Here is a 57,869-nt window from a genome sequence, read left to right as displayed (position 1 = left end):
CTGTGTTAATACTCTTTTATTTTGTTTCAATGTGAATATAGATGAATTTGAGAAAGGCAGTCAATTTTACCTCATCTTTGTGGAATTAGAAGAAAGTACTGAACACAAAATATTGGACGAAGACAAACAACAACAGGTGAGATTGTGTATGGGGTGGGTGTAGGGGTGTGTGTGGGGTGGGGGTGGGGGTTGTAGTTTGATGTGCATTGCATGTAAGTAGTGCGATTAATAGCCTAGTGTATGTGTTTACTTGAGTGCGTGTATTAAATTGGGATGTATAAACGGTTTGTATTTTCAAAATATAAACTGAGAATTTCTTAAACCTTCATATTTTCTAATTTTTATTTAATGCAGTTTGACGATGCTTTGAAAGAGCGTAATAACTACTACAAGGGCTTTCGTAATGCTGGGACAATTTCACCACCTCGTGTTTACCTCGTCAAACCAGGCACGTTCAAGGAACTACAAGATTACATCATCGCTAATTCAACGGCATCTTACAATCAGTATAAAGTGCCGCTCAAACTTAAGACACCAGAAACATTGACATTGATGCTGGGCAACAGGCACAAATGAAACAATATTGAAATGAGTCTAGTACGTAGTCAATGTTCATGGACGTTCTCCCTTTGTTCAACACTCCAGATGATCGGCACGGCAAACCCTATACCCCTATAATTGGTTGTCGTACAGGCGTGAATGCCGAAAAAGCGAATGAAATTGGGTACACAAGACTGATTTAAAAAGTTGATCCTTTCAGTAACTGAGGGAGTAATGTTAAAGTGATGTAACTTATTTTAGCAACAGCCATGACAGCGAGGACATTGGGATTATAATATTTTAGAAATGACATTTTTTCAGAACTTCAGGTCTTGACTTCTTTAATGAAATTTTGACATTGTTTGAGATAGAGATCTGCAAAAAACCAAATTCCATGATTATAAGATGGGCGTTATTTACATTTTACTACTCGATAGATATCAAAATGTCAAGATATATGACGAAAAAAACCCGCGCACGACTCAAAACCCTATTTCCAACCCTCTAAATTCGCTGTTCCATGCAACTAACCCCTTTATTCAAATTATTTCCCCATGTCAAACTTATCCATTAATTGCATATTTTCTACATGCATACTGTTTGTACACACTACAGTTAAACTATGGCAAATCTAGCTTGACACTCTGCCGTTTCTCAAAATCAATATTTCTTCCCTTCTAGATTTTAAGTTTCCGGTACTTGCCCACTCTTTCTAATTATGCAAGAAGAAAATCTTTCGACAATTCTAAACTGCCGTCGTTCAATGAGAATATAATACTATGTTGTATGCCTCATTTCCACAGTATAAAAATGGTTTCCGCTTTGAAATCACGCAAAAACATTTTATGGCGTCAATAATTAAAAATATCTGCATTTAGTAGTAAGTTTGTGGTGTCATTCATAAGAATGTTTGAAATACTTATGAATATGAACAGGAAAGCATGTCCTTTGATTGATTTTAACCTACCTCCATTGCATCTATAGACGAATCCAACGAGCCAAGTCATGGTCAGGATTTGGTCGGCCATATTTGGTTCCCCGCATGTACCAAACCGGTGTTGTGAGTACCCAATTGGGTGGATTAAACCCGCTTAAAATTCGATGTTAGATTCTTTTGTGTTGTAAACTGTCATCATTCTTTTGTCTACGTGTAACACGGGTGATAGAATACAGTTTATAATACCCTTCAATCTCACATTATAGGTGAGATAGTTGGGTCCCCGTCGCGGCTATGGCTGCCATTGAGGAGTAGGAATGCGTGAAATTAGATTTGTCTATATGGCAGGGTTGGGCGAAAGACCGTGTAATGAAGGTGCTGGAAGTAGCTTACTGATGGCTATTCACTGTAGAAGTATTGATGTAACAGGATTAATTTCCACAGCAATGGGTTTACACTATTTTTGAATGAATTGCCATGCACTAGTCGTTATACGCTGTCAAAGAACAGGGAAAAAGACCGGGATCGTAATTTTATAGAAAGTTCACATTAAGCGGAGTCTATTGTATGTTTCACTCCCACCTGTAAGAATGGTGTCTTTGAAAAGAGCTGTAATGTGTACAATCAATGATTGTACACATACAGGTGAGTGCGGTCTGATTGTAGTGCATGGCAATACATTCTAAAATAGTGTAAACCCATTGCTATGGTAATTAATCCTACATCAGTACTACGGAGAATTGTTATCAGCTTATATGCATGTTACGACCTTCGATACCATGAGAGGGCTAGCTGCGCCGACACTTTTTGATGTTTTCAACACTTTTCATGCCATGTACCATAGATATTGGGCATCTAACATTCTCTAGAATTACGGACGTACCTGGCTTTTTGTCAATTAAATGCAGATGCCATCATAAGAAACCAGTATGCTAGCAGCCTGTCTAGCAGATTTAATATCAATTTTGATGTGATTTATTCCGTTGAACATTGAGTAGGATTGAAATATCCTTCCTGCTGGCATCTCATCCCCAGTGGCTGGACTAAACTGTCGGCTCATGCGACGCCCCAGGTTCGAATCCAACTGATTCTTAGCGTTTATTCACGTTCATATAACGAACTATCGCTGACAATATTATGGAAGTCTCGAGTTATCTTAGAGCCATCATTTTATATGTATATCTCTGAGGGGGCATCGTTGAATATGTCTGTACAATAATTACTGCCTGGGAGGATGGAAGTAGCTCGTCTAAATAGGTGGAAGGAGCTGTCCTGCAGAGTAAAAACACTAAATCCCTTCCCGGAGTTCATAATATTGCAAACGTAATCGTTGTGTCAATATTTGGGTATACGTGTACTATTAATAAGGGTTATCACATTAGAGAATGAATTTGGAGAAAACCTTCTGATAATTACAAACACTCACTGAGCAGCAAGACCTTTCCTCTCAATGATAGTAATTGTTCAAAGCGGTATGCCATATTACAATAAAAGGCGGCCATTTTGGATTTAGAGGCCATCTTGGATTGGAGAAAATGGACCAAATTAAGTTTTTAATTCTCAGTGGATTCTCAGAAACATAAGCAGTGAAAATAATCAGGAAAAAGGAAAGAAATCAATGTCCTTATAGCTGGCAGACCATTTTAGACAAATTGGCGGCCATTTTGGATTTGGCAGCCATCTTGGATTCTAGAAAATGATCCTAATTATGTTCTTAGTGGATTTTGACAATCAAAAGTATAAATGATCATTAAGAAAAATATGACTTTGTGCGCTTTAGGGACAAATACGGCTTTAAAAAGGCTAAATATAGTGGCCATTTTGAATTTCAAAATGGCCGCCGAAAAAAAAAAAAAAAAAATGGAACCAACTCAGGTTTTGTTACCTAGGGTATAAGGAAGCAAAATAACCTTGGTTCCACTGGTGTAGCAAATTTTGCACTGACTTATGATAATTCTACGTAACACCATGTACTATAGACCTGACAATGGTCGGCATTTATTGTAACAAAGAGCCTACTCTTGTCGCAACTAACATACCTTGACCTACTTTGACCTATGGCGTTCACTCCAACTTGGGGTTGAGTGGTGCCATCTGCTTCATGATGTCTTGCTACTTCCTTCTGTCTTGAGCTAGCCTGCTAGCTTCGACCAAAGAGCTGATGTTTACTTTATTACACTTACAGTCGGCTTTCAGGCAGTCACTCCATCTTTTTGGTGGTCTCCCTCTTGGGCGTTTGCCATGGATATGTGGCTCAAATGCTATTTTAGGAAAACGTGATGGTGGCATTCTCTGTATACGGCCGAAGTACTGGAGTCTTTTTGTTGAGATTCTGTCCAGGATGGTAAATTCCATGTCGAGGGTTTTGAGAATGGCTGTGTTTCGGATTCTGTCGAGACGTGACACTCCCATTATTTTACGCGAAGGCACATCATTTCAAATGTTGAAAGTCCGTTTTCATCTTCCTTCTTTAGTGTCCAAGTTTCCGCTCCATACAATAGTATCGAGAGCGTAAGTACCTTATAGAGCTCGATCTTTGTGCTTCTCTGGATGTCTTTGGCTCTCCATATCTTATGGAGTTTTTGAACAGTCCCTATGGCTTTCCCAGTGCGCAGTTTTACGTCCTCGGTGCAATTTCCAGATTGACAGATCTTCCCTCCTAGGTATGTCAACTCCTCAACTTGGGCTAGTGGTGTTCCATTGATATTTATATTTATTTTTGCGTTTTTTGGTGATTGCCTGTACTTCAGTTTTTCCTATGTTGATTTCAGTCCCAGTGTTGTACTACGCTTATGCACAAGGTTTAACAGAGTTTGTAGGTGTTTTTCACTCCCAGCTACAAGTGCGATGTCATCCGCGAAGCGTAGATTATTGATAAGATGCCCCTGAATGTATATTAAAATCTGCCCGAACATTTTATAAAAGAAATTAATAGCGCCCTTTTCCATTATTTGTTTGGGGTGGTAAGGGAAAGAAAAGGTAAAGAGAAATACTTTGATAAATTAATATGAGGATAGTGGATTGAATATGATTTATCTTCCTCATTTTCTCGCTAATATCCTTGGCAAAGATTAACAAATGAAAAAGAGGCTACTTGGAAAAAGATTGCATTTGTATGAATTTCAAAAAAATCACTCTAGGCATTGACATATTTGAATGTATCTGTAATTATAATTCTTTAAATGAAATATATAAACAACAACTTCAGCACATGACATTATTTTATCACAACCTTGTAAATGAAATAACTAATCAGTCCACATCATATTTCAAAAATAAATTTTAAAAAAAAGATCAGATATAACGACATTGTCAATGACAATAAGGGAAGTACAAGATATAAACAAAATGCTAGTTAAAGTACAGTTGAAATAAGTTACCCTTTCTTCCACCTTTTCTGCATATACAAACACTTTTAACTGCAATTGGATGCCCCATCTCAAAATTGCTCTGTCCAACTCTTATTCTTCTATCACGTCTTTCCTTAAGGGAAGGGGTATTTATTGTGGGGCATTAGAGAACATCAGACATATCGAATTGCATTCTGAATACGAAGAATGTCCTTTTGATATCAAATAATTTTGATTTTTTGAAATTCGCAATGTAATACACATTTTATGGCAAATCATTAAAAATTGATATTTAAGTTGATATTTAACAGTACTTGAAATAAACTTTTATAAATCTGATGATTTATACTTAAAGTGTATGTAGGTGGGATGAAAAGCCGACGATCAATTGAAAATGTTGACCTTTCGTATTGAAGATATGGATTTTTTCCCAAAACACCAACAAAAAAACAGGTCTTTTGGGGAAAAAAATCCATATCTTCAATATAAAAGGTCAAAATTTTCAATTGATCGTCGGCTTTTCCTCCCAGCTACACACACTTTAAGAATATATCATTAGATTTATAAAATTTATTTCGAGGACTGTTATATATCAAAAATTTGAAAAATATCAAATTTTAATAATTTGTCATAAAATTTGTATTATATCGTAATTTCAAAAATGTAAATTATTTGATATCAGAAAGACATGCTTCGTATTCAGAATACAATTCGATATGTCTGAGGTGCTCTCATGTCCCACAAAAAATGCTGTCGAAACGCCATAAACGCTCATTCTAGATCCCTTAACTCATGAAGACAAATCAATAATTGACTGACAGTAGCTTACTTCATTAAATGTAATATGATATATGTACTTAAGGGAACAGCCTATTAAAAAAAGATCAAAAGAACATATTCTTGTTTATGTCCTAATATTGTAGTCTTCCAACCCTTTCATAACTTCAGCTGTGTAACTTACGAAAATTCCCGCTAGAAAGTGGTTCTTTTAATTTTCGAAAATACATTGAAAATCGCTCTGGACTTTTCGTACTGATCGTACTATAATGATCACCAGACTATAATGTTCTGATCACACTATAGACTGGGTTGACATGTGACGTCAATTGCCAGGCAATTTGTCTCTATTGTTCCTTGCCCGGTAATATGCCCACGCATCAGGACCCGTGCTTTTAAAAAACCCGCCAGATCACAATAAGGCCATTGACCTGTGTAGTGGTCATACGTTGTTCGCACATCCATAACCGTCCCTAATAGCGACCCATTAATAATGCGTTGCATCAGGTCAGGGACTTTTATCAATAATTCTAATCCTTTCTTTGAAGTCAATAGATAAAAGAGAGGCCTTGAAAAACAGGTCTGTGGTTCTAGATAATATTTTATCGGCGGCACTTATTTATTCATAACGCTCACATTTTCATTAATGCTGTTATACGGTTTATCTTGCTGAATGCTGAGAGCAAGGGCTGGTAATTTATCCTCTCTTGGTTATTACGCGTTTATGGGCCGGTTAGTTCGCGGTCACATAACTCACATTTTACCATGTTGGCGTGCTTGCTGTTATCATACTGTACTTTATAATATTGCATTTGTATGCTTTGGTTAAATTTGGCGCTTGCACTCCCATTGCACAGGCAAAGTTCGCTAAACTGACGCCTGTTTCATTTGCCAACCTTTATCGAGGGGCGAGGTTTAGGTTTCATAGTCATAGGCCTACCATTTTTCACCCTGATGTGGCAGTGACGTCAACGCGTTGAGGCAGCTGTTTCGCTCGCGCATCTATGTGGCGTCTTTAAGCACGTGCGTGCGTATACCAGCGCTTTGACCGAACGCTAGTGATTATTTGGCTGTGCCCAATAAATGCTCACTGTACTGACATCACTACCACATCAGGGTGAAAAATGGTACAGCATATGGCAAACCAGCCAAATTATTTTGCCATAGGTTTGAATTGCTAGTAGAAAAACCGTGAGTATAGGGTCTCAAACTGTCAAACATCTGAGTAGAACGATGTCGTTTTCACTGGTTTAACGTGATTCGGTAGTCTTCGCCATTTTTTTAAAATCACATTTTTGTTCCTAAAATGGGGGTTATATCGCCCTCAACGGGCACTCTACCCATAGGGCTACATGTAAAGACCAGTTATAGACAAATGGCCCTAAAATAAAACGGACTCGTTAATTTTTCCTATGATGTAGATTTAACATCTGGAATGTAATGCAAGTGGAGTTGTTGCTGCTCTTCTAAATTCATTTTATAAAATGTCCGCCCCAGACCAAGGCAAACATCGGCTTAAATGTAAGTAAATAGCTAAAATCGTTTAAATAGAATAATACTAATCAGCCATGGACATTGAGTCAAGACTACATGAGCAGTTTGGGGTAGGTCAAGCATTTCCTTGTTATAAAAAACAGCGAAAAGGATGTCCAAAATTCAAACTTTTTATCACAACGCGATATATTACGAAACAGCATTTTCAGAGGGCCTACGTTGGTTCTTTTAATTCTAGTTTAAAATCTGTTCGTCACCTGCAGTCTGATATGGTATCTATGTTTTCGTCAAAGTCTTGGGAACTAATTTGGATAGTTGTTTTCTTAAAAAACGGATACGGTTAAAAATATCAGTATTTACCCGAGCGACATTTTGAGTATGTAAAATGCATTGAAAATTGTCGGCTAAAGAGTGCATGAATTAAAATCGCTGAAATCGAATTATGCAATTCCTGGTCATCTGTAAAATAGTGCGTGAGCGTTAAAGACTATGAACTTGGGACGCCGAAACAAATGTTTATATTGGTGTCAGGCCTTTTGTAATGATACGATAATTAGGCCCCAAATAGTGGCTTTCATTTTAACCGTCATTTGTTAAACTGGGATTTGTTTCTTTTTGAGAAATTAATGAATGTATCGAAAAACTTTTCGGAGCTTGGTAACTTAATTGCTCGACGCCTTAAAGTATTGTTTTTGACAATGTGGTTTACAATAATACCCTCTCCCGTATATACATATATATATATTTAGTAACTAATACCATTATACACATATATTTGATAATTTATACTTACACCATGTAAATAGTGCATAATTCATCACTATTATAACAGTTAATGATAAGTATTTGAAGAGCTTTTTTCCAAACCGTGTTAAGTACACAACCACATGTTTCTGATTTACTTGTATAATACAATCACAATTATTTGACAAGTTTGACATTAGCAACAATGAGTTGTACCATCAACAAGCCATTATTTACTACAACAATGCTGGTTAACAATACTATATGGGAATCAAAGGCCTCACGCAGTATCGTTACTGTGCATCCATCCACTCTTTGCTTTGTATTGGTGCATCCAACTGTAATTGAAACAATTATTTTTTTCTAATCCTCATCGATTAAAACATCGTTTCGACGAGACCATGCTCTTTAAACTACTCTGCTTTCCAACATCAACTTCAGTGTACCTGCAGTTTTCAGCTTTCGTGGCATTTTGAACTGATTATAAGATGTCGTTGAATTAGCGACGATGTACTCTTGTAGTGCCTTGAATGTGCCTGGTTTGACGAGGTAAACACGAGGCGGGGAAATAGATTCGTCCTGTCGGTCATCTCTGTAGTAGTTATTTCGATCCTGTAGAGCCTCGTCAAACTGCAATGAAGAAAATGCAGTGTAGACATGACAGTCATCTTCATCTGAAAAAACTAGATAAAGAGCTACCGACTGATGGCGCACTGGTCTAATACGTGGATTTCAGGGTTTCTCTACCGGAAGTCAATTTGTGCCGAAATTCCTTCCCACAATGCAATAGGCTTGCATAACAAAGGAGACTGATTAACCTCCGAACTGTCTCTATTGTTATACAATGCGCCTATTGCATTCTGGGGAGGAATTTCGGCACAAATTGACTTCTGTAGAGAAACCCTGAATCCGCGTATTGAGGGGATACCATCGTTTTAAAGATATCTTTCCTATGGAATTTGACATAAAATTTTATCTCCGATGTTGAAACGTGCCCATCCCCCGTGCCCCTATGACATTACGTCACTGCCTGATAATAATCGCGTGCTATTGGCTCAAATGATTCACAATTCGACTGAAAGTTTTAGTGTGGTATTTAATATAGTAAACATGAAAAGTACCTGTAGTTGGTGTTGGTTAGTCAGTACAATGCTGCCATTCGCTCCCTTTAATTCGACAAAAATAAGGTAGAAGCGAGATCCCTCTTCGTGTTTAACTGTGCGAGAAAAACATTATAATTTACAACAAAATTACATCTTATAACCCCTTTCTATGACCCGGCAAATGTGGTATAGTTTAATGGATAGGGATAACATAACTACAGAATTCCACCGAGCTATTGCTACTTGTCCCGGTCTACCCGTACCAATTTAGGAAAGCTGATCCTGGCTGTGAGTATTATATGGAGTGCAGCATATTCAAGTGTACATAATTATCAAGTTATTCGGCACAATTGGGAGTAGTTTCCGAACGATTTTACAAACCAGATTTTAAAATGCATATCTTTGTTTAAGGGCAAGTACAAACTAATTAATCGCTTGGGGTGGTTTTTTGTTGTTGAGTAAAATCGTTTATTTTGAAAGTCAATTCACGTGGAGTGGATACTTAAAAATGTTATACATGGGTCCCCCCCCCCCCCCTTCCCGGATAATAGTCTTCTCTTGTTGATTGTGTTTACATACCGATTAATATAAGCCATTTCGGGCAATATTACACAAAAATGTATGCAAGTTCATAAATATTGTTAACGTTAACATGGTTAAATTCAATTAAATTATACAATAATAGCAAAAGTATACTCAACCTTCGTTCATTCCAGCAAGAAGTGTGCTTTCAGCAGCGGTCCAGTAAGTCAGCTTTGTGTCCGTCATATTGTTCACCATTTGATGTACAGCTTCATTCACTGATAATTCCGTTACCTTTTCACCTTGTAAGTTCAGTAGTTGTCCCGATCTACAAAAAGTAGAAATTCTTCATCGCAATTGTTTTATAAAGACTGAGTTGAGTACTAAACAGTTCTCCCCATACACCATGTACACTGGTGGTTAAACAAGGCTTGATTTTCACCCCAATACTCACTGCATACTACCTATTAAATATGAGAAAACTCGCGGAGGAGATCAAAGTAAATCCGAAAAGCTTTTTGAAATATGTCCGTTCCAAGACTGGAATGTTAAGTGATTTTGAGAAAGAAGATGGAACATTTGCGCACACTGACGAAGAGAAAGTTGGTGAGCTGATCAGGTTAAGTGTTTTTGTTTCAAGTGTGTTCACCATAGACAAGGATGAAGACACCCAGAACCTAATGTGAACCACGTTGGTGATATGTTAAGGGGTATTATACAGTTTTAGAGGAGGAGGTGAAAACACGGGTTCATAATAGAGCTGAAATGTAATGCGTAACACAGCTGATCGAAATCATGGATTTGTGGACCAGCATTTTGGATGAAGGGGTGATTTGATGTGATATATTTTGACTTCAGGAAGGCTTTTGACAGCTTACCAGACTAGTTAAGAAAGTGAAAGCTCATGGCATAGAAGGGAAGCTGCACTGATGGATAGAAAGCTTTCTTACAAAGAGTTTATGTAAATGGTGGAATGTCTTTCTGTGTAGACGTGGTCAGCGGTATATCACGCAAGGCAGTGTCCTATAGGTCCTATCCTCTTCATTTAATAGATCCTTTAAGAGAACATTCGATTTCATGGACGATCATACTTAAAGTATGCAAATTGCATATGGAGTCCTGCCTTACATAAAGATGTCCTACTGATAGATAGATTGCAGAGAAGAGTCAAAAGGATTGTGTCAAACATAAAAAAGAAGATATGTGAAGAGAGACTGGAGCAGCTAGATTTACCAACATTAGCCTATAGAAGATTAAGGGGAGATTTGATCCAGATGTATCAGATAATTTATGTTATTAACGACGTCAACTCTATCTTTCATATGGCTCAGCAGAAATGGGAACAAGAGGACACAGTCTGAAGATACAGAAGCAGCATACAAGACTCAAAGTAAGAGGGAATACATTCAGCAACCGAACACATAAAATGTCTGTCAGCATGTACAGAACAGTACAGAACAGTACAGGCCATGCTAAGACACCCAATGAATTCAAGAATGGTTTGATACAGCATTAGCGACACAACAAGTTCACATGCAACTGGAGCTCTCTGGCAGAAAATGGTTTACTATAGTCATGGCCCATAATAAGTTTTATGCAATGATGTTATGATGAAAATAAATGGGCTTGATAAGGTATATTCCTTCATCAAGAGCCCAAGACGAAAGTGTTTTAATAATTTGTAAGGGAGCATAGTGGCCCAGCGGTGAAGTATTATTGGACTGTTTATCATATCAGAGGTTGAGCTTTCGAGTCACATTGCGACAAACGTATACGTAGTGTCCTTGGGCAAGCAAATTAATTAGAGAGATTGCAATTTCCAAACGCCGTGATACGTCTAACGAATCACTCTCATGTGACGGAGAGAGATCGCTTATTAAGCCAGTATTAAAAGATTTTGCACGTACGGACAACGTAAAAAATGCAAAAAAATTGTCCATTTTACAAAATAAAGATAGTCAAGGAAAGTCTAACTATTATGATCATTTTTGTTTCTAAGAAACAGTGAGATCTGAAAATTTGACTTCATTCATACATGCGGTTCATGCCTACTGAATGTCCATTGAATTGAAATTGAGATATATGTGACCCATCACATCGAAACAGACCACCTCGCGGCAAAAATGAAAATAGAGATTTAAACACTAGGATAAACTGCTGCTTTTTAGCTTCAATACAGTAAAAATGTTTTATGAGGCAAAACAAGCTCAGAATTTTTTTTCCATCTTCTTTCATTGTTATCTGCCAATGATGCTAGCCGCGAAGTGGTCTGTTTTGATGTGATCGGTCACATATGGATAAAAGAGATTGCGATTTGCATCTTTTATGCAATCGCACGGTTACGCACGGTGGATGTTGAAATAGTAGTAAATTCGCCAATTTCCACACGTATATAATGAGTTAAATACATAGATCATTTCAGTGGCTGGTAATATTTACATTAGTTTGTCCTCATTATGTAAAAAAATATCGAAACTTATTAAATTGTTTATAATAATACTTTACATGAAATGTACAGGGTATTTCCTAACGACCGAAAATTTCATTACAAAGACTCACCTATACATAAACTTGACGACGGGTAGGGTGTAGTAAAAATCCACAACTTTAATGACGTCACCACACCTATACCTATAAAACCCACACATCGTACTAACAAACATTTCATAGGTCTCGCCTATCTTGACTTCATCCAGAAACAGCGTCATGGGCTCAGCTTCATCTCTGTAATTATTGAAAAATGATTTCAAATACGTACGCGATTAATAATAATTCTCACCAATTTTGACGCGTATACGCATATCTTCATTAGGTGGAGTCGGATTTGCTGAACCGTGTGCTGTACACCTAATTGTTTCATATATACATACATACACACATAACGATATTTATATAGCGCCTTTAAAATTTATCAAAGCGGTGAACAAGGAGAGAAAGGGTGGGAAAAAAAGAAGAAAAACAGAAGGAACAAGAAAGAAGCTAACTGAAAAGGTGAGTTTTCAGTTTCTTTCTGAAAACTGGAATTGATGGATACTCCCTAATGGCTTTAGAGAGTTTATTCCATTCCCTCGGGCCAGAGACAGTGCAGAGGTATTTAAACCAGCTGCTCTACGTACCTTAGGCTGACTAAGCAAAGTCTTATCGGAAGAAGATCTCAATCATTCTCTTCCGGGACCATAGGTTGAAAGAAGCTCACAAAGATAATTAGGGGCACGGCCCTGAGAGCACTTGAAAACATAAAGAAAAAAAGAATTCGGTCCTGGATTGGAAGCCATGCAATTGAATGAGAAGGTTGGAGGTACCAGTTGAGCGAGGGACAGAGAATATCAAACGCACAGCACGATTTTGCAGCTTCTGCAGTCTATTTCTGTCACCTTGAGTGATACCAAAGAGGATTGCATTGCCATTATCAAGTCGGGACAGTATGAGAGAACGAACAGCATGGTGACAGGTATCCTGGTCAATGAATTTACGGATGCGGTAAATTGTTGTCAAACATCGTATGCAAATGTGTACTTACATTTGGTGTTCTGGCATGAACTCAAAGACACAAGTGTCAGGAAATAGTGCAAATTTTTCTTCGTCACACCATAGATTTATGCCATAGTCCCCTTCAGTGCCGCCAAAAGCAATCGAGACGATTGGTACACCTTGATCAAATAGCAAGAAAAATTAATGAAACAAAATTTAACAAATCAACATTTTTATCAAATTAAATATCTTAATACGTTCATATATGTGATCTAAAATAACGATGTACAAAACTAAGATTTCCGTGGGGAATCTGTTTAATTAAGAACAAGACAACACGATAATGATTACATGGAACAGCAAAGCCAAAAAAAAATAGTACAAAAGGAAATGAACAGCATTGGTAGTTAAAGATTGCGATGGACGAAGCATTGTCGATGTGGCTGTAAGGGTAAGCAATGAGGGTTGCTGAGAATAAGCAAGTTTTTGGCAAGACAAGAGTGGGTAAGGGCTTTTGGGCCCACATTTATCATGTTTATGGGGCACCAACGCTCTAAAAACTAAAGCGTAGGAAACATTACACAAACATTCAAATATGCCAACATGCTTTTTCGATCTGTTGGAATTTTAGGTTGTTCTGGTCTACATGTCTAGCAAATTATGGATAATCTCCTTCATCTTGGATATCTATTTCAACATTTAAATATGCTCAAACTAAATTCCTAAATATATATAGTTTTAGAGAAACCGTAAGCATTATCCCGGGTATAAGGATGGTCCGCACAGATCTATCTGTCAGTGCATTTGTCTTATGGAGCGTTAAAATTAGATAGGGTTACAGTGAACCTTCTCTTTGTAAAACGAGAGATATCGCATTTTTAGATATACACGTAAAATTGCAATTATTTGACCGATTGTTTTTTACTTTTGAATAGTGACCTCACCCTTTGCGTATTTCCCTTCCAACTCTTTGGTAAACTCTGCTGTATTGACTCCAATCATATAGTTCATATGAGGCCATATACGTCGCATGATGCCGTCAAATCCATTCTCGAATTCCCTCCTCAGTTCCGCAGCCCTTTCTGGTTCTGGAAATAGTGCCTTCTCGCATGCTTCTCTTACTTCAGTAGATATCTTCAAATTTTTATCAATAGTTCCTGTCTTGATATCATGAACAAGTTGTTCCCACCAGTGATATTCGACTTTAGACATGGCCTTATGGATCTGAGAACTGAATGGGCCAAACAGGCATCCAATGTCAGGATCGCGAAGACCAAACAGCAGAGTGAGGTAATGGGCTTCGTGTTCTGTGCTGATACTCAATACCTTCCAGGGAACACTTGAGATTATACTGAGAAGAAATTTCATATCGTCTGTGATCAGACTTGCTGGACCTACAACATCACCTCCAGAGGTTTTGGTCGGTCTGGGATTCACATAGAACGCCATATCTTTTTGTATTGGACTTGGATAACCATATTTCTTTCCACAGGCCTTCTTCCAAAGTACTCGGAGTCGCCCATATATGTGGGCAAATCGAGATTTCGATAAAGGTATAAGTTTTCCTTTACCAGTTGTACCAGAAGTAATTCCGAATCGTTGCAGCTTTTCACAAAACAGGATGTCTTTCTCACCATTGGCCATTCGTTGTACATCTTCCCGATAATGCTCGTATGACGTGAGCGGATGATTATTTCGTAAATCTTCAAGGGATTTAATGTTGCTGAACTTATGACGCTTTCCGTACACGGTGTTGGCATCTCGCTTCATTAAGTTTTTCAGGAATTCTTCTTGGGCTCGTCTAGGATCTTTCGCACGTGCATCGAATTTGCGCATGTAAAATCCGTTAAGGAGGTATGATCTTTGATTGATGATATACATCAGTAAAATACTGGCAATCGTGTGATACTTGCTGGCTCGCAGGTAGGAAATGTGGAAACATATCGCAGCCAGAATTAAATTGACGAGCAAACATATACCTGAAGTCATCAAAAAGAAACAGAAAAAGAAAGAAGGAGGACGCATCAGTATGATTAACAGACATCAAATATTATCATTTAAAAATATTCGCCAGTGAGTGGCGAATTGTATTCAGTGGCCAGGAGCACAGTGGCCAATTATAGTGGGTATAAATGATCAGACTCCTGATCACAAGCTTGTGGGTTTGTATCACATCACGGCCAAAGCTTTGTGTCCTGGGCAAGGCATTTAATCCTGTTGGCTCCACTTCAATCAGGTGTAAATGATCGGGGAAGGAGAACATGTATACTTGATGTGCGGGTGGAGTGGCGGCGCCCCCCCCCCCCCAACACCCCCACAGCAACATTCTTTTAATGAACCGCAGTGGCGTAGATTTGTTTTGACATTGGGGTGGGAAACCCGTTTTTGAAGTAAAGTGAATCCAGCACCTTTTGGCGAAAAAACTGATGAAATACGGTGCAAAAGTGGAATAACTTATTAAAATAGTTAAACTGGACAATGGGCATTTTTTGAGAATTTTCATGAGAGCCTAATTCTTTTACCCCTCATCAATTTCGTGCCATATGGCATATGAAATAGTTTAATATGCATGTATAAAATATTTACACAAATAAGGTCTTATCTTTTGAACAGTTTTGGTAATTTATCACTTCTCTATCAACAAAAATCTTTTTTCCTAATATAACTACCATTTACACATCATAACATGGTTTTAAAATGTTTAAAACTTGCATATTTTTACCATTTTTAGGCCAAATTTTGCCCTAAAAATAGCCCACAAATGTCCGTCGGATTTCTTTTTAGTACATTAGAAACATGGCAGTGTATTAAAAACTGCATGAAAATGTCCCATTGATGTACTCATACACTTCAAAAATATAAATCAAAATACTTTTTTCATCATATTTAATTGGCTATGAGCTCATTAATCTTTCATGAGCTAATTTGCATAAATTTACATTTTCATTAATAATTAATTAAACTTGTTTTTCGAAAAGCTTAAAGTCCAAGCTTGACAATGATATGCCACTTATTGGTTTTTACCCAACTGGTAACCGACTGCAACTCAATAGTTAATGTGATACCTACACACCACTCAAATATACCACTTTTGTAGGGTTAAATGAAACTTTTCTCGCTAGTTAATTCTATTGAATTTTGAATAGGCCTATGTTATGAAAAACTTAAAGGAAAAATATTTACCGACGGGAATAAAAATTCATCGACGGGAAGTCTTGTTATACACTCATAAACTTCGGATCAAAACGAATCAAATTATTAATGCTGTCCTATTAAAAAAAAGAGAAGAAGACCACCCACAGCATGGGCGCCACCATTCCAGACACCTGCCTAAAAGCTTAAATGAACTGTTTAATACGAATTTATAAAGTCGGTATTATACTGGTAAGGTCGAAAAAACATGTTTATTTCCTGTAGCAGGTCCAAAAAGTCAAATGCGAAATGCGGGTTGTTTTTGGGGTTTTTTTTGGTTTTTAAATCCATGTCTTGAAATGAAAAAAAAAAAACACTTTTCGCTGCAAATTGGAATGGGAATTTATAGTGGGTTTCTCCGACACACAAATTTTTTTTTTCAAGAATACCGGTATTTATGACCCCCTTTCAACCTCCAGTAGTTTTTCACTATGCTCGTTTGATGTGTAATGTGTAAATGTTTACTCCAGTAGTGTTTTTATATTATTTATTTGCGATTTTTCCGGGGTTTTTTTTGTAAGGGAGGACAGCTTTTATGGTCTTCTTAACTCAGCAATGCTTTGCTGTCTTCGATAGCACATTGTATCGGAGAGGTATCTGGCTTTTATCAAAGCTCAAGCCCATAAAGTCTGTCAGGCTCTGCTCAATTGTACCCTCCGCTCCGATACCACGCGTTGCCAAAATATCGATCGAATCAATTTTACGACCATGCTTGAATTAACAACCCATTGAAACCTAATTACACCACTTTATGTAAACATAAACTTACACACATTAATGACTTTCTATTGACCGCAGACACGACCCCAGACATGCTTATTTAATAACCACTTGAGTAGTTGATGAGTGGGTCGTTATGTACTTACTGAACACAAAGGAAATTGATTATGGTTTTACCATCGACCGTGTTTATAATCCTGCTGCTCTGCTGAACGCTCCGATAGATATCAGCAAACTCGTATACTGTTCGCTTGTTCCTATCGAACGCTCTGGCGTACATGAACCATTATCGAACACAGCAAAGCATTGCTGAGCTAAGTAGACCATAAAAGCTGTCCTCCCTAAGTGAAAAAAATTCAAATGCGCACAATAAGCCTTAAAAAACGAAATGCGCGCGCTACAGGAAACAAACTTGTTTTTGGTGGGGTTTTTTTTGCCTAACAAGACGTCTCATAGTGTCATCGCCCCGATATCTTCATTGCAGAAATCGCCATGGTAGGTTGAATCCACCGCCACGCATGGCCATTTTGTATCGACCTGTTTAATAGTTTTGAGTCGCATAATGGGCCGAAGGACATCTGACTAAGGCTACTGACAATAGCCCCGATTAGCTCGGTGACTGACCTCGCTGTGTGTCAGTCGAGCATGGTACGCCCATAGGTCATATGCCTTTAGATTACCTTCACGATTGGCCTATACACTGCGCTATATAATTCGGCACATATAAATCAGAATTATTGTCAGTTTTTGACTCAAGACGCAAGCTACTCTCTCAAGACGCAAGCTAACGACTATCATATCTGTTCAAAATATATATTCAAGTGCAAGGAACCACATCTGGTTTCTTTATACGAAATCATTTACGGGAGATATTCATCATTTTCTACCCCGGTATCCAAAGATTTTCTTCTCATATCAAACTCGTGCCTAGCAAATTCACGTGTATCGATCCCGGGTATTTATTTTAGTATCTCTGCTGACAAAGTAATTATTAGCCAGGCGATGTCGGTGTGCGTTTGACCAATCGCCAAAATCGTGGATACGCTATTCAAGGTGTGTCACGTTTTGCGAACGGGCTAGTTCTAGACTGGACCGTCAATTATGTATATGATTTGAAGCATAAAGACCAATAATGAATAGGCTAAGTACGGATAATTATTGACGTCAGGGTAATATCTCACTGTCATTTCGTGCTATTGTTCCTAAAACCAATGACCGCAAAACTAGGACAGTACAGGGCAGGGAATACGGACAAAAGCATTCTGGAGGTCAATTTTTAAAATTATAAACAATAAGTTGGAAAAGCAAACTTGGAAGATAATTGACTGAAAAAAATCTGTCAAACTTTTGTCCCTAAATCTTGCCCCTGTCCCTATTCATACCATTTTCGGCACCCATGTCAATCTTTGTACTGATATTTCACTGTATATATGTTATTTAATCATTCCTTATTAGCAATATGAAATTCAGCTTTACTATGGGTATATACCCATTGGTTTAGGGGCGCACCGGGACCAAAGAGCCACAATTTCAAATTGGCCCGCTGACCATGCTTAAAATCATCACTTTACAAGGGCAAATGCGCGGGAAGCGCACGAAAATGTGCAATTTTAATGCTAATGGGCCGAAATGAGGACAATAAGTGGCCTTAACCGGGGCCAAGCTGCACCTTACAACTTTTGGTCAAAGCAGTATTTCAAGCCAGTTGGGCAACTTGTAATATAGAATACCAGCAAATTAATTTTATGAACCGTTTTTATGGGTGTCAAATTAAGTGACTAGTCGGAAAGCACGTTTATCGGCAAATTAAAAAAAACCCAAATAAGCCCGCCCAAATTAGTTTGGATGGTATTTGGAGGATATTATCAATTCTCTGAGTGTAAATGCGCCCAAAAATGTGGAATATTGTTATTTACCTGCCAATGTGCGCGAAGCACGCAAAATCGTTCATTATTTTACCCTATTTTGGCGCCAATATAGTGTTTATTGGGCTAAAAAAGAACATGGCATAATTTACGTTCGATTTCTACCCGGTAGATGGATCTAGTTGTTTTATTATTTATTCTATTGCAATTTTCAAGGGGGACGAAGCAAAATATTTTAATTTCCAATTTTAATTTCTTTTTTTACTCATAGTAGGGCGAAAAAAAACATTGGGTAAATTTATTTTTCAATTTAAACTCCCATACCCAATCAAATGGTGCGCCCGTAAGCTGAAGTTGTCGCCCTTAAACGGAAACATGGTGATTGATTGTTGTTATAGTGTATTATCATACAAAACGTTTTCACTACCTTTAAAAATCCGACATTTAAAGTTATTAAAACGTTTTTACCAAAATATATATAACCAATTTAAAACGTTTTAAAAACGTTTTGTGTTTGTTGGGAAACACGTATGAGATGGGATTTTTCTTAATGCTGATGGGATTTACAAGGAGGGCGCAGCGCCCTCTAATCTCCAAGAAATTCATATGGCCATTAGGCAAATTTCATGATCATGACCAGGGGATCATGATAATCCAATTCGGTCGTTTAAAGTTATGAGTTTCAGGATTGGTCTTGGTTTTGGTCACGTGGTTTCCTATTATCCTGCCTAAGCTCTTGACTGACGTCATTACCTTTTTATTTGTCTGTACCCTTTGTTAGAAACTTAAAACTTGTAGAAAGCAGTTTCGGTTTTCATTTCACTTTGTTACATAATCATGTGACCGCAGAATATCAGGTTTGACGTTATCTTGATCAAAGTATACAAAAGAATTTCGCAGTGCAATATTCACAAGCAGAGAGTCAATCTACATTTGAAAGCGTGATTTAGTTGGCCGAATAATCCTAGGATTATTTCCCAGTGAAACAATATAGACCATCGAAAAATGTCAACCGAGATTATTACAAAAGAATAGATACTCGAGTGTCTATTCATATGCATATCGCATGCCGGAGGATCGATTGAAGATTACTTCCAATAATGTTAGTTAACTTTTATTCAAGTTATCATTGCTCGAAAGAAATGAGAGGGGAGAGAGATCGAGTGTGTGTGGGTGTGAGGTGGTGGGTGTGGGGGTGGGTGGGATGTGTCTGTGTGTATGGGGGTGTGTGGGGGTGTGGGGAAGTTATGGGGGAGAGAGAATCCGAAGAGGGAAGGGATGGAAGGCGTAGAGTAGAGCTCGAGAGTGGAGTGGAATAGTGTGTAGGGAGAGGAGATATCGAGTGTAGGGGGAAAAGCAAGGGGGAGAAAGAGACACTGGGGACCCTGGAGATGAAGAGAAGGAATAGAGGAAGAGGGGGTAATATAGATGAGTGGAGAATGGAGCCTAGGTAACGGAGACGGGTTGTCCTTTCCGCGGGCAATAAACTAATTCATAATCAAATCATTTCCATCATGCATCCAACATTTTTATGACGCTTATACTTCCATGCCTCCACGCGAGATTAAGCTACATGCATGTTTTTCCTATATGCCTCCTTAACCCTAACCCAACTAGGACTCACTAAAGCTCACTATTAAAACCACTCTGCGTGCATGCATTCCACGGGACTTGATGACGCAATCAGACCAAGTCATATATACCCAGGGAATCGTTGGCCGGGCCAACGTCACCTGTGTAGCTACATGTTGGGGATCTTCTGCGTGGCATGCGAGGGGTCCGAGGTTCGAATCCCGGGGGTGCCAAGTGACTTTCTTCTTCATCTTCTCTCCTTTTCGCTCCTTCTTTCCCTTCCGATAGCTCAAAAACCACGGGTAGGGTTAGGGTTAATATCAGATCCATATATAATTGTCTACATTATTGTATAAGCACAAAGGTGGATATATATGTATGATAATAAGCTTAGCAAAATTATAACAATAAGCTATTATTTAATTTTGGTACTAGTGTGTCCAAAAGCGACTGTAAGTGGCGCTTTCCTCAAGGCGCAACAATAAGCGCTCTACCTCATTGGGTAGAAACCAGTCGCTATCGCTCAGCGATGTAGTATGAATTCAGCTTTAGATGTTTCGATTGCAGACAAGTTCTGCACCTCTGTTTAATCCCCTGATTTTTGGTTTCTGAACAAAAGAGAAACGAACACTCATTTACTCGAAACGAGGGATTCTCACATTATGCAAAGGTACAATATTGACATCGATCAATGTTATTGATCAATATTGGGGACCCTAGATACAGGATTGGATACAAAATAATACGATCTAATCTAGTTTCATTTTATTGACGGTTGGACAATAAAAACTTACTATTGGTGTTCGTGTGTACAGTGCGCAATGGCATATTTTGTATCCACTCTTGTATCGTTGGTCTTTGATATTGATCAATCAAATTGATAGTGTATACGCTGGCGAAGTTACGTAATAATCGGATTAACTACCATAGCACTGCACTGATACGTTCACGCGGTACCTCTGCATTGAACCATATCATGCTGATCACTTGCACCTATAAGATTAGTATCTTTGAAAATACCAGTATTGTATTCAATCTATGATTGCAGACATACACAGGTGATTAGTTCAACTTGCTTGTAGTGAAGCCCGAGATGTTCAAAATTGTTTTGACCTATTGCTATGGTAGTTAATCCGATTAATTACGTAACTTCGTCAGCGGGCTTTTGACTAACACACGCGTCGCGTCACGTCACGTCACGTCACGTCACGTCACGTCGCGTCACGTCGCGTCACGTCACGTCACGTTGATATCTTCATGAGCGAACGAACTTGCACCCGCTGGGCCTGTTGAAATCAAAACAAATCTTTGCCGGGGGTCCACTCTTGCAGTAATGTTCATGTCAAATCCGACCCCATTTAATGGGTTCTCTGGGTTCAAAAATCCCACTCAATCAGGCCCAGGAAACTCCACAAATTACCCTCACGGAGGCTCCCAATACCGTCTAAAAAGAACCCCAAGTGCCCCATCTACTGCAAGAGTGGACCCCCCGGCAAAGATTTGTGTTGATTTCAACAGGCCCAGCGGGTGCAAGTTCGTTCGCTGTCGATATCAGCATGTGTGTATCATATGCAATAGAGCAGGCCATGGAAAACACGTGTGCAACAACGTGACCAAGTAAAACAAACACAGCTGTATGGAATTTTCCATTGAAAACTCTGAGGTCGTATTCTTGAAGACGGGTCAACCTTAGGCCTGGGAGGCTCTTTGGCCATGTCAAGTGGGGTGGGCTGGGTCATGTTATTGCGCGGTTGTGTTGTTCATTTTTCGTGGCGTCTGCGGGTTTTTCTGCGGGGCCGGGGTGTGTCCTGGGACGGGTGTTAGCCCCTTTGCGAGAATACGGCCCGGGGTATTTTCCACAGTTTAAAAATAGCCACGCGTATCCCATGCATTCATATCGGGTCTTTTCAATGGAAGTTCCTAGTGCATGTTCATGGTATGTGCTAAGCGAAACATTGATTGGGGTGCAAACAAGGGTCATGTTGAGTTCTGGCTTGTTTTGGGTGATTGGATCGGGTTGTCAAAAAGGCAGTAAATAGGCCTACAGGTGGTTGTCAAGCATTCTCAATTGGCAAAAGAAATACAAACTAAGTGGCGAAGGGAAAAAAGTTTCCGGGAAAGTTTTTATCAAATAAAAATAAAATAGGAAAATAGGAGTTGAAAACAGAGAATTGAGGGACCCAACGGTACCCAGTTCGTTGGGCGGGGTGTTATGTGGCCCACCTCGGGTGCATTCACCCAATGCCCCCCAGCTTGATAGAGGTCAAGGTCAAATTGGATCTCAACCGTATGACTTGTTTGTAACTTTTAAGAAGATATCGACGTGACGCGACGTGACGCGACGTGACGCGACGTGACGTGACGTGACGTGACGCGACGCGTGTGTTAGTCAAAAGCCCGTCAGCGTATAGGCCGCATTACATACCTCTGACAACGGTCCAACCTGTCCTAATGAGATAGTGACTGGTCTCCTGGTTGATTGTTTTCTCCTCATTTGCTATTGTCTTTTGACGTAAAGCTAAAAATACCACCAAAAGCACAAACCCTGCCACAAGAAAACAATACTGAAGTTTTGTCCTCGCCATTTTTAAGTATTTCCTCTATTAAAAGTTTAAAACATACAAACATATTGTTAAACCTAAAAAAATGCGCTTCACAGCAGTTCATCGAGGATATGTCTGTGGATATAGGTCGAGCCGACGGAAATTACTAGAGCGTTTATGTGCAACCTTTCATACGTAAGGGGCTGTATTATATTTATCTGCTCTGAGGCATGATGGCCAGTCAAAAATGCTTGCCCTCCCTCTCTGCATGCCAAAAAAAACCCTTGCCTCCACAAAAATTGCTCCCACCCCAGACTCTCTGCCTGCCAAATATCCTTGCCACCGCTACCCCTCCCTTGGACATGTCGATTTTTTGAGATCCCAATTTGCAACGGTCTAGCTATGAAATGCGATAGTAGCGAGCAGATATTATCCATATTTGAACGTTGCCAATCTGTTTTCCATTTTTGTATTTAACTCCCTGGACACTACCGGTCATCTAACAGCATTTCTGATTGGTTGATAACTTGAAATGCTCATTTCAATTGTTAATTATGACTAGGCTTTAAACTATTTATGGTCAAACTTGCATTTGTATATGATCTTATTAATATCCTCCTTGATTGGTTCAAAATTAGACACACTACTCATTTTGGCCAATCGGCAGGTAGTTCTCATAGGGTTAAAAATAAAAGGTGCCCCATAAATGTGTAGGCCTACTACTTGCCCTTCGTTTCGACCTGCCTTTCCCCTCGTTTACCCTGCCAAAACAATGCTTACCATCCCCTCTTTTTACCCATTGGGCAGATAATTATTGCACAGTCCCTAAAGGCAATATTCTATTTTGTTGCCAGTATTATATCAAATGGTAAAGTGTACATTTTATTTTTTTAAATCTCAGTTGTGAAATGACCTAGTTCAACACCTGTACAGTGAATAAGGCAGACAAGTCTTTGTTTAAAATCGTTTTTATATACTTTATATACATTATAATGGGTCATTCAGTGATCCCAGTGAACGTGTCAAAAATTAGAATTGTTTATAAATTGCTTAAAAGTGAAGGATAAATCATTCAAATTGTCATTTGGTATTTTTGAAATTGAAAATTTGGCAAAAAATGAAGAAAACAGCAGCATTGACGAAGTTGAAGCCCCAATAAAATACCTGTAGCTGTCAGGTATATAAATTACAGATTCATGTAAATTCCTTATTTTTGTCTTAAAAATACACGACTTTCGGCTGAACCACTAGCAGGCTATGTTACACATTTATGACAATGACAAAGGTACCAAATTTCGATGATTTTTACGATCGTTCGGATGAGCAAATCACTGAATGGTCCTTTAACATTCTGAAATTGCGATTGAATGCATAATCACAATTGGCAATTCCATTTAAAATCTTCACAACCCCTGTGGAAGATTTTGGAAATATCTTTCACAGGAGGAGTATGAATTTCAAATGAATTTTACTTTGCGGGTGTATGAAATTAAAATAGAGCTGCCTAATATGTTCAGTGAATTTGAAATTCACACTCCCCTTGTCATGCTTGTGGAAGATATTACCATTGATACGCGTCATGTGCCTGTCAATAGACCCCCTTTTTGAGGCAAATCTGTCATCCAACTGCTTTTTTTAAAATCTGCCACCCAATTACCCCCTTTTTACACCAGCTGTACACAAAATCTGCACATTTTTAGCGCTTCGAGCGCATTTTATACAAATTTTACATTTTTGTAGCTATTTAGCTGCAAAATTGCTAATTTTTTGAAAGGTAGTTTTTCACGGTCATTTCACCACTGAAGGACCCCTATTTTCTTGGAACCCCCACTGAATGACCCCCATTTTTTTGACAAAAATCGCCACCGATAGACCCCCTAATGTTGTACTCCGGTAGGCACATGTACGTCACTTTCATATTCGAGTGCCCCCTCCCCCACCCCCGAGCAAGGTGCAACCACTTGATGTGGGGAAACAAGTAAAACACACAACTGTATGCAGATGGCAACAACAAACAGCAAATGAAAGCACAAGTTCGATAGCAGAAATTACCAATACCATGGGCACAGAAGGAAGTGTTAGTGTACTAAAGCGCCGTGTTCAAAGTAATAAAGCAATGACAAGGAAACAGAAATATGAAAGGACAGAAGTGTAGGTTAAATATTAGATAAATTGAGAAATATTGCCAATTCCAGAGCTCACAGAGGTTTAATCCAAATATCCAGAGATAATTTGGCACACAGTGTACGACATCTTAGGCCACCTATATAAGCTCATAAGCATAAGCCTATTTTAGCTAGCCGTAGCTAACCGAAAGTTAAACAAAAATGGCTTTCCATAGGCATGTCGTTCACGTAACAAAGGAACAAAATGGGACCCAAGATACTCCCCTGTGGAACTCCACATGTTAAAGCCATAGAGTTGGAGTCTGAGCCATAAACATTAACAATCTGAGATCTGCAATTCAGATATGACTCAAACCATTTAGTGGAGTTCATTCCCAGAGCAGTAAGCTTTTGACATAAAATAGAGTGATTAACACTGTCGAATGCTTTCTGGATGTCAAGAAGCACCATTCCAGTAAACAGACCAGCACTGATTTGGTTTCTGATATGATCTTGAAGATAGATAAGACATGTGTCTGTGGAATATTTACCTCTAAAACCTGACTGAAATTTAAATAAGATGTTATTTTCCGTGAGATACCTGTTAAATTGTACAAACACTGCCTTCTCCAACATTTTGGAGGCCACAGACAAAATACTAACAGGTCTGTAGTTGCCTACTTCCAACCTGCTCTTCTTTTTATATAATGGTTTGACCTTGGCAATTTTCATTTCACTTGGAAACACTTCAGTCCTGATAGAGAGATTAATAATAGAATGATGTGATTGGAGTTTTAATGACTTCTGCAGCATCTTTCAGAAAACGAGCCGGCAAGCCATCTAAGCCAGTGCTTTTATCGATGTTAAGATTGGTTAGCTCATCATAGACAAAGGTCTCACTGACCTCATGGAGATCAAAGGATCCATTCCTGATATGACTGTAATAGCTTTGGAACCTGTTGGAGTTAACATCATAAAGACCACTTGGCTCAGGTAGCTCACCAACAAGTTTGGCAGCAACTCCAGTAAAGAATTTGTTGAAATGATTAGCAACTTCTTTGTTCTCAAAATACTTTTTACCATCAATATCTAAAACCATATTGGTAGAGTCTTTTGTTTTGTTTTGGTACCCAAGCTCTTTGAGATTTTTCCAGAGCTTTTTAGAATCAATTTTATTTGCCTCAATCTTATGCAACATGTACTGTTGTTTAGCAGATCTTATCTCTCTTTGGACTTTATTACGTAACTTACAGTACTCTTTATAATACTCAGACATATGTTTGTTTTATTAAATTTTGCAAGCAAACAGTCTCTTTCTCTGATGTTATCAATAATCTCACTTGTCATCCATGGTTCAGAGCGTTGTTTAATCCGAACTTCCCTTAGAGGAGCAACAGAGTCAAGAGTGTTCAAGAATATGTTACAAAACATGGACCAACTGAAGAGTATTGCAATACAGTTTTTTACTGACCTTTGACCCCAATTATTATTTCAGGCATTTACCTCATGGTATAGCCTATGCATGTGTGCAAGCATGCTAAATATGTAGCATTTGTAGTAAACAGAAAATCACATTCTTGGCCATAATTACCTGTACCATAATGACCTTCGACCTCAAGTTGTCGAATGTGATATTTGTGCCACCAGCAATTCACCTTTTCGGTAAATCCCATAACCCTTTGCGAGTACACCTGAGAATTCGTCATTTGACGTCGCGCCGCCTTGCAATGCGCACTAACGATGTTCCATAAACGATGTGCGCATCGGCGCAGATCGGCGTGACGTCAAATGACGAGTTCTCAGGTGTACTCGCAAAGGATTATGGGATTTACCGAAAAGGTGAATTGGTCCTAGTGAACAAGTGACATGTGATATACCGGAAGTAACCCCTAAATGACCTTTGGCCCAAATTTTGTACAATAATAGACACCAGTTGTAACAATGAGTGGCATTTTTAGTCCGTAGTCCAGATGCCTATTGTGCATACTCCGGCTATTACATTTATACATATACATTCCAACTCTAATTTGTATTAATTTGGGATCTCAACAAGCTCCGAGCAGAATAAGCTGTGTCTTCACTCAATGAATGCAAGTTCACTTCAAAGGAAGAAGTGATTTCATTGAGTGACGACACTATAAGCTTGTTATCTTGTTTGCTACTGAGTTCATTTAAGTTATTTGTAGCAGGTTTTTGGAGGATTTCAGAACATCTTTAAATGTTTGCTTTTGGATTGGTAACGGAACCTAAAATGCAAAGTATACACCCAGCAAGACCCGTTTGTGGATCCTTGCCGTTCCTACTACACTGCTAAGATCTCAATCTCAAGACCTATGTTGTTGTTATATTGGAGTTGGTGTTCATCCAGTACGCCAGGAAACCTAAATTATATAAACAGCTCTTCTCAGCGCCATCATATCTACAAACGTTCCATAATAGCTGTAGAACTTCGAAAAACAGAGTAAAAGTATCAAAGAAAAACAAAACAAAACAAAACAACAAAAAAAGGGGAAATAAGTTGAGATTTTAAAATACATTGGCCAAAGAGGGAAATGTCAAACTGAGTTATTACTTTTTCAAATAAAGTATTCTACACTTCTGTCTGCCTTGGCCGTCCTAAAGTGCAGTTGCTAAAATGGCAAAGTGCCTCGCTTGAATCACAGACATTCAAATGACTCAACCGGGGTTTCATGCCATGGCTACTACGAAAACTGTAAATTTTGGTGGTGTATATTGCAATTTAGTCCTGTCCATTGCTAAAAACTGCTTGGCTGTATCCACAGGATCATATTTAAATTGGTGGCTCTTAAAAGAGCCATAAAGTATAGACCTTAGTCACTGGCAGCTTACCGTGCCTATTGTATTGTCATATTTAGTCTTTTCGTGCCCGCGAGACCAGAGGGAGGATTGAGGGTTGATATCGGTTCTTTGAGATATTTAGAATAAAATAAAAGTAAACTAAAAGTATGAACTAACTCCAGACTCCAGGAGGGGTAAATTCATAATACAGTAGATATTTATTGGTGCTGTTATGTAAACTTTGGAAGCAATATGTAGCAAGTGCAATAATTTTTTTCATTTCTCTCTACTCAGGTTCCTTATTCCTTACATTGAATAACTTGCTATTTTAGTCACAATTACAAGTATGTATTCGTGGTTTTTTTCTAAAAAATGCTTCTTAATGGATACAAAAATACTATTGTCACTAACTTTCGTGACCACTATCCATATAACGTTATACAGCAAGAATCTTTAATGATTAATTTTAGAAATATTTAACAGTGCCGCGAAAAATCTATAAACATATACTAGTACGCTTCACCTTTTTTTTAAACTACTATTGTTATAATGGGCTATTCCAGAAAATAGATGCACGCCCCTATACAATGCTCTAGACCTTTTCCCTCTTTCCCATCATGCACTATTCCAGGGGGTTATGAGTGTCGCAAACTACATCATCTCCCCGGGGAGTACAGAGTTAAGTTCATTACATTCCGAATACGGACATTTCGGCTGGTGCCTTCATCACAAAAAAGGAATCCCCGATAATCACGATAATGGCGCCGCGATCACTAATACCTTTCGGGGGGCACAAAAACAACATTTTTATGCCTTATGGACATGGTGTCATCAGCCAAAAAGTTTCCTGCTATTGAAACCTAACTTTGTATACATTTTATAGACGTAATTGTGATAATCTCATGACGTGACACGCCGTGATATTTTGTCTACGTCCGTTTCACTTTTTTTTCGGAGATGAAAATGAAATGTAAACACAATCTCTTACACAGATGTTCTGCATCGCTCCGTAACTGCATCACTCGTGTATTCAATAATTGCATAATTAGTAACATCGATGGCCTTTACGATAATCCGCATATATGGAATCAGTATGCCCATATTAAGACAAAATAATTGCAAAGGTATGGCAAAGACCATCGGATGCACACGATCTATGAGGTTGATGAACTACGTCATACCCCCCGGAATAGTGCATTGTGGGATAGAGGGAAAAAGGTCTATAGAGGAGTTCGGATTTCCGGACTTTTTTATCCAGTCGAGAATGTTGGAAATCCAGACTTTTAAAGTGTCCAAAGGCGAAAAATTCCACCAGAAAAATAGTTCAAAATCAGAAATTCTCAATTTGAGAGCTCATTTTGGGAATTTCCATGATTTTTCCTTCATTTAATTGGAATCCCAGTCGTTTTCAGAAAGCAGACCTGGCAATCTGGACATTTCTTTGATTGAAAAGTTACTCCTCAATAGGGGGTGTGCACTTATTTTCTGGAATAGCCCAATGGACCTTTAAATTATTACTTCATATTAATACTAATTGAGGTAATATATTTGAGACATACACAATCGATCGTCTCGTTTCATTTTACTTAATTCTACTCTTTAAACTACTCTGCTGTCCAACATCAACTTGAGTGCACCAGCAGTTTTCAGCTTTCGCGGCATTTTGAACTGATTATAAGATGCCGTTGAATTAGCGATGATATAATCTTGTAGCGCCTTGAATGTGCCTGGTTTGACGAGATAAACTCGAGGTGGTGAAATCGTCCCAGCATTTCGATAACCTTTGTAGTAGTTGTTGCGTTCCTGTAGAGCCTCGTCAAACTGCAATGAAAAAAGGTTTTTTTTTTATTAAGAAGTCATGAACTTGAAATTAATATTCATTTTCTCACATATTTTCTATCACCGTCGTCATCATGGTTATCGTTCGTTTAGTCATTCGTCCCACAGAGTCAATTTGTTTCTGCCAAAAAGACTGTTACCAATCGACATAGAAATCGTCTTCACCTTGAAAGTGTATTCTAGAGAACATTGAACATGTACTACTTGTTGCGCGATACTTATTTCTCGCAACATTTGATTGAAGGGAAGATTTCATATTTTCATTCAGTTTACTCTTGACGTCGTCAGCCACAATACCTGACACGTAGGGGTGCTATTGGGCTATTTTGAGGCAGACGTTGTCAATCCCGGACGTGTCAATTGACGATGTCGGTATCAACGTATGACATGTACAACTATTTCAATACCAAAATTTGAAAAAATCGACCAGGCAACATATTTGAGACGCAAACAAACAATACCTTCATCATCATCATCATCATCATCATCATCATCATCATCATCATCATCATCATCATTACCACCACCACCACAACCACCACCCCACCACTATACCTGTTGTTGGTGTTTTTTGTCCAATGCGATGCTGCCATTTCCTTCACCCTCCAATTCGACAAAAATGAGGTAAAATTGAGACCCCTCTTCGTATTCAACAAGGTCTATGGCTGAATAAAAACAATCAATAAATTAAAGTGAAAATCAACTTCAGGGGAACAGGTCTCATATCAGATTATGTAAGCTGTTCTGCGCTTTTTTTTCGAGAAGGGAGAAGAACGAGAGATTATAGATCAGATACGAAACATTATTGAAAAATGAAAGAACGCAAGCTCCCTTTACGTTTCATCGGCTACTCCAAAGCGTTCGATGGGGATGATCGGTCAAATTATTTTGTTCAGGGGTATAAGGTTAATTGTGCATATAAAGGTAGATCTGTTCGAAACGGGCGTTCAAATGTACAGGTGGTATTAAATCATGGGATAGGAATATGATAGCTGACTAATTATGGTACAAGTTAAGGTTGGTCTGAACCCTGGAATTATGAAAACTTTCGGGCCTCATAACTGCTAAATTATTAGTCTAAAGAATATAAAAGTATACATTTTAGACTGGAAATGACTTGCTGAATTCATCTGTGAGGTCCAATTTGGGCCAAAATGCTCAATTTTGGAGAAAATCCCAAAAAAACGGGGTTTTTTTATTAATTTTTAAAAACTAGATAAAAATATCTAGGGATCGTTTTTTAATTTTTTTGAATTTTGACCAACTTCACCAAAAATATTTGAAATTTGGGCGAAAATCAGGTTTTTTTATGATTTTTTTTTAAAAAATTTGCATTTTTTCACCATTTTGGTGCAAATTTCTCAAAGTTGGTCAAAATTCAAAAAAATAAAAAAACGATCTCTAGATATTTTTATCTAGTTTTTAAAAATTAATAAAAAAAAAACCCCCGTTTTTTTGGGATTTTCTCCAAAATTGAGCATTTTGGCCCAAATTGGACCTCACAGATGAATTCAGCAAGTCATTTCCAGTCTAAAATGTATACTTTTATATTCTTTAGACTAATAATTTAGCAGTTATGAAGCCCGAAAGTTTCCATAATTCCAGGGTTAAGACCACCCTTAAACAAATATCAAGAATAATAATATACTCAACCTTCACTCATTCCAGAAAGAAGTGTGTTTTCAGCAGATATCCAGTTCGTAATCTTGGTTTCTGTTATACTGTTCACCATGTGCTGAACAGCTTCATCCACAGATAACTCCGTCACCTTCTCAGCTCGTAAGTTCAGTAGCTGTCCGGATCTATTTTAGTAAAGAAACAAAGATCGGTCTTTATAAAATGTATAAGTATTATACATTCTGCAATTTTTGGTTTAAAAAACCCAGTTTAATTGGGCCATAAATCAGTATACTACTTGTATCCTTGGTAAAAAATACGTCCAACACAGACATTGAGGATACTGACGCAATTTCCTGAACGTGAATGGGATCATATTCTCGCTAGGGAGTTCTCTTTTCAAGTAGGATATTTCTTCTTCTATCTGTTTTCCTTTCTCCTAATTCTTCTCATATCTTCTATCTTCTTCTATCTGTCCTTTCTCCTTTGTATGCCGACGAAAGCCATCCAGCGTTCGAAATAAGCCCATTGCAGTGCAATGTACACCCCCAAATTTGCCCGTTTCGATTCAGCTCACGTGTAGTGCAAAATTGTGATACCACATTGCACTTCCAATTGCTCTGCGTCAAAATGGGGTGCAAAAGTGCACCCAAGGTAAAAAACATTAATTGTAAGACTGAACCCAGCAAACACAAAACGTTTTCGACATCATTCGCAAAAGGTTATAAAGGGTTGTCAGAAAATGTTTAAATGTCGGGTTATATAAAGGGTATATTAAGAGTATAAAACGTTTTCATAACATTTAAAAACATTTAGTGATAATAAAAACGTTTTAATAACATTCCAATAACATTTTTGAAAACTTGATACAAAACATTCTAAACAGAATGTTATTTTGGGGTTGAAAAAATATTTTGCGAAAAATGTTTGCCCAAAATGTTTGCAATAACGTTTTAAAAACGTTTTCATGACCTTTATATAACCCGACATTTAAATGTTATTAAAACGTTTTGAATAAAACATTTTAAGAACATTTCCGTGTTTGCGGAGTGCAAATATTTTAACATAATGTTATTTAAGTGTTGACAAAATATTTGGCAAAAACGTTTGCGAAAATAGTTTACAATAACATTTTTAAAAACATTTAAAAAATATTGTTGTAAGTGTGTTTTCATATAAAACGTTTTAAATCGTTTTCATGACCTTTATTAGGGATGACCAATGAACCATCAACTTGATTAGAACGCTCCCATAGACATGCAAAGAGCTCAACTGTGCACTGCTTGCACAGACATTTCTAAATTGATCTCATTCTTTTATTTATCAATATTTTTCTGTAAAAATTGGGAAAGTGAATGCCAATTATATTTTGTAACTATCTTGCAAATTACAGCAACACAACTTATTTCATTTTCCTATAAGTGCGAGTCAAAATTGGTCCATCGCCACAGTGCGTTTAATTGCCAGTGGCTGAGTTCAGCACTGCTCAAGAATGGCACAAAATATTCAGATTAATAATATCAGGTGAAAAATGTGGCCTACTGAGCTGTAATTTGGCAGAGTTGACAGTAATACCTCTATCATACCCTCTGTAAAAAGGAAAAAAATATGAACAAGTAGATCTCGAGTTACAAATTAAATCACCAGCTTCCCTTTGGAATTTCCATACTCCTTTCGAATCATGCTAAGAAGACACCTTTCTGAACATAAATGTGAAGTTTCGTGCTCATTCGATGTATTTTTCACCTGATTTCAACCCTAAACGTTTTCTTATATTTAGGCCTATACCATCTACAACTTGCTGCTGGCTATACCTTGTTTAGAACTTTCAAAAGAAATACCTGAATGTGCAACCATAACTGTTTCAAAATAGCCCGCGAAAGTCATGCAAGTGACTCCGAGGTCATGCATTGAATTGGTTTGAATGAAGAATACTACGGGAACCAGCACCTTTTGTTAGAGGTCACACATGAGCATGATGAATGAAGTGCATACCTATATTGTTGTGAACGAGTCAATGACCTTCAATGACACTTTAAGATTTTGTTTGCATACACCTACTAATTGGTCATATTAAACCCAATAACATTGAAATTTTTGGTTGTGAACAAAAAGTTCACCTAGACTAAGTGCAATTTTGATTTTGTGCCATATCAGCCATCTTGGATGATTTTTGGCAAATGTTCTCTAAATGCATGATTTCAATGCCTCGGTTTGACAAAATACTTTATGCCATTGACTAGTAAAGTGCCATTTCATAAGAAACCCCTTTGATACTTTCACAATATGCTTGTTTCATGTTTGCTGTCACGTCAGAACTCGCATTTTTTTAAAAATATATTATTTCTGTAAATGTCCAGCGCCGTCTGATTCACTTGATCATTAAGTTTTCAGGCATAGCGCCACACGCGGCCAATATTTTCGTATTTCCTTTGTAAGTTAATCGGACCACCTGGATTTATACCGGGATTTTTAAATCACAATGGAAGTATTGTGACCCGATTTTAACGTGCGCAGTGGAAGAGCGTTTTCATTCACTTTCGATATAATTTCTGCGGTGTAAAGTCGTGGGTTCATCGCCACCGCCTTGGTGGTTCACCTTTATTAATGGGCGCGGTCACAGTACCTCTGTGAAATTAATTACTCAGTTGGCAATTGCATGCGTAGTAGGAGCAATTGAGGTCAATTATGTATTTGACGATGAGTAAAGTTTCCTGGTTTTGAGGTTAGACCGGCGCGGGTATTTAAAGACACTTGAGACTGTGATGGCAGTCCTGGACGTGGGTGTTCTCAAGAGACTACCAGAGCGATGCATGAAACGCCGCATAAACTATATCTGAAGTCAACGTAAGTAAAATATATTGTGTTGTATATGTAATTAATTTGGGCCTAATTATGGCGAAATATTTAATTTGGAAATTTGGAAAGTTTCTTTTAGCATGTTTGATCTCAAACGTTTGTGTTGGAAAATTTTAACCAATTTTTGGAAAGGTAATTATTTGATTCATCAATTTACCAATTATTCTTGAACTTGAAAGAATTTCCCACGTTTAAAGAAATGAATGGCTGGGAATGTCCAAAATGTGGGTTGGAAGAAAAATTCAGCTAAAGAAATTGTAATTGAATGAATTAGAAAAAACGGTTTTGTGAGAATAGTTCTTCCCGTAAAATGTTGGGAGTCTATAATATCGTTGCTGTGTTTATATTATTGTTTGTATTATTTGTATATATGTAGGCCCTAATTTACAATCGTGAAATGAGAATTTACGACATTGAGAAATATTTATATAATTTCGGTGGATTGCGAAAGCAACTGTTTTGGAAAGAAAATGTACTGTTGTGCAAGTAAGGAAACAAAAGAGATGCACCTGTATGCAAATTAGATGACGTCAGTGCCACGCCCTTGTTAATTAAATGGGGTTTAAAAGTGGTCGTGTGCATCAATTTAAAAATGAAAGTGCGTATTTTATTGTTTTGATATTTTGTATTAAAAATCTATTCAACTTGCGCACGTATTTTCAAATTTTGGGTTATTTGTTTGTTTATATTCCAGTCCATATTTTCATTTGAGGAACTGGATGGGTTAAGGGGTTTTCACCATATTTTCGTTTGCTACGGGTTACCAACGACTGGAATCACTTTCACCACTTGAACTTCACCTCGCACACAACTTCCGTCAACAACAACGACCCGATCTTCAATTGGATATAGAACATCATTTTCTACCGGTTTATGAACTTTCGCGATCAGCGTTTGGCATTTTTACATCGTCATTTACGCATGAACTTACCGCGAATACATTATCGGTACCAATTCTTCGGATCAGCTTCAATTGAACGGCCGTGGGTTTGTGTATACTTTTGTGAGGTTGTGTATTATTAAACAGGTTTATACATATTAATTTTGATATTTCAAAACACAGATAAATTGCAAAAACCTTAGATTATAAATCGGTCAAATCAATTTATATTAAATTTTGGAATTTCACTTTCAACATGGCGCTTGGTTGAAGCGAGCATTGATTGACCGTTACGTTTTGGAAACCACTTTTTGATTAATCATACACTTGGACTTTATTGACATTTATTGTTGATCATTATTATTATTATTAAATTCAAATCTGAGTGGATGATTTTCAAATTCAAATCCAAATAGAATACTATTGTGTCATATACTTAATATAACCACTGGTGTTATAGAAATAGATTATAATATTTTTGTACTCGAATTATTTGTATTGGAGTTGGAATCAGGTTGAAAAAATAAAATAAATCTGATACATTTATTTATGATAGATTACGTATATACTTTGTCTGGAGTACTCATTGTATAGATCTAGTGTCTACCGCATCCCAATAACTTGCTTTTGTTTCAGTAATCCGGTCATTGTGATCTCCAATTCGGGTTTTGGTCACATTTGCATATATGTTAAAATAAAGAAATATATAAAGGTAAATATATGTTTATGCCAATTTTGCTCCCAATTGCTATTTTTGGACCATGTCATTTTATTTCGTTCCAATGACCGGTCAGAATGGGAAACTTTAAAATTCATAATTCGAAAAGTTTTTGACCGATTTTGACCATTTAACCACCAAAATACTTCTGTTGATGAGTTCTATCCAGAAAACAATATTTTGTAGCAATTGGGACAACATGAAATTTTGATGGTTATCCCTACCTTTATATAACCCGACATTTTAATGTTATTAAAACGTTTTTACCTAAACCAAAAGCCAAAATATAACTTTATAACGTTTTTAAAACGTTTTTGTGTTTGCTGGGAAGACACCATGCGTTATTGGCTTTGTAATTGTAAGCTTCGTGGCTAGTCTGGCTATTTTGGCTAAGAAAATGTCAATTTCAACGTTTCTCTTTACATTTAGAATTTAAAATAATCAGCACAAAACGCTAACCAAGTGAAGCTAGAAACTTTGACACATTTTTTGGGCGTGGGCTCCGGTTCTTTATTCTATTATCCTCAATAACTGGAAGCTTGTTGTAAAGTGTAATCATGGTGTGATGGGATGAGGCGCATTTCTGGTTTCCCCCGCTATTGACCTTTATCCCTCTATCCCACAATGCACTATTCCAGGGGGGGTATGACGTAGTTCATCAACCTCATAGATCGTGTGCATCCGATGGTCTTTGCCAGGCCTTTGCAATTATTTTGTCTTAATATGGGCATACTGATTCCATATATGCGGATTATCGTAAAGGCCATCGATGTTACTAATTATCCAATTATTGAATACACGAGTGATGCAGTTACGGAGCGATGCAGAACATCTGTGTAAGAGATATATGTTTACGTCTTATTTTCACAAAATATCACTGCCTGTCCCGTCATTAGTTTATCACCATTAGGTCTATAAAATGTATACAAAGTTAGGTTTCAAAAGCAGGAAACTTTTTTTTGTGACGACACCATGTCCATAATGCATAGAAATGTTGTTTTTTGCCCCCGAAAGGTACTAGTGATCGCGCGCCATTATCGTGATGATCGGGGATTCCTTTTTTGTGATGAAGGCACCAGCCGAAATGTCCGTATTCCAGAATATAATGAACATAACTCTGTACTCCCCCGGGGAGATGATGTATTTTGCGACACTCATACCCCCCTGGAATAGTGCATGATGGGAAAGAGGGAAAAAGGTCTATTTAGCTAAGCATGTTTCGGAAAGGAACATGTGTCTTATCAAACCCCGGGAATCAAACGCACATAGCCAAAAAGGACTCACCTATACATGAACTTGATGACGGGTAGGTTGTAGTAAAAATCCACAACTTTGATGACGTCACCAAACCGATACCTATAAAATCCACACAATGGACTAACGAACATCTCATAGGTCTCGCCTTTCTTTACCTCATCCAGAAGCAATGTCTTTGGGTCAGCTTCATCACTGAAAGTGTTGATTTCAGTGATCAAAGAGAAAGGGAAGAAAGTTTAAGAAACTTATGGTTAACAAATCTAAGTATAAAACACATAAAAGTTAACAAACATTTGTAAAAGCAATTGTAGCGAGTCAAACTTCAAAAGACAATGGAAGAATAAATGTACAGCTAAAATATCACAATAAAAGTCTACAGATATATATATATATGGATCATACTTTTTTCTATATATTTTATACTTACATGTTTTTTACGGGTATAAACTCATAAATACATAGACTGGGTAGCAACGCATATTTGTCTTCATCATACCATAGATTTATACCATAGTCTCCTTCAGTACTGGAATATGCAGGAGCGACGATTGGTACACCTTAATTTAAAAAAAACAAATAGGGTCAGTCCTAAATTTAAACTAATTAATCAAATGTTTTTGTTTAACTATTTGAAAAAAATAATTATCGTTTTCATATCATTGTGTGACAATGAAAATGGCATTCTTATGTATTGGATAGTTCAAGCAAATTAAACCAAATTTCTTGTGTATAAAATTTAGCCAAAAAGCAACGAGTAACACGTCCGGTCTGAAGGTAACCTGTCCATATACTTCATGTAAACTTTGGTTTTCATGTTTCGGCGCTCGGGCGCTGTCTAATTGTTTAGTTATCAGACAATAAAATGTCAAAGTTGAGCAACTTGCAGTATCCTCCACCTGACCAGCTACAAATGATTTTACCGGGACGTATGTGCGCGAAGCGCGTATAAATTTGCAAATATTATCAGGCTTAAATTATGGACCAAAAAGGACAAACGGATTAACATAACAGTTGGTCAATTATGTCCTGGTATTGCTGCTATGCTATGCTATGCCATGCTATGCTATCGTGCTATGTGTCGTCATTAAATGCGAATATTTTAGCTCATTTGCATATGTGTTTATTTTATAATAGCACTTTTTTTTTTGTTACTCGAGAAATTAGACAAAATGCACTTGAGCTGAATACTGGTGCTTGTCTAATGCACTGCCCGCATTTGGTTTGTCCAATTTCTCTCTCAAACAAGCGTTGTGTTGTGTAACTGCGTATTAGTTGTTCTCGACAAATTAGACAAATTTTAATTTGTCTAATTTAAAATGCACAGTCGAAAGTCCGCATTGGTTTGCCAAATATCTCTCTCAAACAAGCAAACCTATCATTCTTGTACTGCATATAATATGACACGTAATGCGCCATTTCCTGAAATTGAAGTGGCAAACGTTGCAGTTACTGACTGACATAATGGGAACATAATTATTTAACCCGTTTTCGCTTTTGAATATTTCTTACCTTTTGCGTATTTCTCTTCCAGTTTTTGAGTAAAGTCAGCCGTATTGATTCCAAAGATATACTTCAGATGAGGCCACACCCGTCGCATGATGCCGTTAAATCCTTTCTCAAATTCCCTTCTCAGTTCCTCGGCCCTTTCTGGTTCTGGTAATAGCGCCTTTTCACAAGCTTCTCTGACTTCTGTAGATATCTTCAAATCTTTGTCAACAGTTCCAGTCTTGATATCATGAACAAATTGTTCCCAGTGATATTCGACCTTTGACATGGCTTTGTGGATTTGAGAACTAAATGGGCCCATCCATCGTCCGATGTCAGGATCACGAAGACCAAACAGCAGAGTGAGGTAATGGGCTTCGTGTTCTGTGCTGATGCTAACTGCTTCCCATGGTACACTGACCATCTGGGTTATAATAAATTTCATATCATCTGTGTACAGATGCATTGGGCCGACAACATCACCGCCAGGAGTTTTAGTGGGTTTGGGATTCACGTACAATATAATGTCTTTTGTAACGGACTAGGAATACCGTATTTTCTTCTAATAGCAGCCTGCCAAAGAATTTGAATTGGGTTGACTTGAGTAGAATTCCGAGATTTAGGTATTGGTATGAGTTTCCCTTTACCAGTTGTTCCAGAAGTGATTCCAAATCGCACCATGTCTTCGCAGATCAACACGTTCTTCTCACCATCTCCCATTCGTTGTATATATTCCTCGTAATGATCGTACGACGTGAGCGGGTGACTATTTCGTAAGTCTTCAAGGGATTTAATGTTGCTAAACCTGTGACGCTTTCCGTACGCGGTGTTGGCATCTCGTTGCATTCTGCTTATCAGGAATTCTTCTTGGGCTCGTCTAGGATCTTTAGCACTTGCATCGAATTTACGCAACACAGATCCACTAAAGAGCCGTAGCATTTGGTTCATGATATAAAACAGCAAGATACTGGGCAACGTGTGATATTTGCTGGCTCGTATGGAAGAAATGTGGAAACATACCGCAGCCAAGAATAAAGTTGTTACCATAGATGAGACTGAAATGAAGAAAGAAATTCAGAAAGAAAAGTAACATGGGCGTGATCATAATACTGTATTAACACTGCCGATACGAAGCGAAACTTTTTGACAAATATTCTTATCTTATCCTTAACAATAAGCCCAATCGGCATTGTAAGTTTGCAATGCATTGTGGGACAGTTTTTGCAGTTTTGGGACGCTTTGTTCTTTGACCTATCGAGAAAATTCAGAAAAATTGGGGGCTTGTGCGTACAAAATGTAATTTAAAACGTGTTACTAGAATAAAAACAAACCCAAAAATTCGGTTATTTTATAAATTAATTATGTTATTATTTGTAATGATAACATAATTACAATAATAAATTAATTATTAATAATTACAGCAATTTCCCCAATATGTCAGAGGTCAAAGTATCCCAAAACTGCTCTCAAAAACCGTAAATTGCGGTTGGGTTTATTACTACAAACAGAAAGGTGCTCATTCTTGTTCTTTAGGGAATTTATATCTTTTCTTGTTTTTCTAATTTGTTAATAATATTGCAAATTCAATTCATTGTTTTGAATGTGGAAGAATACATAAAATAAATCAATTAATCACTCACCCACTCGCTTCTAAATTAGGTCTACCGTATCCCGTACCGTATACATACAAGCTTTTACTTAGATACAATCTATCTGACAAATGGGCTGGTATGAGCGAAGTATTCTAGCCAATACTTTGGTATGAGCAAATATTGTGAACAGTTAACAGTGGAGGTTAACTTCGAGCTGAAATTGTTGATGATCCACCATCGGAGACTATTTAATAATAGTACGAATTATGGATCAAAATAAGTCTCAGGATTCCAATTTTCGATCATTATTTTTACGTATGTTTGGAGCACATAACTTTGATCTTTTGAAATTCACGATATAATATATATTTTATAGCAAATGATTAAAATATATATTTTTGAAATTTAACCGTCCTCGAAGTAAATTGTATAAATCTAATGCTATGTACTTAAGGGATCTAGAATGAGCGTTTATGGCGTTTCGAGTGTTGAAAAACCATCAATTGAACATTTTGATCTTTCATGTTGAAGATATGCATTTCCCCAAACACCTAAATTGGTCAAAATGTTCATATGATTGACGGTCTTTCATCCCAGCTACATACACTTTAAGGGAAGGGGTATGAACGTTTGGACAGTATTTATTGTGGGACATGAGAGCACTTCAGACGTATCGAATTGCATTCTGAATACGAAGCATGTCTTTCTTATATCAAATAATTTTTATTTTTTGGAATTCACGATATCTAATGATGTATTCTTAAAGTGTATGTAGCTGGGAGGAAAAGCCGACGATCAATTGAAAATTTTGACCTTTCATATATTGAAGATATGGATTTTTTCCCCCAAAAGAGCTAACTTTTTTTTTTTGAAAAAAAAAAAAAAAAATCCATATCTTCAATACGAAATGTCAAAATTTTCAATTGATCATCGGCTTTTCATCCCACCTACATACACTTTAAGTATAAATCATCAGATTTATAAAGTGTACTTCGAGTACTGTTAAATATCAAAAATAGCAATCTAATTTGTTAATAATTAATTAATAGTTAATTAAACTTTTTAAATGAAAACATTTTTACCACCCCAACTAAAAAATAATAAAAAATTTAAATGATTAATTTATTTAGTCAATTAATTACCTAATAATAATAATAAAAGAAACACGTTGATTTAGTTTTGGGGCGTAGGCCTATGCCTAATTGAATAACTAGTATAACATAACATAACATAACATAACATAACATAACATAACATAACATAACATAACATAACATTACATATTACATATAACATAACATAACATAACATAACATAACATAACATAACATAAACATTATATCCTAATTATTTTAGCCTTGATTCAAGCCGTAGTGCATTTTAGGATATTTTTGGTATTTATCTTCATTTGACTTCTACTATAATACCACATGTTTAGAGATATCAAGCAAGTGTCAAATCCTGCTTCTTTCTAGTTTGCAACAGCAAGAACTCCCTGAAGGCATGTCACTATTAAACAGCCAATAGGGGAGGGAGGACTTTTAAAATATCACACCAATTGGGATTCTAAAGATTAATTAGTAAAGATTATTTTGACAAGGGACTAGGTTCTAGGGTATTATAGGCCTACAGCATGAGACAGGGAAGTGAGAGTTCTGTGGTATAGGGCCTACCAGTGGCTGGAGTATAGTACTTGGTATCTAGGCCTATATATTAGTATGCTAGTTCTTTTAGCATGTTTAAGGGGAGGGAGGACATGTTTAAGAACCGGGGCTTGGTCATAGAGTGACAAGGGCCATAGCTGAAAAAAGAATAAGATATCATATCACAGAGACATCAGGTCCGAAAGGGCTTGAGCAAGTCTAAATTATTTCTGAATACGAGGAATATCCTTCCGATTCACTCACACTGACGTCATACTTATTAATATTCATACCTCCTTCTAAGCACCACGATCCATCGCTTACCGCACTGGTATGCTCAGTACAATACACTAATACTTACCTTTGAAAACAGTCCAACTTGTTCTAACGAGAAAGTGACTGGTTTCACGGGTAGGCCGATCATCCTCATGTGTCAATGTTCTGAGAACCAAACCTGAGAATAATGCCAAAAACACAAAACCCGTCGCCAGAAAATAAAACTGAAGTTTTGTCCGTGCCATTTCACTCTCAATGCTCAATGGCGGCGATTATGCTTAGTATGTGTTCTACATGCATATATATATATATGTATGACCTTGACCAATCTGCCTCGTTGAGAGCCAAAGGTCGTATTTATTCAATCGCCTTTATTCCCGGGCTTTATTCAAACATACAAATTCAAAGGAATAAAGAAATCAGCAAACATCCAAGACAACTGTCTGGTATGTAACAGAGCAAAAAGCACGAAACAGACGTGGAAAACGGACGCGCGTCCAGTCTGCAATAAAGGCCGTGGAAAACGTGGAAAATGGCCAAATGGACGTGGCAAATGGACGCGGCAAAAATGCCCTAGTGGGCGTGGGAAATGGACGTGATAGTCTTTATCTCCAGCCGTTTACGGCCTATACCTAATTAATTGAATAAAAGTCATTCAGTATAGTACTATACATATTTATTAAGTTTAGTTATGTAGAGACGGGCCGCATACTGCGTGTTTTGCCCCGGTTTTGCCGGCGGTATACCGTGAGTTTGCTGCAAAAATAATAATTTAGGCGGGAATTTAGGCCTGATATCGCTATTCGACAACATTTTAAATAATGTCGTAAAACATTTTTGTGCTTACTGTGTCAGAAAATTAGATGTTATCGTGTTTAAAACACGCGTACACGGTAGATTTAGTTTTATTTCTGTATTATCGAAACCAGAGCGAATTATAGTCCTGCATCTGTGGAAACCGGCGCTTAGTGATAAGTTTTGATCATCATTCATCACTCATTTAGGCCCTATTATTATTATTGTTATTATTATTATTATTATTATTATTATTATTATTATTATTATTATTATTATTATTATTATTATCATTATTATTATTATTATTATTATTATTATTATTATTATTATTATTTAAATTATTACTATTATTATGTGCAAACATTATTTACTATGTCAAATGTTTAGCCATTGAATTTTGATAAATGTTTAATCAATAGGCCTATGTGTTTATGGAAGTTGACACATGAATGTTCAAAATGACTAGCTCAAGGGCTGAGTGTGCCTTTCTGTGTAGGCCTGTATGTAAAATTTAAATTGAATTGAATAGTATGCAAGAACGTGTTTAACTTTGGAGGTGACGCGTATGCCTATAGCCTATAGGTTGTTCAAGGACCCCCCTTTTCAGCATCGCTGCCCCCCCCCCCACCACTTTTTTTTTCATGTTCTGCCATGCACCCAAAGACCCCTTATTTTGCCTTTCATCGCCCCAAGGGCCCTTATTTTGAACAGCAAATTCATTATCACCATAGGAACAAAATTTTTATCTTAGGAACTTCTTTTGAAATAACAAAGAAATTAAGTAAAAACTAGAGGTTAGGCCTACTGTAGGTTTGTTTTGACTCTCATCCAAAGACCATATGCCCTATTTGAAAAAAAAAATCATGTATTCACCCATGCCCGCCTTAGGTCCAAACGGCCCGTCTCTCACCCAATGACCCAAATTGTACTTTTTGCTCTCACTGAATGCCATGATCATGCCCTCATCCAATTTGAAAGTGTCCGATGCGGCCCTATACATAGGCTACCAATTTCATATGAGTGTCCCCGGGAGCAATTAAGCAAAAACTAGCTTCCCGACATGTACATTCAATTCAAAGTAGTTTATTCACTTTGAGCATAAGCATGATACATTGCGCATCATATTTCCTTACTGATTTCTAGGACACACCACACCTATATTAGCTTATATTATAGCATTAATCATACTTATTTATGAAAAAATGTGCAATCTGACTTGTAAATGATATTGACAGTTATTTGAACATGCCGATGACAGCTGCAGTGCGTTGTAGGCCTACTGCATCGGTGCTCCTTTATTAAAAGGGAAATCCCTGAAAGAGCTTATTCAAATTATTTGGTGAATAGCATTTTCATGAATGAAACATCGCATACGACATGCATATGCACGAATAAATTTAATTGGTCCTTTACAGTTACCAAAAACTAAATATATGTTGTTTGAATTGGTGAATTGGCGCAATTAAGAATAGGCCCTACCTTTGCTGTCCCTGTCATGATGTGTTTTCTTATGAAGCTTTATGAAATAAAAAAATAAATAAATAAGTAACCACCAAGGAAGACAAAAAAGAGTAAAAGCGGACTAATACAATTACAACCTACCTCGATACATTTTATGGACCATGATAGATGTTGAGCGCAAAATGCGAAAAAATGCCTTTTGAGCTTCCCATATAAATGGCATCACAAACGCCTCACCATATCAACTACAGGGCCTATATTTACCCACTAAGCTGATCCTCTTTTTCTATACTCATCACACACATAAACAAACACTAAACACGCACCTCACATCATTGACAAACTTTGAAAGATTTTGAACGCAGAATGCCAAAATATAAATTTCGGAGATCTTGAAAAAAATTAAAAGAATTACGGGCCCTGGAAGAAACCTACCTCCAGTCCAAAATCAAAGGGTAAATATTACAAGAACATACCGGTATCCAAAAGCTGTCTCATTTTGAAAAACAGCAAGGCCGCAGGGGCGAAGGCCCGAGGCCGGCGACTCCCATACGACGACTAAACACTCCAAGTGAGTTAATTTTATATAGGCCCCGCAGGGCTAGAAAGATCGGTAGAACGCTAAAGCCCTAATGCATTCTCATGCCTCTAGAGCTTCAGTAAACCACAAGGTTTTTAATTTCATTTGTAATAAAGCCCTAATGCATTCTCATGCCTCTAGAGCTTATAAAGTAAAACATTTCATTTATATATTTTTATTTATGAAAGCAAAACACTAAAAGGGGCATTTTATTGACACAAACTCAATACTCTTTTTAAAACAAATGGTGGCTGTGAAAAGAGCCGTTTGGTTTTCAGTGGAGTTAATAACTCCAGCCGCGACCTCTGCCGCGACCTCGCCTAGCATTCCAGCCTTCACCATGATAAGCCGGGTACTGGTTCCCATAACCCCTAGCAGGCTGGGGTTGACGGTGTGAACTCCTACCCCGTGAAGGATGAGGCGGTTGTCGGTTCGCTGTTCTGCTCTTCTTTGAAGGTCTCTTTCAAGGTCTCTTTCGACCATATTTACGTATTCATAAATATGGTCGAAGGTATCTAATAATAAAGTCGATTTCACTGAAGGGTTGGACATATAATATTTAAAAGTTTTGCTTAGGGACTGAACATTACAGTTGAAAAACAAAGAGAGCAAGATACAAGAACTTGATGTTTAGAAACAACTACAACTCACAAGGGTATGCAGAGGGTGGACAACAAACAACAAATGTAGGCACAGAAGTAGGTAAAGTTCGATAGCAAAATAAGCCGTGTTTTCAATCTACTCATGTTCCATATTCCTTACATTTAATAACTTCCAATATTTCAGTCACAATTACAAGTATGTTTCCGTGGTTTTTCCAACCTTGTATTCTCAATAATACATTATGTAATACTTCAAAATTGATCCAAAAAACTATTACCAATAACTTTCGTTTTTCATTATCACTAGACCTATATGAAAACGTAATAAAGCAAGAACCTGCTTGTAAACTTTATTGTATAGGCGTACAGCCATACTTTAATTTTGTTTTGCAATATTTGTTCGCACGTTTAACGGGTTATCTAGCCACTGTGTAGATTGAAAGTTGCAGGGTATATAGTATGTATGCGAATGAAGAAGTAGATAGATTTTCTATAATAATATGTGTTCAGGAGAGGAGATATTTAACAAAAATTAAAACACCTAAGTCCGTCAAATGCACGACTAAGAAGCTTCCAAGAATAAGTGTAGTATCATAGGCCTATGCACCATTGGGAGCTATTGGGGAATTGCCGCACCTGATTAAGGTTGTTCATTTCGTAAATGGTCTATGATTTTGTGCGGTCAATAGCGGGAAATGGGTGTATTTTTTGTTTGCTTTTGTCTTGCTTTTTGGAAACGCTCATGCTCGCTATGTTGTGTTTTGCCTCGTTTATAATGTCTGTCGCAAGGTGGTATTTGAGGCATTGTGGAAGTGCTCTAAACATGTTTTAAAAATATAGACTAATTGAGTAGGGCAAAGAACACTGATCAATACGCCTTATGTTTTAAGCTAATCGGACATACTGTTTTTATAATTCACACATTTTAAATTTTTTTGTATTGTATTATTTTTATCAATTATCAATGAACCAATATGACTCGAAAGTGCTCATGAACATTTTTATTTAATAATAGAATACTGGTTTTAAACTTGGTCAAAGTGTTCCTAATGACTTCCAGATAATTAATTAGTTAGTTGCCCTACTTTGCATAGTTAATTAGCTAATTATGCAAATTAGCTAATTATTTATGCAAATATGCAAATTAGAGGGCGGCTAGACAATATAATACATAAGAACATATTAGAAACACTTTGAAGGCAAAAGTCTGCAAAATAAAAGTAGCATGAACTTTATGAGCATCAGCATATCACAATAGCTGGCAAATAGAAAATTGCATATTTAATGTCTTTAGGTGTTGAAAAGTTTTTCTATTTAAAAGCTGGCAGGGTAACATTTGCACTTAAACATGTTAAATTGAGAGCATTTCATTAGTTTCCGCTAAATGCCAATAATGCGCATATGCCCCCATAATCATGATAATGTCATATAGGCCTATATAGGCTCACATAGTGTTTTACATCTCAATGTCGCTCCGGTTATGCGCCAACGAAAATATTTGCACCTATAGGCCAAGATAAAAAAAAAACATTCCTTCTTCTTTATCGTTGAATGAGGAAAAAAACGAAGAAAAGAAGAAAAACAAAAACAAAAAAAACAAAAAAACAAAAAAACAATCTCACAGATGTGACGGCCATACTATGATTCAAATGTTTAAAAAATGACAGAATAAAATGTTCCGAAAGTCATAACAGAAGAAGATCAAAAGAAGGTTGATTAGTGCGGTGGTTATGCCAATATGGCTCGGCCCAATTGAAAAGAAGACCTGTTCTAAAAGTCATCACAAAAGAAGGTTGATGTTTCAAGTTTTTTTTCTTTTTTTTTACGTGTCAATATCGCTCCGGTTCGTTACCAAACATACTGGCACTATAGTGCTATCGGGAGCATATCCAGCTTTCTTAGTCGAGGGGAGGGGATTTCAGGTGTGGGGACCAAAAAATCCCGGTTGCATCATTTTGACCTGGGACATATAAATAGGCCTATACCGTGATTTTTAAAAGAGACTGTCATGACTGAAGGCTGTAGCCTACATGTTAAGTTCGAGCTTCCAAAAAAGGGCTTTATTGAGACATTAATTTTTAATGTGGTCCATGATCGGGATGAATTTTGGTAAAAACCGGGCTCTTTGCCCCTTTTCTTTTCCTTTGCCTTCTCGGTTATCTCTTTAATTTTTTGTCAAGGGGCATTTTCCTCTTTAAGTTTTTGTCAAGGAGACACTCTTTCCCCTTTCCCATCCCTCCCGCTGGCTGCGCTACTTTGTCTGCACTGTATGAAAACATTACTTCTTTAGTTTTCGTTAACTATTTAGAAGCCGACAGGGCAACTATTAAAGTAAGACTACTTAGAACATTTGCACTTGAATGAAAATATTTCTTCATATAGGTCTAGTCAAACAAATCAAACTCAAATGATTTATGTTCAAATTACATACCTTTAAAATCTTCTGAAAGTCACAAAGCCATTTACTAATTAATTTCTAGAATATACCTCAAATACCACCTTAAGATCTAAGCATGACGACATCATAAACTTTTTTTTATTGTCATTGCATGCTATTTAGCTCTTTTACTGCTAGCAACATTTGGCATTTATTGAACATTGACTTCAACGTACCACACCACCAGGTTCAACTAAGTTAGCAGATAAAGGTAAAACCAGTTATTGACTTTTCTCCTCAATAAGCAAACACTTATTGATTGGCTTGAGCAAATAGTCCGGGCGATTTGTATCGCACAGGGCTCAAAACTCATCAATGCTAATTGTATCTGAATATAGCTGAACGAGATTTGAAATTTGCGATAAAAAATGCTGTTATTTTAATCGATAACAAAGGAAATGTGTATGACATTTTTTCAATATTTAATTACCTACTGAATACGCTGAGAATATCTCATCAAACTGAAAAAAAAGTCGGGTCAGATGGGGTATGAAAAGTCGGGTATGAGAAGTAGGTCACAAATTGTACCGACCCACCATCTTGTAGACCTATTAAATATTTCTTTAATGTGCATGCATCGTGCGAAAGTTGAAAGGAAAAGGAGGTCGGAAACCAACCATCTTGTAGTCTTAATTCTTTTGGCCAATAGAGCTAAATAGTTACTAAACACCTTCAGAAGACATAGCATGTGTTGCAGTCAGATAGTTAATAAAAAATATTAATGTGCATGAAAAATCAGGAGAAAATTATTTCGGAAACCATCTTGTAGGCCTAGGCCTATATAATTTTTTTTTAATGTGCATGTATCATGCGAAAGTCGGAGAAAAACGAAGTCAGGAACCCGTCTTGTAGGCTTATTCTTTTGCACCAATAGAGCTAAATAGATAACTAAATACCTTCAGAAGCGTCTTCATCTAACAGCTACACATGCTATGTCTTCTGGTGGTATTTAGTTAACTATTTAGGTCTGCAAAAGAATAAGCCTGCAAGATGTTCCGACTTTGTTTTCTCATGACTTTCCCATACAGTGGCACGTTAATATTTTTCTTTAACCATGCATAGACAACTGCTATAATTATGGGCAATTCCGTATGAGAGATGGCAAAAACAGCAAAATTTAAATTTTATCAAACCTCTATGAAATTACATTTCCTGTGTGGACAAATTCATAAATTGTAAGGAACTGAAAACCGTTTTGGAATAACTTAAGTGGTTTTCCTGAAAATCCGATTTGAAATTTGAACATTTTTTTGGCTTGACTTAAGGACCCTTGGCTAAATTTTACAAAATTCAATAAATCCTTGAATCAAAAACTTATTCTTATGTATACTTTCTACTTTTACATGTTTTAACCCTGGAAATGGATCTTATTTGGTAAAGCACTTTGTACAAGTGGTTATGGTATTTGCAGGAGAGAATTGTCAAATCTGCCCATTTTTTGTTGTAATTCCGTTACCGAAATATGAAAGAAGTTTTCCTCATGAGCTTATTTCTTGCTGAATTATTCTGTAATTGTAAATTCTCTTCCTTCATCAGTCTACTTAAAGCCTAAAACACCAATTTCTAAAATAGTTCAATGTATTCCTATTAAAACATTGGTAACGGAATTACATTGGTAACGCAATTACATAATTACAACCTGATTTCTGGAGGCTACAGTTTGATCAAGTAAAGGATTTTATATGATGCTTTATCCCATAAACTGAGCCAGGACTACAGAGTTTGAAACCAGTGACCATAAAAACAAAGAATGACTGAATAATTATGCATGTATGTCGCCCATTCCCATTAATTACCATGAAATATTATATTGTTTTCCCATAAACAAAATTTGTTAGTAGGTATATCCTCCCAATAGTTTTCAGTTTACCATACAGGTGACTTCTATTTTGGTTGATATTAGCATTGAAGTGTTAAAACAACCATTTCTGATAATCAGATGTTCAAGAATTGGGATTTTTCAGGTAAACTTACAAGGATGTAACTCCATTTTTATTTTTGTAATTCCGTTACCGCTGCCATTATTTAGACTATAAGGTTGTGTATGGAGTACCCATGAACACATAACCCAAATCCTGCCAGGATATAATTGACACCATACTAAGGGACGCACCATTAGATTCTCAGGGTGGGGGTAGGAAGTTTTCAAAAAAAAAAAAACTTCACCCACTACATGAGCAAAAAAAAACTTTCCCCACCAACACTAAAAAAAAAAAAAAACCTTCCCCACCTAACTGTGTATAATGCATGAAATTTTAAAAAAAAACTTGCCGCCTTTGGCGGCGAAAAAAACCAACTGCGACCCTAACTTCCTACCCCCCCCCTGAGTATCAAATGGTGCGTCCCTAACAACGACTGACTTGCATATTGGCATCATACACCATTTTATTAAAAAGAACAATGTCATGTCGTTTTCCAAATAAGCAATTTTTAGGAGGTATATCCCCTAACAGTTTTTAATTTGACAAACAGGATTTGTATTATGGTTGATATTAAAGTTGGTAACATTTGAAGTGTTAACACATCCATTTCTGATGATCTGATGTTTAAAATGTTACAAAATTTCCATTTTTCCAGGTAAATTTCTGAAAATGTAATTCCGTTACCATTTTTGTAATTCAGTTACCGCTGCCTTTTAGGGGAAAAAGGTCGACCATGGAGTATCCAGAAAATGTAACCCAACAAAATCCTTCCAGGGTTTAGTTGACACCATACAAACAAAGATTGACTTGTATGGTCACCACTTACCACAATTACTTTGAAATTTTATGTTGTTTTCTAAATCAACAAATTTAGTAAATCAATTATGGATGGGCTGTATAGGGGTAAAAAACGGGTGATGTTTTAAATTCCTTAGGGCTCCAGCTTATTTGGTGCAGTAGGATCTCCTGAGCATTTTGACACCATTTTCATTGAAATTGGCCAAAAAATGAGTTGATGCAGCCCAAAAAACAATTTGGAGAGGGGGGTCTGTGGGGGGGGGGTCTGACAATTACCATTTCGCGTCGAATGTCTATGTAACTTTTTTATTCTATGTCCTATTTTACTGATTTTGGTGCTGTTTTCTATGTTTTTGAGGTCAAGGAATTCAATGAGAGTGGTTAATTACATTTTGGGGTACAATTTATATGTGAAATTTTGTATTTTCCATTATTGATATAGTTTTTATCCTATCTACAGAAGTTACATGACCAAATTTGAAATACAGGCGACTTGTATTATGGTTGATATTAAAGTTGGGAACTTGTAAAGTGTTAACAAAGCCATTTCGGACAATCTGATGTTTAAGAAATGTTATTTATTGTGGTATATTTCAGAGACGTAATTCCGTTACCATTTTTCGTAATTCCGTTACCACTGCCGTTTTTGGGAAAAGGTCTAGTACAGGAATATCCATAAAATATAGCTGAAACAATTCATGCCAGGTTATAGTTGACACCATAGGTAATAAGAATCAAGATCAACCTAAGGCCAATACCTGATAGATTTCATAGAAATTCTTTTGAAAGTCAAGGGAAAAATAAGACCCAAATTTGTGCCGTAATTCCGTTACCAGTACTCTTTGGGTCTTGGATCTTTCCACATGCAGGAAGTTTCCAAATTGTTATTTCTATATGATAGCAGAGGTATCATCTGACCTGATAAAAGTTTTCATAATCAGTTTGACCATAATACTAAGCCACATCATTTATAACTGGGGCCAAAATTGCTCTGAATTGTAATTCCGTTACCGCGGAATTGCCCACATATAGGCCTACATACCCAGTACAGTCTTCTAATTGACATTAAACTGTTTTACTGTGGAAAACATGAACGATGTTAGGCCTACTGCAGAATATGATGCACGGTCAAATTAACTACAATGCATCTAAGGGTCAATATTACTTAACTTATGATCCTATGTCAACTCCCAAGAACATGACCTGTGCATGCTTATTATTACAAACTACTGGAAAAATACTACAGCCAATAGACCAATCACAAAAGCAATGTATCTGGTACTTTGGGATAATGAGTACATCATTCTGCGCTTGTGAAATGTATCCATAAAAGCTGATAAGGTATATGCCTACGCCCGCCTCACTTCGAACAAGTACATATAACATTTCCCATAGTCCACCAGTCTAAAATATCCCCTAATAAATTTACAAAATAACGCAACAGTAAACCCACAGTTCCGCCTTCTTATTGTTACACAGTATTATTGTATACATCATAGTGTACCCCTACTTGAAGCCTAACCGCGAGATACCAACGTTACAATATAATAAAATAAACCCACTCCACACTCCCCAACCACTATCCTAGCTACGCCTATACAGGGTTCTAAAAAGAAACAAACATCTAAACACAACCACGCAACGTTTCACCCAATACCATACCATCACCCAAGAACCAAGAACCTTACACACGAACCGCGAATGCCGAAAACCGCGCAACCCGAGAACCGCTCTAGTTGTTTCATAGTTTTATTACTCATGAATTAAAAAAAATATTTAACAGCGCCGCGAATAACTTTGTTTCAATCTATACACATCTGCGCTTCAACTTTTTAACTGCTCTTGTTCTCCTGACCTTTATAACTTTAATACTAATCGCGTCAATATTTTTGAGACATACGTGTCCGTCTCGCATACTCTCGCTCACTTTACTGAGTCTATTCTTTAAACTACTCTGCTGTCCAACATCAACTTGAGTGCACCAGCAGTTTTCAGCTTTCGTGGCATTTTGAACTGATTATAAGATGCCGTTGAATTAGCGATGATGTAATCTTGTAGCGCCTTGAATGTTCCTGGTTTGACGAGGTAAACAAGAGGTGGTAAAATTGTCCCAGCATTTCGATAGCCTCTGTAGTAGTTGTTGCGTTCCTGTAGAGCCTCGTCAAACTGGAATGAAAAAGTTTTCTTTTCATTAATAAGTCATTAACTTGAAGTTAATATTTCAACAATTATGTGCAAATTCATTTTCTCACATTATTTTTTAATCACCGTCGCAATCATGGCTATTTGCCTCTGCCATTTGACGGGCCATTTGATTGCTTTCCAAGAGGGGAAGCTTTCATCCAGTTTACTCTTGGACATCGTCAGCCCCAATATCTGACACGTAGGAGCACTGTTATTGAGCTAATCTGAGCCAGACGGTGTGTCATTGTACATTGACGATGACGGTGTCAACATAGGCTACGACATGTACAACTATTTCCATACTCTGATTAATAAAAATCGACCAAGCAATCTTATCTATCAAACTATTTGAGGCACTGGACTGGAAGCATCCGACTTGGGAACGGCGATGCAGGACAGGAGCCGGGATATGGAGAGCTGTCGTGGTTCGGGAAAACCACCCGAAATAAGCAAGTAAGCAGTAAGCAAGTAAGCATATTTGAGGAGTAAACAATACTTTTTGATTCTTTATCATGTTAGCTTATTATCATCATCATCATCATCATCGTCGTCATCATCGTCGTCGTCGTCGTCATCGTCATCATCGTCATCATCATCGTCGTCGTCATTGTTGTTGTCGTCGTCGTCGTCATCATCATATTTATCGTCATCATCATCGTCATCATCATCAACAACAACAACAACAACAACATCATCATCATCACCGCCGGAACCACCACCACTACCACCACCCTACCTGTTGTTGGTGTTTTTCATCCAATTTGATGTTGTCATTTCCTTCTCCCTCCAATTCCACAAAAATGAGGTAAAATTGAGACCCCTCTTCGTATTCAACTCGGCCTATGGCTGAATAAAAAGCAATCAATAAATAAAAAAATCAACTTCAGATCTCACATCAGATCATTATACGGTAAGCTGGTTTTCGAGAAGGGAGAAGAAGGGGAGATTAGACCGGATACCAAACTTCATTTAAAATGCAAGGAACGCAAGTCTTCGAGTTATCTTCGTTTACATAAAGCCTGCACTTCAAAGGGAGAAAGAAACAAAGATCCCTCTTTCATCGACTATTCCAAAGCGTTCGACGATGTTGATCGGTCAAATTTATTTAAGGTTGTGCATGTAGAGGTAGATCTACCCCGAGAAGGGCGTTCAAATGGACAGATGGCATAAAATTAGGGATGGGAAATTATATGCCAGTTGACTATTATTATATTACAAGTTTACCAAATATCAATAATAATAATTTACTCAACCTTCACTCATTCCAGAAAGAAGTGTGTTTTCAGCAGATATCCAGTTCGCAGTCTTTGCTTCCTTCATACTGTTCACCATGTGCTGAACAGCTTCATCAACTGATAACTCCGTCACCTTCTCTGCTCGTAAGTTCAGTAGCTGTCCCGATCTATTTCATTAAAGAAACAAAGATCGGTCTTTATAAAATGTATACTATACATTGTATTATGAGTATTTCTGTTTAAAAAACAGTTGAATTGGGCCACAAATCAGCTCACATCCTTGGTAAAAAATACGTCCAACACAGACACTGAGGATACGTAATTTCCTGGACGCGGATGGGATCATATTCTCTGTTCCCTCTCTAATATTTCTTCTTCTTTGTATGCTAACGAAAGCCATATCCAGCATTCAAAATAAGCCATATCGCAGTGCAATTCGCATCCCGAAATTCACCTCTTGCGATACAACTTTAAAAGTGTGGTCAAAATAGCGAGGGGGGGGGCTAGGCTCCTGCTCTTTATTCTATTATCCTCAATAATTGTAACAATAAATGATGTCAAGCATAATCATGGTGTGATGGGATGACACGCATGTTTCGGAACAGAACAAGTCGAGGGTTGACAAACAGAAGGCCTTAACTCAAAAAGTGTCTTTTTGAGAAAAATGAGTAAAATAATATTTTGCATTGAAATGTGACCAAGTATTATTGTGCTATAGATGCAATAGGAAGTTGATTGAGTTAAGGCTTTATGATTTTAAGAATCTGTGGGTATTACAGATTATTTTGGTACCAAAATCTCAAAGTGGCCAAAAGTGAGTTAAGGCCTTCTGTTTGTCAACCCTCGAAGTGTCTAATCAAACGCACATAGCCAGAAAGGACGTACCTATACATGAACTTGATGACGGGCAGGTTGTAGTAAAAATCCACAACTTTGATGACATCACCAAACCGATACCTATAAAATCCACACAATGGACTAACGAACATCTCATAGGTCTCGCCTTTCTTTACCTCGTCCAGAAGCAATGTCTTTGGGTCAGCTTCATTGCTGAAAGTGTTGATATCAGTGATCAAAGAGAAAGGGGAAGAGAAAGGTTGAAGAAACTTATGGTTACTATCGAAGTATAAAAACACATAAAAGTTAACCAATATGGTAAAAGCATTAATGTAGCGAGTAAAAGCGAGTAAGACAGTGAAGAATAAACGCACTGCTAGAATATCACATTCAAAATGCTACAGATATTATGGGTCATGCTTTTTCTATTTATTTTATACTTACATGTTTTCTTCTGGTATGAACTCATAAATACACAGATTGGGTAGCAATGCATATTTGTCTTCATCACACCATAGATTAATACCGTAGTCTCCTTCAGTACTGCCATACATAGGCGAGATGATTGGTACACCTTGATTTAAAAAATAAAAATTCTCTTTTTCATATTGTAATATAATATCAATTTACAGTAATATATAACGGTTGTGGTACGTATTTTTTCTGGGGTGTTTTAAGGGCTCGGATAGAGACGTTTGCATAGTATTTTTGTGGGACCTGAGAACACATCAGATACCCCAAGAAAATTTTAGGATTTTTTTTGGGTGTATTATATTCAAATTATTTGATATCAGAATGTAATTTAGTGCGTCTGATATGTGCAAAGGTGGGTGACTTAAGCAATAGCCAAAGCAATAGCTGAATACGATTTTTGAATAGATCGCTCTGCTCTACAATGCAGATTGCACTCATCACCTGCTCTTTTCTAAGATACTAATCTTAAGTCGTGTTCACACGGTCGGACTTGAAGTCATTTATTACCGGTAATAAGTCTTTATTACCGGTTATAAGTCGCTTATTACCGGTAATAACTCACTATGTCCAACCGTGTGAACACGACTTTCCAGGTACGTGTGATCAGCATTTCGTTGACATCTATGGTTCAATGCATAGGAACGTTGAAGTGCAGGGCGATCTATTCAAAAATTGTATCCATCTATTGCTATGGTAGTTAATCCAATTATTACGTCACGTACAGTATGATTATCCGCGAATCGCAAGTGACTATGAAAATGTCATTCTTATGACTTTTGTATTGGTTTGGTATTTCAATTTCTTGAGTATTATTCTTGAATATTTTCTTACCTTGTGCGTATTTCTCTTCCAGTTTTTGAGTAAAGTCAGCCGTATTGATTCCAAAGATATACTTCAGATGAGGCCATACCCGTCGCATGATGCCGTTAAATCCTTTCTCAAATTCCCTTCTCAGTTCCTCGGCCCTGTCTGGTTCTGGTAATAGCGCCTTTTCACAAGCTTCTCTTACTTCTGTAGATATCATCAAATCTTTGTCAACGGTTCCAGTCTTAATATCATGAACAAATTGTTCCCAGTGATTTTCGACCTTTGACATGGCTTTGTGAATTTGAGAACAAAATGGGCCCATCCATCTTCCAATGTCGGCATCACGAAGACCAAACAGCAGAGTGAGGTAATGGGCTTCGTGTTCTGTGCTGATACTCATTGCTTCCCATGGAACACTTAAAACCTGCGTTATAATAAATTTCATATCGTCCGTGAACAGGTGCATTGGCCCGACAACATCACCGCCAGGAGTTTTAGTGGGTTTGGGATTCACGTACAACATAATATCTTTTTGTAACGGACTAGGAAAACCATATTTTCTTCCACTACCAGTCTGCCAATAAACTTGAACTGAGGTGGCTTGACTATAATACCGAGACTTAGGCATTGGTATGAGTTTTCCTTTACCAGTTGTTCCAGAAGTGATTCCAAATCGCATCAGCTTTTCGCAGATCAACACGTTCTTCTCGCCATCGGCCATTCGTTGTATATATTCCTCATAATGATCGTATGACGTGAGCGGATGATTATTTTGTAAATCTTCAAGGGATTTAATGTTGCTGAACTTATAACGTTTTCCGTACACGGTGTTGGCGTCTCTCTTCATTCTGCTTCTCAAAAATTCCTCTTGGGCTCGTCTAGGATCTTTAGCACGTGCATCGAATTTACGGAACACAGCTCCACTAAAGAGCCGTACCATTTGGTTCATGATATAAAACAGCAAGATACTGGGCAACGTATGATATTTGCTGGCTCGTACGGAAGAAATGTGGAAACATACCGCAGCTAAGAATAACGTTGTTATCAAAGATGTGACTGAAATGAAGAAATAAAGACAAAAAGAAAGGAAACATGGTCATAATACTGTACATGATACAGTCATGTCTACAGTAGAATTCATCTCGACCTTTGCAGGACTTAACCCCATTAAAAGCTATTAAACCAAGATAACACTCATTGAAACAGCTCAACTGATTAAATCGGATCTTCTCTGGTTGTGCACAAGTGACTGTTTTCATGTGCGATATCGCAATAAAACTGGTATTCATAGCTTCAGTTGGGTAACCGATTATAAAGGAAACGAAAGGAAACAATGTTATGTGTGGCTTTGTTCACGAAATCAGACAATGTCGTGCTTTTTGTAAACCAGCATTCTTGAAAATGAGCAACATAATGATTTTTGACTTAACACGGTTTAGAAATAATTTCTTCATATTTTTGGTGTTATCTGTCGTTTACATATCCTTCCTAAAACACCAAAGTACGAGTATTTCCAAACATCTAAATTTGCTAAAAATTTAGGACATGTTACAAAACTATATTGTCTAGAATTTTAGAAGAGTACTTTTAATATTTGTATAGGCGTACAGCCATACTTTAATTTTGTTTTGCAATATTTGTTCGCACGTTTAACGGGTTATCTAGCCACTGTGTAGATTGAAAGTTGCAGGGTATATAGTATGTATGCGAATGAAGAAGTAGATAGATTTTCTATAATAATATGTGTTCAGGAGAGGAGATATTTAACAAAATTAAAACACCTAAGTCCGTCAAATGCACGACTAAGAAGCTTCCAAGAATAAGTGTAGTATCA

The 57,869-nt window shown here is 37.3% G+C and overlaps 4 protein-coding genes across 5 annotated transcripts in view; 1 reads left to right on the top strand and 3 right to left on the bottom strand.

The window, feature by feature from the left end:
- LOC140148293 (uncharacterized) overlaps positions 1-661 on the top strand; it is a 60,586-nt gene extending 59,925 nt beyond the window's left edge. For both annotated transcript variants that reach the window (XM_072170190.1, XM_072170189.1), the window contains exons 6-7: positions 42-136; positions 355-661. In XM_072170190.1, the coding sequence (XP_072026291.1) occupies positions 42-136; positions 355-576 (317 nt within the window). In that variant the 3' untranslated portion in view covers positions 577-661. The remainder of the gene's footprint in view (positions 1-41; positions 137-354) is intronic.
- Positions 662-8,034: 7,373 nt separating this feature from the next.
- LOC140147165 (uncharacterized) lies at positions 8,035-22,872 on the bottom strand. The gene is made up of 7 exons (XM_072168944.1): positions 22,713-22,872; positions 13,883-14,917; positions 12,988-13,117; positions 12,027-12,191; positions 9,647-9,795; positions 8,964-9,058; positions 8,035-8,472 (listed from the first exon to the last, which is right to left on the bottom strand). Exons 1-7 carry the CDS (start codon positions 22,870-22,872, stop codon positions 8,251-8,253), a joined length of 1,956 nt encoding a protein of 651 aa, XP_072025045.1. The 3' UTR covers positions 8,035-8,250.
- A 5,801-nt stretch (positions 22,873-28,673) lies between these two features.
- LOC140147163 (uncharacterized) lies at positions 28,674-42,441 on the bottom strand. Its single transcript, XM_072168943.1, has 8 exons — positions 41,986-42,441; positions 38,924-39,444; positions 38,414-38,891; positions 37,332-37,461; positions 36,932-37,096; positions 31,227-31,375; positions 30,129-30,238; positions 28,674-29,555 (listed from the first exon to the last, which is right to left on the bottom strand). Exons 1-8 carry the CDS (start codon positions 42,143-42,145, stop codon positions 29,334-29,336), a joined length of 1,935 nt encoding a protein of 644 aa, XP_072025044.1. The 5' UTR covers positions 42,146-42,441; the 3' UTR covers positions 28,674-29,333.
- A 9,957-nt stretch (positions 42,442-52,398) lies between these two features.
- On the bottom strand, positions 52,399-57,087 carry LOC140148292 (uncharacterized). Its single transcript, XM_072170188.1, has 6 exons — positions 56,060-57,087; positions 55,199-55,328; positions 54,803-54,967; positions 53,936-54,084; positions 53,419-53,528; positions 52,399-52,664 (listed from the first exon to the last, which is right to left on the bottom strand). Exons 1-6 carry the CDS (start codon positions 56,982-56,984, stop codon positions 52,443-52,445), a joined length of 1,701 nt encoding a protein of 566 aa, XP_072026289.1. The 5' UTR covers positions 56,985-57,087; the 3' UTR covers positions 52,399-52,442.
- Between the last annotated feature and the right edge of the window lie 782 nt (positions 57,088-57,869).

This window comes from Amphiura filiformis, chromosome 3 (genome assembly GCF_039555335.1).
Source record: "Amphiura filiformis chromosome 3, Afil_fr2py, whole genome shotgun sequence".
Taxonomy (NCBI): Eukaryota; Metazoa; Echinodermata; class Ophiuroidea; order Amphilepidida; family Amphiuridae; genus Amphiura; species Amphiura filiformis.
Note: the sequence above shows the minus strand (reverse complement) of the source record. Positions and strands in the feature narration are given on the sequence as shown.

Excerpts from the sequence above, each read along its gene's own strand:
- LOC140147165 (XM_072168944.1), bottom strand. The coding sequence starts at position 22,872 with ATGGCGAGGACAAAACTTCAGTATTGTTTTCTTGTGGCAGGGTTTGTG. Across the intron at positions 9,796-12,026 it reads GTCGTCAAGTTTATGTATAG|ATCGGGACAACTACTGAACT; the intron begins GTGAGTCTTTGT and ends TACTTTTTGTAG. Across the intron at positions 9,059-9,646 it reads TCTTGCTGGAATGAACGAAG|TTAAACACGAAGAGGGATCT; the intron begins GTTGAGTATACT and ends TTTCTCGCACAG.
- LOC140147163 (XM_072168943.1), bottom strand. The coding sequence starts at position 42,145 with ATGGCACGGACAAAACTTCAGTTTTATTTTCTGGCGACGGGTTTTGTG. Across the intron at positions 39,445-41,985 it reads AAGTTGGACTGTTTTCAAAG|TCTCATCTATGGTAACAACT; the intron begins GTAAGTATTAGT and ends TCTTCATTTCAG. Across the intron at positions 30,239-31,226 it reads TCTTTCTGGAATGAGTGAAG|CCATAGACCTTGTTGAATAC; the intron begins GTTGAGTATATT and ends GTTTTTATTCAG.
- LOC140148292 (XM_072170188.1), bottom strand. The coding sequence starts at position 56,984 with ATGAACCAAATGGTACGGCTCTTTAGTGGAGCTGTGTTCCGTAAATTC. Across the intron at positions 55,329-56,059 it reads GGAAGAGAAATACGCACAAG|GTGTACCAATCATCTCGCCT; the intron begins GTAAGAAAATAT and ends TTTTAAATCAAG. Across the intron at positions 52,665-53,418 it reads ATGAAAAACACCAACAACAG|TTTGACGAGGCTCTACAGGA; the intron begins GTAGGGTGGTGG and ends TTTTCATTCCAG.